Source organism: Triticum dicoccoides, chromosome 4A (assembly GCF_002162155.2).
Source record: "Triticum dicoccoides isolate Atlit2015 ecotype Zavitan chromosome 4A, WEW_v2.0, whole genome shotgun sequence".
In the NCBI taxonomy this organism is placed as follows: Eukaryota; Viridiplantae; Streptophyta; class Magnoliopsida; order Poales; family Poaceae; genus Triticum; species Triticum dicoccoides.
The window spans coordinates 177,483,137-177,545,463 of record NC_041386.1 but is presented as its reverse complement, the minus strand read 5'-3'; the positions used below and the strand labels follow the sequence as shown (position 1 = coordinate 177,545,463).

Genomic DNA, 62,327 nt, shown 5'->3' with positions numbered 1-62,327 from the left:
GGTTATGTAGGGGCGCGGCTGGGCCAGCCTAGTGGCCTGTTGCCCTGCTGGGCCGAGGCCCAGTTGAGGGCGGGGGTTGGTTTCTCCTTTTTTTCCTTTTTACGTTTATTAGTTTTCTAATTTATTTTTAATTAAAAATAATAATAATACAGTTTCTACATTAGTATACTAATGCCACAGATAATTTGGCACTAAATAAATTAGTTGTTTACTCTATAATTTATAAAAGGTATTTAATAAATTGTTATAGCCATTGTTTTATTTATTTTAGAACATTTAAACACTTTATAAAAATGTGGTGTTTCCACCATTATTACTTATGAATTATTTGACACAACCCGAACATTTTAGTTTTAATGTTTGAAAACTTTTATCATTTGACTTTAATTTAAAGTTGAATTTGGATCGGTTCTGAACTAACGCGAGGTTAACAACAGTAATTGAGGTGACGTGGCATCATTAGCAGAGGGTTACTATAGCTTAATTATTCGGGCGTCACAATTCTCCCCCACTATAAGAAATATCGTCCCGAGATTTAAGAGGTGGTGAAGGGGGAAAGGTTTGATAACGAATCTAGCGGGTCTTCTCATTCTGGCTTGCTCTTCTCGAAGAGGCCGATCCAATACATTGATGTATTCATTTCTCTGCTTCAGGTCATCATGATGAAATCGGCATCCTTTCTTCGGAAACTCCATCATACTTACGAAATAATTAAAGGGTGGTTATTCCGGAAGAACGAACCTCTGCAAGGTTGACTACCTGGTAGCTAACATCGGGGAGGTGGCGGAAAGTAACTCTCGAACTGAAACTTAAGAAAATTTCAAGAGCAAAGTAAGAAGTTACCATGAGAAGTTTAAGCGGGTAGGCAATCGTTCAATGCGTGAAGAAAGTGGGAAAGGGGGTCCAAAGCAACGAGAATAAGTATTGCGTGTGATACCAAAGTAGATTTCTAGGAAGATGACCCATGAATTACATACGAAATCAAACGCGAGAAATAACTTTGACAACATGGGTGTACAGGAGAGTCAGGTTTCGATCCTGTGGAACTATGGGTTATGGGCCCACCATGTGGTTAAAAGTAGGAAGGGCGTTGACATCTTGCACGGTCATGATAGCAAGACATGTCAGAGGGTAGCCTATCAGTTATGTCGGCAACAATGTCGATACCAACGGCGAGGGACGAAGAGAACCATTTTCCTGCTTGTTGAACGAGGCGTACCATCAGGCAAAGTTCTCGTCCATCAGTGACTACCGGAATGTCATCAATAGTAGTAACAAGGTCTTGCTTGACAGAATTGTACACTGGGGTGTTTACATAAGCAGGAGAATATTACTGCTTAGATCATATAGACCTCGAGAAAGGTCAAACCAAACAATGGAAAGGACAATATGATTATAAAATTAAATAGAACAATGGAAAGGAAAATGGGGACAAATAGAGCATGACATCCATGACAGGATAGAAGTACAAAATCATTTAGGTAAATGAAGAGGAATTTCATGACATTACCCAAACAACGGTGTTAGGGTAATTGATAAAGAAAATTTAGCATTTGTGCTTCAAATGTTCTTATTGAAAATCGGAGTACCACAGATTTGCTTCGAGATAGCATTGACATGGTCTTCAAGCAAAGGTCGGATTTTGGATACTCAAAGGATCCATCAGGAACAACTTGTAGAATAAGCCTTATAATTTCCTGAGGGAAGAACGGGTAACCTTGCTAAAAAGGAAAGTGTAACAATAGGTCCTCTGGCCAGGTACGTTGGGCATGACATCACCTTATCGGGTTAAAGTCCAATGTTATAACTCTTGGGAATATGTTCCAACCATTATATCTGACCGAGATTCAGATCTGATTGGTGTCAGGATACCTCAGACTTAGGATGCCTGAGAAGAAAAGGTGCAACGCAATTGACGAGATGCCGATATGAGATTCTCGGGCAAATGAACTATGGAAGCGAGTTCCGAAACAATAGTTCATCATTAAACCAAGGAGAGTATGAGAATGTGGCTGATGGACTTAACGACAATTTATCGAGATTAACAAAAGATGGATTTCCACAATTATGTGAACAAGGAGATAACAATTGTCGGATCAAATGATATAATGAGGTATGCTCGAGGAAAACATACACAATTAAACATTGGTTGAAAGGTGCACCCGGAATATGGGCTTAGGTAGTACGATCAATGTTAGAATGGTGATTCGATAACAGATGGTCTAAGAATGAAATATCGACCATTAACTTCAAAGCAATAGGGTTGGTAGAACTTTTGAAGTGGCACATCATAGTTCAATTGTCGGTTTTCCGATTAGAAACAAAACGGGGACCAAGGAATGAATGGTGCCTGTGAGAAGTATCACTATACCAAGAATTCTTAAGAGGTGGAGCAATCCTTGCAACATCCTTGACATAAAGGACAGTAATACTTCAAGGTAGAACATAATACAAACTGGATAGCAAGTTGCATCCATAACATGAACAAGTTTGTGTTGGGGGAAGGCAAGAATGTTGTCGATGATAACACAATCATCGAGGGGCAAGGATGGTATTTTCCATCATGAATTTGATTGATATCCTAGAAGGAGTGAAAATGTTGATCATGACCATGACAAATTTTGTCGAGAGGCTCCGCAAAGAAGCAATTGAACAACGACTGCACCAACCAAAAGGACTGATGCAGCAAAAGATTATTGGAGCCACAGATACGACACAAACTCGGGGTCAAGTTTGTTGTTCGAGGTGAAACGATATGACGAGGAAATTGACAAAAGCTTAGTTCATCATAGAAAGTTGTGCTCCGAGAATAAGGACCAGGTAGCACAGTCAAGGTTTAGCATGATGATGATGATGTAGTAAATCGGCTAGGAATGACATGATCGAGTACAAACTCATAAGCAATGAAGTTTACTAAGTGTTGTTGAATCGCATGGCGGACTCGATTCAGCTATCAGTGTCCTTGAGTGTCTAACAACTCAGAACCCATGGAAAATTGGAATCAGTGAGGAATAATAATTGAGGAAGAACTCATAAGAAGTTATGTAGTTTCGTGATATTCTCGAGATACCAGGGTGTAATACTCGACGAAAGATCAAAGTAAAGGTTGGATTGGTGTATTGATCCACAGAAGACAAGTGCTTAAACTTGCATGAGAAATGGTATTTAAGGGAGAACATGGTCGGAACAACAATTGCAAAAGGCCAGATCCCAGATATAAGATGAACTTATACCAAGGGAATAATTAATTTAAGAGAAGCTTTAATGATAAGATCTACATCGTGTCCATGGGCATGAACACAAAGTCCAAGGTCGACTCCCACTTCTTCAATGCATAACCTTACATTTACCTCCTGTTTTCGAAGTTGTAGTGTTGAAAAGTTATCTGATGAAGCGTCAGCAGGGTATAACCCGCATAACTTTCGGGATCACACAAATTAGGGAAGGCATAGGTTCAACCCATCGGGGCATCTTAGGAACATATACCACAAACTGTAGGAGTAGTTAGCACAAGATCGAAAGTAGAGCACGGTTGACAAGCAGAGGTTACAAGTCTCCAAAGGCATAAGACATGATTTACCAAAAGGCATTATGAATCTGAGGTAAACTCACAAGGTTATTGAATATGAACGACACTATTGGATGAAATCCAACAAATGATCTGGCGGTCCACAAGGGATCTGATGTGAGCATCGGTACTCAACTAGAAGGAGAAAGAATGCAAGGAGATCATATTATAGTAACAACTGACTAATTCAAAGCTCAATGTAAAGGAATTATGATTTCCGCTCTGATTAAGGATGGATAAGTTGAGTAAGATTAGGGGTACAATCAATGACAATTTGATTGGTCGAGACCCAGCTCATGTTTAAAAATGACATCTGAGCCGGAAGGATGAATTCTAGGATCTGATTGAGGATTGCGAGCATTCGCAACATATTGAGTCAACAGACTCAAAATGGAAATGACAAGGGATGCCAATAAGATCACGAGATTTATGGTATTAACCATAATTGCAAGCAAGCAAGAATTTCAAGAACAACGGGCTATTGAGGATTTTCAAAAGATCAAATAGTATTTTGAAGGCTTATGTGAAACACCTGAACAACTAAGAATGAGCGGATACTCGATAAGTGCAAGGAATTATCCGTAGGGGTATTCTTCTGGCAAAGAACTGTAAGGCAGTAAGCTCAAAGGATACTCGGAACAACGGAGAGCAGTTCGTTGGACCTTGTAATAACAACATCAATGGTATTGAATGTAAGAATTGCAGGTGTATGCAGTTATCCACGAGGATATAACAGTGGTAGGGAATTTGCAAGGGCGGTGGGCACAAGTGTCTCGGGAGAACATCGTAGAGTATCTTCGGAGTCTTCTGGTGCAGTAGACGATCATCGGTAATAAGGTGCTCTCCGGGTGGAACTAGTCACGAGAAACTAATGTTAGAGTTAGCAAAATTCATTTAACCCGAATAGAAGGGAGATCAGAGTCCCAGAGTATAGATGAGGAATAAAAGATCCTAATACCACCCAAATGGCGACGTGGGTGTTGGGTAACATAGTAATTTTAAAAAAAATTCCTACACACACGCAAGATCATGGTGATGCATAGCAACAAGAGGGGAGAGTGTTGTCTATGTACCCTTGTAGACCGAAAGCGGAAGCGTTAGCACAATGCGGTTGATGTAGTCGTACGTCTTCACGGCCCGACCGATCAAGTACCGAATGCACGGCACCTCCGAGTTCTGCACACGTTCAACTCGATGACGTCCCTCGAACTCCGATCCAGCCGAGTGTTGAGGGAGAGTTTCGTCAGCACGACGGCGTGGTGACGATGATGATGTTCTACCGACGCAGGGCTTCGCCTAAGCACCGCTACGATATGATCGAGGTGGATTATGGTGGAGGGGGGGCACCGCACATGGCTAAGAGATCAAGATTCAATTGTTGTGTCTATGGGGTGCCCCCTGCCCCCGTATATAAAGGAGCAAGGGAGGGAGGCAGCCGGCCTAGGAGGAGGGCGCGCCAAGGGGGGGGGGTCCTTCTCCCACCGGGAGTAGGACTCCTCCTTCCCTTGTTGGAGTAGGAGAGAAGGAAAGAGGGGGAAAGGAACAAGGAAAAGTGGGCTGCACCCCTTGTCCAATTCGGACCAGAGGAGGGGGCGTGCGTCTCCTTCCTTTTGGCCTCTCTCCTCTATTCCCGTATGGCCCAATAAGGCTCATATACTCCCCGGCGAATTCCCGTAACTCTCCGGTACTCGAAAAATACCTGAATCACTCGGAACCTTTCCGATGTCCGAATATAGTCGTCCAATATATCGATCTTTACGTCTCGACCATTTCGAGACTCCTCGTCATGTCCCCGATCTCATCCGGGACTCCGAACTCCTTCGGTACATCAAAACTCATAAACTCATAATATAACTGTCATCGAAACCTTAAGCGTGCGGACCCTACGGGTTCGAGAACAATGTAGACATGACCGAGACACGTCTCCGGTCAATAACCAATAGCGGAACCTGGATGCTCATATTGGCTCCCACATATTCTACAAAGATCTTTATCGGTTAGACCGCATAACAACATACGTTGTTCCCTTTGTCATCGGTATGTTACTTGCCCGAGATTCGATCGTCGGTATCTCAATACCTAGTTCAATCTCGTTACCGGCAAGTCTCTTTACTCGTTATGTAATACATCATCCTGCAACTAACTCATTAGTTGCAATGCTTACAAGGCTTAAGTGATGTGCATTACCGAGAGGGCCCAGAGATACCTCTCCGACAATCGGAGTGACAAATCCTAATCTCGAAATACGCCAACCCAACAAGTACCTTCGAAGACACCTGTAGAGCACCTTTATAATCACCCAGTTATGTTGTGACGTTTGGTAGCACACAAAGTGTTCCTCCGGTAAACGGGAGTTGCATAATCTCATAGTCATAGGAACATGTATAAGTCATGAAGAAAGCAACAGCAACAAACTAAATGATCAAGTGCTATGCTAACAGAATGGGTCAAGTCAATCACATCATTATCCTAATGATGTGATCCCGTTAATCAAATGACAACTCATGTCTATGGTTAGGAAACAGAACCATCTTTGATCAACGAGCTAGTCAAGCAGAGGCATACTAGTGACACTCTGTTTGTCTATGTATTCACACATGTATTATGTTTTCAGTTAATACAATTCTAGCATGAATAATAAACATTTATCATGATATAAGGAAATAAATAATAACTTTATTATTGCCTCTAGGGCATATTTCCTTGAGTCTCCCACTTGCACTAGAGTCAATAATCTAGTTCACATTGCCATGTGACTTAATACCAATAGTTCATATCACCATGTGATTAACACCCATAGTTCACATTGTCATGTGACCATCACCATGTGATTAACACCCATAGTTTACTAGAGTCAATAATCTAGTTCACATCGCTATGTGATTAATACCCAAAGAGTACTAAGGTGTGATCATGTTTTGCTTGTGAGGGAAGTTTAGTCAACGGGTCTGCCACATTCAGATCCGTATGTATTTTGCAAATTTCTATGTCAACAAATGCTCTGCACGGAGCTACTCTAGTTAATTGCTCCCACTTTCAATGTGTATCCAGATTGAGACTTTGAGTCATCTGGATCAGTGTCAAAACTTGCATCGACGTAACCCTTTATGACGAACCTTTTGTCACCTCCATAATCGAGAAACATATCCTTATTCCACTAAGGATAGTTTTGACCAATGTCCAGTGATCTACTCCTAGATCACTATTGTAATCCCTTGCCAAACTCAGGGCAGGGTATACAATAGGTCTGGTACACAGCATGGCATACTTTATAGAACCTATGGCTAAGGCATAGGGAATGACTTTCATTCTCTCTCTATCTTCTGCCGTGGTCGGGTTTTGAGTCTTACTCAACTTCACACCTTGTAACACAGGTAAGAACTCCTTCTTTGACTGTTCCATTTTGAACTACTTCAAAATCTTGTCAAGGTATGTACTCATTGAAAAAACTTATCAAGCATCTTGATCTATCTCTATAGATCTTGATGCTCAATATGTAAGCAGCTTCACCGAGGTATTTCTTTGAAAAACTCCTTTCAAGCATTCCTTTATGCTTTGCAGAATAATTCTACATTATCTCCGATCAACAATATGTCATTCACATATACTTATCAGAAATGATGTAGTGCTCCCACTCACTTTTATTGTAAATATAGGCTTCACCGCAAGTCTGTATAAAACTATATGCTTTGATCAACTTATCAAAGCGTATATTCCAACTCCGAGATGCTTGCACCAGTCCATAGATGGATCGCTGGAGCTTGCATATTTTGTTAGCACCTTTAGGATTGACAAAACCTTTTGGTTGCATCATATACAACTCTTCTTTAAGAAATTCATTAAGGAATGTAGTTTCGACATCCATTTGCCAGATTTCATAAAATGTGGCAATTTGCTAACATGATTCGGACAGACTTAAGCATCGCTACGAGTGAGAAAATCTCATCGTAGTCAACACCTTGAACTTTGTCAAAACCCTTTTTCCGACAAGTCTAGCTTTGTAGATAGTAACTACTATTAGCGCCTGTCGTCCTCTTGAAGATCCATTTATTTTCTATGGCTTGCTGATCACCGGGCAAGTCAACCAAAGTCCACACTTTATTCTCATACATGGATCCCATCTCAGATTTCATGGCCTCAAGCCATTTTGCGGAATCTGGGCTCATCATCGCTTCCTCATAGTTCGTAGGTTCGTCATGGTCAAGTAACATGACCTCCAGAACTAAATTATCGTACCACTCTGGTGCGAATTTCATTCTGGTTGACCTACGAGGTTCGGTAGTACCTTGATCTAAAGTTACATGATCATCATCATTAGCTTCCTCACTAATTGGTGTAGGAGTCATAGGAACATATTTCTGTGATGAAATACTTTCCAATAAGGGAGCAGGTACAATTACCTCATCAAGTTCTACTTTCCTCCCACTCACTTCTTTCGAGAGAAACTCCTTCTCTAGAAAGGATCCATTCTTAGCAACGAATATCTTGCCTTCGGATCTGTGCTAGAAGGTGTACCCGACAGTAACTTTTGGGTATCCTATGAAGATGCACTTTTTCGATTTGGGTTTGAGCTTATCAGGATGAAACTTTTCACATAAGCATCGCAACCCCAAACTTTAAGAAACGATAGCTTAGCTTTCTTGCCAGACCACAGTTCATACGGTGTCGTCTCAACGGATTTAGATGGTGCCCTTTTTAACGTGAATGCAGTTGTCTCTAATGCACAACCCCAAAACTGTAGTGGTAAATCGGTAAGAAACATCATAGATTGCACTATATCCAATAAAGTACGGTTATGACATTCGGACACACCATTACACTGTGGTGTTCCAGGTGGCGTGAGTAGTGAAACTATTTCACATTGTTTTAACTGAAGGCCAAACTCATAACTCAAATATTTTACTTCTGCGATCATATCGTAGAAACTTTTTATTTTTGTTACGATGATTCTCCACTTCACTCTGAAATTCTTTGAACTTTTCAAATGTTTCAGACTTGTGTTTCATCAAGTAGATATACTCATATCTGCTCAAATCATCTGTGATGATTAGAAATAATGATACCTGCCGCGAGCCTCAATATTCATGGGACTGCATACATCAGTATGTATGATTTCCAACAAGTCTGTTGCTCGCTCCATTGTTCTGGAGAACGGAGTCTTAGTCATCTTGCCCGTGAGGCATGGTTCGCAAGCATCAACTGATTCATAATCAAGTGATTCCAAAAGCCCATCAGCATGGATTTTCTTCATGCGCTCTACACCAATATGACCTAAACGGCAGTGTCACAAATAAGTTGCACTATCCTTATCAACTCTGCATCTTTTGGCTTCAATATTATGAGAATGTGTATCACCACGATCGAGATCCAACAAACCATTTTCATTGGGTGTATGACCATAGAAGGTTTTATTCATGTAAACAGAACAACAATTTATTCTCTTACTTAAATGAATAATCGTATTGCAATTAAAATGATCAAATCATATTCATGCTCAACGCAAACACCAAATAACACTTATTTAGGTTCAACACTAATCCCGAAAGTATAGGGAGTGTGCGATGATGATCATATCAATCTTGGAACCACTTCCAACACACATCGTCACTTCACCCTTAACTAGTCTCTGTTCATTCTGCAACTCCCGTTTTGAGTTACTGCTCTTAGCAACTGAACCAGTATCAAATACCGATGGGTTGCTACAAACACTAGTAAAATACACATTAATAATCTGTATATCAAATATACCTTTGTTCACTTTGCCATCCTTCTTATCCGCCAAATACTTGGGGTAGTTCCGCTTCTAGTGACTAGTCCCTTTGCAGTAGAAGCACTTAGTCTCAGGCTTAGGACCAGACTTGGGCTTCTTGAGCAGCAACTTTCTTCCCGTTCTTCTTGAAGTTCCCTTTATTTCCCTTTGCCTTTTTCTTGAAACTAGTGGTCTTGTCTACCATCAACACTTGATATTTTTCTTGATTTCTACCTTCGTTGATTTCAGCATTACGAAGAGCTTGGGAATCGTTTCCGTTATCCCTTGCATATCATAGTTCATCACGAAGTTCTACTAACTTGGTGATGGTGACTAGAGAATTCTGTCAATCACTATCTTATCTGGAAGATTAATTCCCACTTGATTCAAGCGATTGTAGTACCCAGACAATCTGAACACATGCTCACTGCTTGAGCCATTCTCCTCCATCTTTTAGCTAGAGAACTTGTTGGAGACTTCATATCTCTCAACTCGGGTATTTGCTTGAAATATTAACTTCAAATCCTGGAACATCCATATGATCCATGACGTTCAAAACGTTTTTGAAGTCCTGATTCTAAGCTGTTAAGCATGGTGCACTAAACTATCAAGTATTCATCATATTGAGCTAGCTAAACGTTCATGACGTCTGCATCTGCTCCTGCAATAGGTCTGTCACCTAGCGGTGCATTAAGGACATAATTCTTCTGTGCAGCAATGAGGATAAACCTCATATCACGGATCCAATCCGCATCATTGCTACTAACATCTTTCAACTTAGTTTTCTCTAGGAACATATCGAAAATAAAACAGGGGAGCTAAACGCGAGCTATTGATCTACAACATAGATATGCTAATACTACCAGGACTAAGTTCATGATAAATTTAAGTTCAATTAATCATATTACTTAAGAACTCCCACTTAGAAAGACATCCCTCTAATCTTCTAAGTGATCACGTGATCCAAATCAACTAAACCATAACCGATCATCACGTGAAATGGAGTAGTTTTCAATGGTGAACATCACTATGTTGATCATATCTACTATATGATTCACGCTCGACCTTTCGGTCTCAGTGTTCCGAGGCCATATCTGCATATGCTAGGCTCGTCAAGTTTAACCTGGGTATTCTGCGTGTGCAAAACTGGCTTGCACCCGTTGTAGATGGACGTAGAGCTTATCACACCCGATCATCACGTGGTGTCTGGGCACGACGAACTTTGGCAACGGTGCATACTCAGGGAGAACACTTTTATCTTGAAATTTAGTGAGAGATCATCTTATAATGCTACCGTCAATTAAAGCAAGATAATATGCATAAAAGATAAATATCACATGCAATCAAAATAGGAGACATGATATGGTCATCATCATCTTGTGCATTTGATCTCCATCTCCAAAACATCGTCATGATTTCCATCATCACCGGCATGACACCATGATCTCCATCATCTTGATCTACTACAATGTGTCGTCACATGGTCGTCTCGCCAATTATTGCTCTTGCAACTATTGCTATCGCATAGCGATAATTGTAAAGCAATTATTTGGCGCTTGCATCTTATGCAATAAAGAGACAACCATAAGGCTTCTGCCAGTTGCCGATAACTTCAACAAAACATGATCATCTTATACAACAACTTATATCTCATCACGTCTTGACCATATCACATCACAACATGCCCAGCAAAATAAGTTAGACGTCCTCTACTTTGTTGTTGCAAGTTTTACGTGGCTGCTACGGGCTTAGCAAGAACCGTTCTTATCTACGCATCAAAACCACAACGATAGTTTGTCAAGTTGGTGCTGTTTTAACCTTCTCAAGGACCGGGCATAGCCACACTCGGTTCAACTAAAGTTGGAAAAACTGACACCCGCTAGTCACCTGTGTGCATAGCACGGCGGTAAAACCAGTCTCGCGTAAGCGTACGCGTAATGTCGGTCCGGGCTGCTTCATCCAACAATACCGCCGAACCAAAGTGTGACATGCTGGTAAGCAGTATGACTTATATCGCCCACAACTCACTTGTGTTCTACTGGTGCATATTACATCAACGCATAAAACCTGGCTCGGATGCCACTGTTGGGTAACGTAGTAATTTCAAAAAAATTCCTACGCACACGCAAGATCATGGTGATGCATAACAACAAGAGGGGAGAGTGTTGTCTACTTACCCTTGTAGACCAAAAGCGGAAGCGTTAGCACAAGGCGGTTGATGTAGTCGTACGTCTTCACGGCCCGACCGATCAAGTACCGAACGCACGACACCTCTGAGTTCTGCATACGTTCAACTCGATGACGTCCCTCGAACTCCGATCCAGCCGAGTGTTGAGGGAGAGTTTCGTCAGCACGACAGCGTGGTGACAATGATGATGTTCTACCGACGCAGGGCTTCGCCTAAGCACCGCTACGATATGATCGAGGTGGATTATGGTGGAGGGGGGCACCGCACACGGCTAAGAGATCAAGATTCAATTGTTGTGTATATGGGGTGCCCCCTGCCCCCGTATATAAAGGAGCAAGGGAGGAAGGCGGCCGTCCTAGGAGGAGGGCGCGCCAAGGGGGGGGTCCTACTCCCACCGGGAGTAGGACTCCTCCTTCCCTTGTTGGAGTAGGAGAGAAGGAAAGAGGGGGAGAGGAACAAGGAAAAGTGGGCTGCACCCCTTGTCCAATTCGGACCAGAGGGGGGGCGTGCGCCTCCTTCCTTTTGGCCTATCTCCTCTATTCCCGTATGGCCCAATAAGGCCCATATACTCCCCGGCGAATTCCCGTAACTCTCCGGTACTCTGAAAAATACCTGAATCACTTGGAACCTTTCCAATGTCCGAATATAGTCGTCCAATATATCGATTTTTACATCTCGACCATTTCGAGACTCCTCGTCATGTCCCCGATCTCATCCGGGACTCCGAACTCCTTCGGTACATCAAAACTCATAAACTCATAATATAACTGTCATCAAAACCTTAAGCGTGCAGACCCTACGGGTTCGAGAACAATGTAGACATGACCGAGACACGTCTCCGGTCAATAACCAATAGCGGAACTTGGATGCTCATATTGGCTCCCACATATTCTACGAAGATCTTTATCGGTCAGACCGCATAATAACATACGTTGTTCCCTTTGTCATCGGTATGTTACTTGCCCGAGATTCGATCGTCGATATCTCAATACCTAGTTCAATCTCGTTACCGGCAAGTCTCTTTACTCATTCTGTAATACATCATCCTGCAACGAACTCATTAGTTGCAATGCTTGCAAGGCTTAAGTGATGTGCATTATCGAGAGGGCCCAGAGATAATTCTCCGACAATCGGAGTGACAAATCCTAACCTCAAAATACGCCAACCCAACAAGTACCTTCGGAGGCACCTGTAGAGCACCTTTATAATCACCCAGTTACGTTGTGACGTTTGGTAGCACACAAAGTGTTCCTCCGGTAAACGGGAGTTGCATAATCTCATAGTCATAGGAACATGTATAAGTCATGAAGAAAGCAACAACAACAAACTAAACGATCAAGTGCTATGCTAACAGAATGGGTCAAGTCAATCACATCATTCTCCTAATGATGTGATCCCATTAATCAAATGACAACTCATGGCTATGGTTAGGAAACATAACCATCTTTGATCAACAAGCTAGTCAAGTAGAGGCATACTAGTGACACTCTGTTTGTCTATGTATTCACACATGTATTATGTTTCCGGTTAATATAATTCTAGCATGAATAATAAACATTTATCATGATATAAGGAAATAAATAATAACTTTATTGTCTCTAGGGCATATTTCCTTCAGTGGGCCCGTAAGGCACACAACCATGTTAGTAAAAGTTTTGCAATGTCTAGACTCGACTTCGGCCAAGGAGTGTGGAAGGGGATTCCTACAGGCAGTCGGCTCTGATACCAACTTGTGACGCCCCCGATTTGATCGTACACTAATCATACACGCAAATATGTACGATCAAGATCAAGGACTCTCTGGAAGATATAACAACACAACTCTATACACAAAATAAAATAATACAGACTTTATATTACAAGCCAGGGGCCTCGAGGGCTCGAATACATAAGCTCCAATGCACAAGAGTCAGCGGAAGAAATAATATCTGAGTACAGACATAAGTTAAACAAGTTTGCCTTAAGAAGGCTAGCACAAAAATAGCAATGATCGAAAAGGCAAGGCCTCCTGCCTGGGACCTCCTAACTACTCCTCGAAGTCGAACTCCGCGTAGAACCATCCTCGGGATCCTCTGGCTCCTGGACTCCATCATATGATCGCAGTAACCGGGAGAAGGGGAAAAAGAAGTAGGAAAGCAACCGCTACACTACTCTAATGCAAGAAGTAGAGAGAAGAATAGGCGTTATCTGGTGATCAAGGGGGGGCTTGCCTGGTTGCTATGGCAAGAAGGGTTCATTGTCGATGTAGTCGATCACAGGGGTAACAACGTCGGTCTCGGGGTCTACCGGAAAGAAGTAATGGAGGGGAATACAGCAAATAATAGAGCAATCAAAGCATCACAAAGCATAACATCGCAATATGTGGTGCCAGAGGTGACCTAACGCAGTACTAGGTGATACCGGCAAAGGGGGGAAATACCCAGGAAAGTATTCCCATTGTTTCGCGTTTTTTGGACAGATGGACCGAAGGGGCAAAGTTGCATGTTCGCTATGCTAAGGACATGTGGCTGACAAAGCCGGGAGACGGCGGCGTTCCCGGCCTGAGACAGTGACCGGGACCGGAAACTCCATGAGGGCTGCCTCCCAGCCAGCGGGCCGGCTACGTAAGCCGGCAGGTTGACGTGGTCTCCTTGCTCGGTGACGTTCTTCACGTAGAAGTATGATTTCTGCCAGATCTTCACCGACTGGATTAGGGGGATGGGCGGGAACGGGTTGTTCTCGCCCGCCCTCCTCATGGCGATGAAGGCCCCGCAGGGGGCGGGCACGCCTGCGACAACGGTGCCGAGTTTGCTCTGGAAGAACTCTCCCCAGAGCTCCAGCGTGGGGAGCAGCCCCAAGAAACCTTCGTAGAGGGAGACGAAGGCCGACAGCAGCATCACCGCATTGGGCGTGAGGTGATGCGACTGAAGGTTGTAGAACTCATGGAAGGAGCGCAGAAATCCGCTCGCCGGAAGGCCAAAGCCGCGCAGGAAGTGCGAGCGGAAGATGACCCGCTCGCCCTCCTCCGGTGCCGGCGAAATCTCCGTCTCCGGCGCCATGTGGACCCGCACGAGGTTGGCGTCGGGCAGGCGCCGGGTCTGGCGGAGGAATTCAACATGGTCCTCGTGGACGTTGGAGCCGTCCCACGAGCTCGACAGCGCCATGGGAGCAAGACGATGTGGCGGCGCTGAGACGAGAGGCTGCGGCGACGACGAGAGGAAGAAAGGAGGACGAGAGGGGGCGGAGCGAGAGAGAGCGTGCGAACCTCTGTCGCTCCCCCTCCTCCCCCTACTTATAGGCTCGCGTGGCGGAGCCGAGGAGGCGCAGCGTGGGGAAACGTGGGGATCGACCGTGCCCACTCCCCCACGTCCCGCGCTTGTTGCGCCCTAATGGCGAAATAAAATCGCCACGGGAAGGCGAGCGGTCCACCTGGGCCGCAAAAGATCAGCGCTCGGGCCGAGGCCTAGGAGTGGCGGGCCCGGGCCTGCGGCGGCGTCCCGTCGCGCGCGTGCGCTGGCAGGATCTCGCTGCCACGTGGCCGCGGGAGGGCCCGCGGTTAGCACGCGGTTCGACCCCTTTCCCGCCTGCAAGACGCGGGGCTCCCCGAAATCGGCGTACACCAGCGAAGCCGGCTCTTCAGGATAAGAAGCTGACCAAGCTTCTCGTCCCTTTGTCCGCCTCGAAGCTCGATCAGCTTCGGGGACTACTGTCGGAGTAAATAGCCATGGGTAGCCTAGCCGGCTTCCCCTGGCCCTTCTGAAAGAATTACGAGCCCGTTCGGCTCTCAAGAATCCAAGACATGGGGCCGCCTTCCCCTTGCTGGCTGTCACCCAGGCCGGCTTTCGGAAGGTGGCCCGACTTTAGCCCTCGTGAAGAAAGCCATGGGAGGGACGACTTCGAGAAGCCGGCCGCGAGAAGGCCGACTCCAAGAAGCTGGCTCCCATAAAGCGGTCGAGACCGTACCCTCAAAGTTTGCATCCACCTAGCGGCAATGTGACGGGGCGTGGCTACAGTGAAGCCTGCCTCCCCCGAATCCCGGAGCATGCCTGACACAGTGCGCCGTACGGGGTGGGCCTGACCCGTCCGATGCGGCACTGTTGCCATGCTGACCCTGGTGTCACCCACGACGGGCCACCAGTGCGGCCCACAGATGGTGGGCCCCTTCGGGCAGAGAGACACCCGAAGGCGGCCACGCCTCCCCCCAGTCGGCCCAAGACGGAGCCGGCTCCCCGCAGCCGGCTTGCCGCCTCCCTCGAAGGAGATGCCCCATTAAGGAGACAAGACGCGGTGAGGCTACAGCGATTGCCCGACGGGCGGCGGCACTGTAGCCGCGCCTACCACGACGAAGCCCACGTCACCAAGATAGAGCAACAACAGTAACCAGCCGCCGACCAGGTCCTGGACAGTGGGGCCTGCCTGTCGACCAAGGGACCGGCAGTCGGCGGGCCCCAGCAGCCGGCGCAGAAGCCGGCGAGCGCAGTCACAGACGGCTGGGCCCCGCGCCCAGTCGGATTACCATTGTACCCCCGGGGGGTAGGCCTATATAAATCCCCGGGGGCACCCATGCAAAGGGTTCGACCCCCTGCTAGTTCTAGACACCACACAAGGAGAAGAAGCAAGCTAGCCGTGCCCTTCTTCCTCCTCCCACCGAACAGCTCAAGGAGCATTGTGTAGCTACTTGTCCATCTAGTGATCATGCGGAGACCCCGCAGAGCAGCAGTAGGGGTGTTATCTCCACGGAGAGCCCCGAAGCTGGGTAAGATTCGCCGGCGTGCATGTCTTCGCCTCATCCCGTTTCCAGGCACCGCCGACGTCTTACTGGCTCCCACAATGATAAGCCACCCGTTGGCATATGTCGCACCTACCACCCGACAATAAAAATGTGGTGTTTCCACCATTATTACTTATGAATTATTTGACACAACCCAAACATTTTAGTTTTAGTGTTTGAAAACTTTTATCATTTGACTTTAATTTAAAGTTGAATTTGGATCGGTTCTGAACTAACGCGAGGTTAACAACAGTAATCGTGGTGACGTGGCATCATTAGCAGATGGTTACTGTAGCTTAATTATTCGGGCGTCACAATTCTCCCCCACTATAAGAAATATCGTCCCGAGATTTAAGAGGTGGTGAAGGGGGAAAGGTTTGATAACGAATCTAGGGGGTCTTCTCATTCTGGCTTGCTCTTCTCGAAGAGGCCGATCCAATACATTGATGTATTCATTTCTTTGCTTCAGGTCATCATGATGAAATCGGCATCCTTTCTTCGGAAACTCCATCATACTTACGAAAGAATTAAAGGGTGGTTATTCCGGAAGAATGAACCTCTGCAAGGTTGACTACCTGGTAGCTAACATCGGGGAGGTGGCGGAAAGTAACTCTCGAACTGAAACTTAAGAAAATTTCGAGAGCAAAGTAAGAAGTTACCATGAGAAGTTTAAGCGGGTAGGCAATCGTTCAATGCGTGAAGAAAGTGGGAAAGGGGGTCCAAAGCAACGAGAATAAGTATTGCGTGTGATACCAAAGTAGATTTCTAGGAAGATGACCCATGAATTACATACGAAATCAAACGCGAGGAATAACTTTGACAACATGGGTGTACAGGAGAGTCAGGTTTCGATCCTGTGGAACTATGGGTTATGGGCCCACCATGTGGTTAAAAGTAGGAAGGGCGTTGACATCTTGCACGGTCATGATAGCAAGACATGTCAGAGGTTAGCCTATCAGTTATGTCGGCAACAATGTCGATACCAACGGCGAGGGACGAAGAGAACCATTTTCCTGCTTGTTGAACGAGGCGTATCATCAGGCAAAGTTCTCGTCCATCAGTGACTACCGGAATGTCATCAACAGTAGTAACAAGGTCTTGCTTGACAGAATTGTACACCGGGGTGTTTACATAAGCAGGAGAATATTACTGCTTAGATCATATAGACCTCGAGAAAGGTCAAACCAAACAATGGAAAGGACAATATGATTATAAAATTAAATAGAACAATGGAAAGGAAAATGGGGACAAACAGAGCATGACATCCATGACAGGATAGAAGTACAAAATCATTTAGGTAAATGAAGAGGAATTTCATGACATTACCCAAACAACGGTGTTAGGGTAATTGATAAAGAAAATTTAGCATTTGTGCTTCAAATGTTCTTATTGAAAATCGGAGTACCACAGATTTGCTTCGAGATAGCATTGACATGGTCTTCAAGCAAAGGTCGGATTTTGGATACTCAAAGGATCCATCAGGAACAACTTGTAGAATAAGCCTTATAATTTCCTGAGGGAAGAACGGGTAACCTTGCTAAAAAGGAAAGTGTAACAATAGGTCCTCTGGCCAGGTACGTTGGGCATGACATCACCTTATCGGGTTAAAGTCCAATGTTATAACTCTTGGGAATATGTTCCAACCATTATATCTGACCGAGATTTAGATCTGATTGGTGTCAGGATACCTCAGACTTAGGATGCCTGAGAAGAAAAGGTGCAACGCAATTGACGAGATGCCGATATGAGATTCTCGGGCAAATGAACTATGGAACCGAGTTCCGAAACAATAGTTCATCATTAAACCAAGGAGAGTATGAGAATGTGGCTGATGGACTTAACGACAATTTATCGAGATTAACAAAAGATGGATTTCCACAATTATGTGAACAAGGAGATAACAATTGTCGGATCAAATGATATAATGAGGTATGCTCGAGGAAAACATACACAATTAAACATTGGTTGAAAAGTGCACCCGGAATATGGGCTTAGGTAGTACGATCAATGTTAGAATGGTGATTCGATAACAGATGGTCTAAGAATGAAATATCGACCATTAACTTCAAAGCAATAGGGTTGGTAGAACTTTTGAAGTGGCACATCATAGTTCAATTGTCGGTTTTCCGATTAGAAACAAAACGGGGACCAAGGAATGAATGGTGCCTGTGAGAAGTATCACTATACCAAGAATTCTTAAGAGGTGGAGCAATCCTTGCAACATCCTTGACATAAAGGACAGTAATACTTCAAGGTAGAACATAATACAAACTGGATAGCAAGTTGCATCCATAACATGAACAAGTTTGTGTTGGGGGAAGGCAAGAATATTGTCGATGATAACACAATCATCGAGGGGCAAGGATGGTATTTTCATCATGAATTTGATTGATATCCTGGAAGGAGTGAAAATGTTGATCATGACCATGACAAATTTTGTCGAGAGGCTCCGCAAAGAAGCAATTGAACAACGACTGCACCAACCAAAAGGACTGATGCACCAAAAGATTATTGGAGCCACAAATACGACACAAACTCGGGGTCAAGTTTGTTGTTCGAGGTGAAACGATATGACGAGGAAATTGACAAAAGCTTAGTTCATCATAGAAAGTTGTGCTCCGGGAATAAGGACCAGGTAGCACAGTCAAGGTTTAGCATGATGATGATGATGTAGTAAATCGGCTAGGAATGACATGATCGAGTACAAACTCGTAAGCAATGAAGTTTACTAAGTGTTGTTGAATCGCATGGCGGACTCGATTCAGCTACCAGTGTCCTTGAGTGTCTAACAACTCAGAACCCATGGAAAATTGGAATCAGTGAGGAATAATAATTGAGGAAGAACTCATAAGAAGTTATGTAGTTCCGTGATATTCTCGAGATACCAGGGTGTAATACTCGACGAAAGATCAAAGTAAAGGTTTGATTGGTGTATTGATCCACAGAAGACAAGTGCTTAAACTTGCACGAGAAATGGTATCTAAGGGAGAACATGGTCGGAACAACAATGGCAAAAGGCCAGATCCCAAATAGAAGATGAACTTATACCAAGGGAATAATTAATTTAAGAGAAGCTTTAATGATAAGATCTACATCGTGTCCATGGGCATGAACACAAAGTCCAAGGTCGACTCCCACTTCTTCAATGCATAACCTTACATTTACCTCCTGTTTTCGAAGTTGTAGTGTTGAAAAGTTATCTGATGAAGCGTCAGCAGGGTATAACCCGCATAACTTTCGGGATCACACAAATTAGGGAAGGCATAGGTTCAACCCATCGGGGCATCATAGGAACATATACCACAAACTCTAGGAGTAGTTAGCACAAGATCGAAAGTAGAGCACGGTTGACAAGCAGAGGTTACAAGTCTCCAAAGGCATAAGACATGATTTACCAAAAGGCATTATGAATCTGAGGTAAACTCACAAGGTTATTGAATATGAACGACACTATTGGATGAAATCCAACAAATGATCTGGCGGTCCACAAGGGATCTGATGTGAGCATCGGTACTCAACTAGAAGGAGAAAGAATGCAAGGAGATCATATTATAGTAACAACTGACTAATTCAAAGCTCAATGTAAAGGAATTATGATTTCCGCTCTGATTAAGGATGGATAAGTTGAGTAAGATTAGGGGTACAATCAACGACAATTTGATTGGTCGAGACCCAGCTCATGTTTAAAAATGACATCTGAGCCGGAAGGATGAATTCTAGGATCTGATTGAGGATTGCGAGCATTCGCAACATATTGAATCAACAGACTCAAAATGGAAATGACAAGGGATGCCAATAAGATCACGAGATTTATGGTATTAACCATAATTGCAAGCAAGCAAGAATTTCAAGAACAACAGGCTATTGAGGATTTTCAAAAGATCAAATAGTATTTTGAAGGCTTATGTGAAACACCTGAACAACTAAGAATGAGCGGATACTCGATAAGTGCAAGGAATTATCCGTAGGGGTATTCTTCTGGCAAAGAACTGTAAGGCAGTAAGCTCAAAGGATACTCGGGACAATGGAGAGCAGTTCGTTGCACCTTGTAATAACAACATCAATGGTATTGAATGTAAGAATTGCAGGTGTATGCAGTTATCCACAAGGATATAACAGTGGTAGGGAATTTGCAAGGGCGGTGGGCACAAGTGTCTCGGGAGAACATCGTAGAGTATCTTCGGAGTCTTCTGGTGAAGTAGACGATCATCGGTAATAAGGTGCTCTCCGGGTGGAACTAGTCACGAGAAACTAATGTTAGAGTTAGCAAAATTCATTTAACCCGAATAGAAGGGAGATCAGAGTCCCAGAGTATAGATGAGGAATAAAAGATCCTAATACCACCCAAATGGCGACGTGGGTGTTGGGTAACGTAGTAATTTTAAAAAAATTCCTACGCACACGCAAGATCATGGTGATGCATAGCAACAAGAGGGGAGAGTGTTGTCTACGTACCCTTGTAGACCGAAAGCGGAAGCGTTAGCACAACGCGGTTGTTGTAGTCGTACGTCTTCACGGCCCGACCGATCAAGTACCGAACGCACGACACCTCCGAGTTCTGCACACGTTCAACTCGATGACGTCCCTCGAACTCCGATCCAGCCGAGTGTTGAGGGAGAGTTTCGTCAGCACGACGGCGTGGTGACGATGATGATGTTCTACCGACGCAGGGCTTCGCCTAAGCACCGCTACGATATGATCGAGGTGGATTATGGTGGAGGGGGGGCACCGCACATGGCTAAGAGATCAAGATTCAATTGTTGTGTCTATGGGGTGCCCCCTGCCCCCGTATATAAAGGAGCAAGGGAGGGAGGCAGCCGGCCTAGGAGGAGGGCGCGCCAAGGGGGGGGGGTCCTTCTCCCACCGGGAGTAGGACTCCTCCTTCCCTTGTTGGAGTAGGAGAGAAGGAAAGAGGGGGAAAGGAACAAGGAAAAGTGGGCTGCACCCCTTGTCCAATTCGGACCAGAGGAGGGGGTGTGCGTCTCCTTCCTTTTGGCCTCTCTCCTCTATTCCCGTATGGCCCAATAAGGCTCATATACTCCCCGGCGAATTCCCATAACTCTCCGGTACTCCGAAAAATACCTGAATCACTCGGAACCTTTCCGATGTCCGAATATAGTCGTCCAATATATCGATCTTTACGTCTCGACCATTTCGAGACTCCTCGTCATGTCCCCGATCTCATCCGGGACTCCGAACTCCTTCGGTACATCAAAACTCATAAACTCATAATATAACTGTCATCGAAACCTTAAGCGTGCGGACCCTACGGGTTCGAGAACAATGTAGACATGACCGAGACACGTCTCCGGTCAATAACCAATAGCGGAACCTGGATGCTCATATTGGCTCCCACATTTTTTACAAAGATCTTTATCGGTCAGACCGCATAACAACATACGTTGTTCCCTTTGTCATCGGTATGTTACTTGCCCGAGATTCGATCGTCGGTATCTCAATACCTAGTTCAATCTCGTTACCGGCAAGTCTCTTTACTCGTTATGTAATACATCATCCTGCAACTAACTCATTAGTTGCAATGCTTGCAAGGCTTAAGTGATGTGCATTACCGAGAGGGCCCAGAGATACCTCTCCGACAATCGGAGTGACAAATCCTAATCTCGAAATAGGCCAACCCAACAAGTACCTTCGGAGACACCTGTAGAGCACCTTTATAATCACCCAGTTACGTTGTGATGTTTGGTAGCACACAAAGTGTTCCTCCGGTAAACGGGAGTTGCATAATCTCATAGTCATAGGAACATGTATAAGTCATGAAGAAAGCAACAGCAACAAACTAAACGATCAAGTGCTATGCTAACAGAATGGGTCAGGTCAATCACATCATTATCCTAATGATGTGATCCCGTTAATCAAATGACAACTCATGTCTATGGTTAGGAAACATAACCATCTTTGATCAACGAGCTAGTCAAGTAGAGGCATACTAGTGACACTCTGTTTGTCTATGTATTCACACATGTATTATGTTTTCAGTTAATACAATTCTAGCATGAATAATAAACATTTATCATGATATAAGGAAATAAATAATAACTTTATTATTGGCTCTAGGGCATATTTCCTTCAGTCTCCCACTTGCACTAGAGTCAATAATCTAGTTCACATCGCCATGTGACTTAATACCAATAGTTCATATCACCATGTGATTAACACCCATAGTTCACATCGTCATGTGACCATCACCATGTGATTAACACCCATAGTTTACTAGAGTCAATAATCTAGTTCACATCGCTATGTGATTAATACCCAAAGAGTACTAAGGTGTGATCATGTTTTGCTTGTGAGGGAAGTTTAGTCAACAGGTCTGCCACATTCAGATCCGTATGTATTTTGCAAATTTCTATGTCAACAAATGCTCTGCACAGAGCTACTCTAGCTAATTGCTCCCACTTTCAATGTGTATCCAGATTGAGACTTTGAGTCATCTGGATCAGTGTCAAAACTTGCATCGACGTAACCCTTTACGACGAACATTTTGTCACCTCCATAATCAAGAAACATATCCTTATTCCACTAAGGATAGTTTTGACCAATGTCCAATGATCTACTCCTAGATCACTATTGTACTCCCTTGCCAAACTCAGGGCAGGGTATACAATAGGTCTGGTACACAGCATGGCATACTTTATAGAACCTATGGCTAAGGCATAGGGAATGTCTTTCATTCTCTCTCTATCTTCTGCCGTGGTCGAGTTTTCAGTCTTACTCAACTTCACACCTTGTAACACAGGCAAGAACTCCTTCTTTGACTGTTCCATTTTCAACTACTTCGAAATCTTGTCAAGGTATGTACTCATTGAAAAAACTTATCAAGCATCTTGATCTATCTCTATAGATCTTGATGCTCAATATGTAAGCAGCTTCACCGAGGTCTTTCTTTGAAAAACTCCTTTCAAGCATTCCTTTATGCTATGCAGAATAATTCTACATTATCTCCGATCAACAATATGTCATTCACATATACTTATCAGAAATGTTGTAGTGCTCCCACTCACTTTCTTGTAAATATAGGCTTCACCGCAAGTCTGTATAAAACTATATGCTTTGATCAACTTATCAAAGCGTATATTCCAACTCTGAGATGCTTGCACCAGTCCATAGATGGATCGCTGGAGCTTGCATATTTTGTTAGCACCTTTAGGATTGACAAAACCTTTTGGTTGCATCATATACAACTCTTCTTTAAGAAATCCATTAAGGAATGTAGTTTCGACATCCATTTGCCAGATTTCATAAAATGTGGCAATTTGCTAACATGATTCGGACAGACTTAAGCATCGCTACGAGTGAGAAAATCTCATCGTAGTCAACACCTTGAACTTTGTCAAAACCCTTTTTCCGACAAGTCTAGCTTTGTAGATAGTAACACTACTATTAGCGCCCATCTTCCTCTTGAAGATCCATTTATTTTCTATGGCTTGCCGATCACCGGGCAAGTCAACCAAAGTCCACACTTTATTCTCATACATGGATCCCATCTCAGATTTCATGGCCTCAAGCCATTTTGCGGAATCTGGGCTCATCATCGCTTCCTCATAGTTCGTAGGTTCGTCATGGTCAAGTAACATGACCTCCAGAACTGAATTATCGTACCACTCTGGTGCGAATTTCATTCTGGTTGACCTACGAGGTTCGGTAGTACCTTGATCTGGAGTTACATGATCATCATCATTAGCTTCCTCACTAATTGGTGTAGGAGTCACAGGAACATATTTCTATGATGAAATACTTTCCAATAAGGGAGCAGGTACAATTACCTCATCAAGTTCTACTTTCCTCCCACTCACTTCTTCCGAGAGAAACTCCTTCTCTAGAAAGGATCCATTCTTAGCAATGAATATCTTGCCTTCGGATCTGTGCTAGAAGGTGTACCCGACAGTAACTTTTGGGTATCCTATGAAGATGCACTTTTCCTATTTGGGTTTGAGCTTATCAGGATGAAACTTTTCACATAAGCATCGCAACCCCAAACTTTAAGAAACGACAGCTTAGGTTTCTTGCCAAACCACAGTTCATACAGTGTCGCCTCAACGGATTTAGATGGTGCCCTTTTTAACATGAATGCAGTTGTCTCTAATGCACAACCCCAAAACTGTAGTGGTAAATCGGTAAGAAACATCATAGATTGCACTATATCCAATAAAGTACGGTTATGACATTCGGACACACCATTACACTATGGTGTTCCAGGTGGCGTGAGTAGTGAAACTATTTCACATTGTTTTAACTGAAGGCCAAACTCATAACTCAAATATTTTACTTCTGCGATCATATCGTAGAAACTTTTTATTTTTGTTACGATGATTCTCCACTTCACTCTGAAATTCTTTGAACTTTTCAAATGTTTCAGACTTGTGTTTCATCAAGTAGATATACTCATATCTGCTCAAATCATCTGTGAAGATCAGAAAATAATGATACCTGCCGCGAGCCTCAATATTCATGGGACTGCATACATCAGTATGTATGATTTCCAACAAGTATGTTGCTCGCTCCATTGTTCGGGAGAACAGAGTCTTAGTCATCTTTCCCGTGAGGCATGGTTCGCAAGCATCAACTGATTCATAATCAAGTGATTCCAAAAGCCCATCAGCATGGATTTTCTTCATGCGCTTTACACCAATATAACCTAAACGGCAGTGCCACAAATAAGTTGCACTATCCTTATCAACTTTGCATCTTTTGGCTTCAATATTATGAGAATGTGTATCACCATGATCGAGATCCAACAAACCATTTTCATTGGGTGTATGACCATAGAAGGTTTTATTCATGTAAACAGAACAACAATTTATTCTCTTACTTAAATGAATAACCGTATTGCAATAAACATGATCAAATCATATTCATGCTCAATGCAAACACCAAATAACACTTATTTAGGTTCAACACTGATCCCGAAAGTATAGGGAGTGTGCGATGATGATCATATCAATCTTGGAACCACTTCCAACACACATCGTCACTTCACCCTTAACTAGTCTATGTTCATTCTGCAACTCCCATTTTGAGTTACTGCTCTTAGCAACTGAACCAGTATCAAATACCGATCGGTTGCTACAAACACTACTAAAATACACATCAATAATCTGTATATCAAATATACCTTTGTTCACTTTGCCATCCTTCTTATCCGCCAAATACTTGGGGCAGTTCCGCTTCCAGTGACCAGTCCCTTTGCAGTAGAAGCACTTAGTCTTAGGCTTAGGACCAGACTTGGGCTTCTTGAGCAGCAACTTGCTTCTCGTTCTTCTTGAAGTTCCCTTTCTTTCCCTTTGCCTTTTTCTTGAAACTAGTGGTCTTGTCTACCATCAACACTTGATATTTTTCTTGATTTCTACCTTCGTTGATTTCAGCATTACGAAGAGCTTGGGAATCGTTTCCATTATCCCTTGCAATCATAGTTCATCACGAAGTTCTACTAACTTGGTGATGGTGACTAGAGAATTCTATCAATCACTATCTTATCTGGAAGATTAATTCCCACTTGATTCAAGCGATTGTAGTACCCAGACAATCTGAACACATGCTCACTGCTTGAGCTATTCTCCTCCATATTTTAGCTATAGAACTTGTTGGAGACTTCATATCTCTCAACTCGGGTATTTGCTTGAAATATTAACTTCAAATCCTGGAACATCCATATGATCCATGACGTTCAAAATGTTTTTGAAGTCCCGATTCTAATCTGTTAAGCATGGTGCACTAAACTATCAAGTAGTCATCATATTGAGCTAGCTAAACGTTCATGACGTCTGCATCTGCTCCTGCAATAGGTCTGTCACCTAGCGGTGCATTAAGGACATAATTCTTCTGTGCAGCAATGAGGATAAACCTCATATCACGGATCCAATCCGCATCATTGCTACTAACATCTTTCAACTTAGTTTTCTCTAGGAACATATTGAAAATAAAACAGGGGAGCTAAACGCGAGCTATTGATTTACAACATAGATATGCTAATACTACCAGGACTAAGTTCATGATAAATTTAAGTTCAATTAATCATATTACTTAAGAACTCCCACTTAGAAAGACATCCCTCTAATCTTCTAAGTGATCACGTGATCCAAATCAACTAAACCATAACCGATCATCACGTGAAATGGAGTAGTTTTCAATGGTGAACATCACTATGTTGATCATATCTACTATATGATTCACGCTCGACCTTTCGGTCTCAGTGTTCCGAGGCCATATCTGCATATGCTAGGCTCGTCAAGTTTAACCTGGGTATTCTGCGTGTGCAAAACTGGCTTGCACCCGTTGTAGATGGACGTAGAGCTTATCACACCCGATCATCACGTGGTGTCTAGGCACGATGAACTTTGGCAACGGTGCATACTCAGGGAGAACACTTTTATCTTGAAATTTAGTGAGAGATCATCTTATAATGCTACCGTCAATTAAAGCAAGATAAGATGCATAAAAGATAAACATCACATGCAATCAAAATAGGTGACATGATATGGTCATCATCATCTTGTGCATTTGATCTCCATCTCCAAAACATCGTCATGATTTCCATCGTCACCGGCATGACACCATGATCTCCATCATCTTGATCTATATCAATGTGTCATCACATGGTCGTCTCGCCAACTATTGCTCTTGCAACTATTGCTATCGCATAGCGATAATTGTAAAGCAATTATTTGGCGCTTGCATCTTATGCAATAAAGAGACAACCATAAGGATTCTGCCAGTTGCCGATAACTTCAACAAAACATGATCATCTTATACAACAACTTATATCTCATCACGTCTTGACCATATCACATCACAACATGCCCTGCAAAACAAGTTAGACGTCCTCTACTTTGTTGTTGCAAGTTTTACGTGGCTGCTACGGGCTAAGCAAGAACCGTTCTTACCTACGCATCAAAACCACAACGATAGTTTGTCAAGTTGGTGCTGTTTTAACCTTCTCAAGGACCGGACATAGCCACACTCGGTTCAACTAAAGTTGGAGAAACTGACACCCGCTAGTCACCTGTGTGCATAGCACGGCGGTAAAACCAGTCTTGCGTAAGCGTACGCGTAATGTCGGTCCGGGCCGCTTCATCCAACAATACCGCCGAACCAAAGTGTGACATGCTGGTAAGCAGTATGACTTATATCGCCCACAACTCACTTGTGTTCTACTGGTGCATATTACATCAACGCATAAAACCTGGCTCGGATGCCACTATTGGTAACGTAATAATTTCAAAAAAATTCCTACGCACACGCAAGATCATGGTGATGCATAGCAACGAGACGGGAGAGTGTTGTCTACTTACCCTTGTAGACCAAAAGCGGAAGCGTTAGCACAACGCGGTTGATGTAGTCGTACGTCTTCACGGCCCGACCGATCAAGTACCGAACGCACGACACCTCCGAGTTCTGCACACGTTCAACTCGATGACGTCCCTCGAACTCCAATCCAGCCGAGTGTTGAGGGAGAGTTTCGTCAGCACGACAGCGTGGTGACAATGATGATGTTCTACCGACGCAGGGCTTCGCCTAAGCACCGCTACCATATGATCGAGGTGGATTATGGTGGAGGGGGGCACCGCACACGACTAAGAGATCAAGATTCAATTGTTGTGTATATGGGGTGCCCCCTGCCCCCGTATATAAAGGAGCAAGGGAGGGAGGCGGCCGTCCTAGGAGGAGGGCGCGCCAAGGGGGGGGGGGTCCTACTCCCACCGGGAGTAGGACTCCTCCTTCCCATGTTGGAGTAGGAGAGAAAGAAAGAGGGGGAGAGGAACAAGGAAAAGTGGGCTGCACCCCTTGTCCAATTCGGACCAGAGGGGGGGCGTGCGCCTCCTTCATTTTGGCCTATCTCCTCTATTCTCGTATGGCCCAATAAGGCCCATATACTCCCCGGCGAATTCCCGTAACTCTCCGGTACTCCGAAAAATACCTGAATCACTCGGAACCTTTCCAATGTCCGAATATAGTCGTCCAATATATCGATTTTTACGTCTCGACCATTTCGAGACTCCTCGTCATGTCCCCGATCTCATCCGGGACTCGGAACTCCTTCGGTACATCAAAACTCATAAACTCATAATATAACTGTCATCAAAACCTTAAGCGTGCGGACCCTACGGGTTCGAGAACAATGTAGACATGACCGAGACACGTCTCCGGTCAATAACCAATAGCGGAACTTGGATGCTCATATTGGCTCCCACATATTCTACGAAGATCTTTATCGGTCAGACCGCATAATAACATACATTGTTCCCTTTGTCATCGGTATGTTACTTGCCCGAGATTCGATCGTCGATATCTCAATACCTAGTTCAATCTCGTTACCGGCAAGTCTCTTTACTCATTCTGTAATACATCATCCTGCAACCAACTCATTAGTTGCAATGCTTGCAAGGCTTAAGTGATGTGCATTACCGAGAGGGCCCAGAGATAATTCTCCGACAATCGGAGTGACAAATCCTAATCTCAAAATACGCCAACCCAACAAGTACCTTCGGAGACACCTGTAGAGCACCTTTATAATCACCCAGTTACGTTGTGACGTTTGGTAGCACACAAAGTGTTCCTCCGGTAAACGGGAGTTGCATAATCTCATAGTCATAGGAACATGTATAAGTCATGAAGAAAGCAACAACAACAAACTAAACGATCAAGTGCTATGCTAACGGAATGGGTCAAGTCAATCACATCGTTCTCCTAATGATGTGATCCCATTAATCAAATGACAACTCATGTCCATGGTTAGGAAACATAATCATCTTTGATCAACGAGCTAGTCAAGTAGAGGCATACTAGTGACACTCTGTTTGTCTATGTATTCACACATGTATTATGTTTCCAGTTAACATAATTTTAGCATGAATAATAAACATTTATCATGATATAAGGAAATAAATAATAACTTTATTATTGCCTCTAGGACATATTTCCTTCAGTGGGCCCGTAAGGCACGCAACCATGTTAGTAAAAGTTTTGCAATGTCTAGACTCGACTTCGGCCAAGGAGTGTGGAAGGGGATTCCTACAGGCAGTCGGCTCTGATACGAACTTGTGACGCCCCCGATTTGACCGTACACTAATCATACACGCAAATATGTATGATCAAGATCAAGGACTCACGGGAAGATATAACAACACAACTCTATACACAAAATAAAATAATACAAACTTTATATTACAAGCCAGGGGCCTCGAGGGCTCGAATACATAAGCTCCAATGCACAAGAGTAAGCGGAAGAAATAATATCTGAGTACAGACTTAAGTTAAACAAGTTTGCCTTAAGAAGGCTAGCACAAAAATAGCAATGATCGAAAAGGCAAGGCCTCCTGCCTGGGACCTCCTAACTACTCCTCGAAGTCGAACTCCGCGTAGAACCATCCTCGGGATCCTCTGGCTCCTGGACTCCATCATATGATCGCAGTAACCAGGAGAAGGGGAAAAAGAAGTAGGAAAGCAACCGCTACACTACTCTAATGCAAGAAGTAGAGAGAAGAATAGGCGTTATCTGGTGATCAAGGGGGGGGGGGGCTTGCCTGGTTGCTATGGCAAGAAGGGTTCATTGTCGATGTAGTCGATCACAGGGGTACCGACGTTGGTCTCGGGGTCTACCGGAAAGAAGTAACGGAGGGGAATACAGTAAATAATAGAGCAATCAAAGCATCACATAGCATAACATCGCAATATGTGGTGCTAGAGGTGACCTAACGCAGTACTAGGTGATACCGGCAAAGGGGGGAAATACCCAGGAAAGTATTCCCATTGTTTCGCATTTTTTGGACAGATGGACCGGAGGGGCAAAGTTGCATTTTCGCTATGCTAAGGACATGTGGCTGACAAACGGACAGCGTATCCGGATTCGTCTTGTCGTTCTGAACAACTTTCATGACAAAATATTTTCTTCCGAGCTACGGATTATTTTATATGATTTTTCAAAGTTTTTAAATGATTTTCTAATTTCTGGATTTAATTTAATTCGAAACTAAATTAGTATTTAAATGCTATGGGTACACAGGAAGTGTACCCAGAAGTGTGCACCTCAGGCTGACAGGTGGGGACAGTTGACTAAGTCAACTACCCGGTTAGCACCCAGTTAGCAGAAGCTGACGGGTGGGCTAGGGGATGCTGACTCAGCGGTCAATACGTTAACATTGACCAGTCAAACATGCATATGGGGACCACCTGTCAGTGGCACATGTATTTAACATGTATTTCTCCTAAAATTTCTCTAATTAGCTGGCGGGGCCCACATGTCATACTCTAGTTTATTAATAGGTTTATTTTCAAAACAAGGTTAGTTTAGTGGGTGGACCCCCGACGTCAATGCGTGTTTATGGGGTATTAGTGGCTAACGACAGCCACGTCAGCGAATTAGCACCGGCGACGATCAACAGCACAGGAGCTCATCGGAAACAGCGTACGGGGCACCGTTCACAGCGCGGGTCGAGAAGAGGGGTCAATGGGTGCGGGTGGTGTCCGGAGCGGCGGCGGCAAGGTCTGCGAGCGTGGTGGTCGAAGGTGGAGGGTCGCGCGCGGCCGAGGCGTGGTGGCTGTAGTAGCAGGCAGCACCAGTAGCGGCGGGGGCGGGCAGGGCAAGCGCATGCGCGGGCGGGGTGACCGTGGACGGGGGCCGCGCGATGCAGCGGCGGCGGCGGTGGCCACGAGTGGCAGCGCGCGCCAAGGGCGAGGCTGTGTGGCCATGGGCGCAGCCGGCGCAGCTGGCCAACACGGGCATGGATGAGGCCGAACGCATCAGGTGCGGGCGGCACGGTAACCGTGGGGCAGAGGGAGCAACGGCCGGAGCGAGCAAACGTGTACGACGAGCGCGGGAGGTGGAGCGCGGCTAGTAGGGGTCAGGTGCGACTTCGAGGTAGGGGGAGAGGAGGGGGCGCTCACAGCCGTTGACGAGAGAGGGGGCGGCGTGGCTTGTTGGAGACGGCGAGGGAGAGGCGGGGAGGCAACGACGAGGCCGGGCGACGGCGTGGCGGCGCCGGAGATGGCGGGCGGCGACACAGGTACTCCCCTGCTCCGATCCAACAGTGTGGGAGTCGAAGGCGAGGCGAGCGGAGGTCCAGGGCACGATGGTGCGGCGAGTCGCGGCCAGTGGCGACGACGGCGATGAAGCAGCAGCGACGGCATGGACTACGGGCGGCGATGGGGTCGATGCCCCTCGATCTGGATCGGGAGGGCAGAAGAGGGGTGAGGGAAAACGTGGGGGGAGTGGGGATCGTGGGGGCAACCGGGGGGTAGTGAGCTAGGGTTGCGGGGTGGGGTTATGTAGGGGCGCGGCTGGGCCAGCCTAGTGGCCTGGTGCCCTACTGGGTCGAGGCCCAGTTGAGGACGGGGGGTTGGTTTCTCCTTTTATTTCTTTTTTACGTTTATTAGTTTTCTAATTTATTTTTAATTAAAAATAATAATAAAACAATTTCTACATTAGTATAACTAATTATACTACTGCCACAGATAATTTGGCACTAAACAAATTAGTTGTTTACTCTATATTTATTTATAAAAGGTATTTAATAAATTGTTATAGCCATTGTTTTATTTATTTTAGAACATTTAAACACTTTATAAAAATGTGGTGTTTCCACCATTGTTACTTAAGAATTATTTGAAACAACCCAAACATTTTAGTTTTAATGTTTGAAAACTTTTATCATTTAACTTTAATTTAAAGTTGAATTTGGATCGGTTCTGAACTAACGTGAGGTTAACAACAATAATCGAGGTGACGTGGCATCATTAGCAGAGGGTTACTGTAGCTTAATTATCCGGGCGCCACAGTGTCTGAGCACCCTAGACGGTTGAGGTCATCGCGGAGCCATACTCCATTGTGGTGAAGCTGTGTGGTGTTGTTGGGAGCCTCCAATTAAGTTGTGGAGATTGCCCCAACCTTGTTTGTAAAGGTCCGGTCGCCGCCTTCAAGGGCACCAATAGTGGAATCATGGCATCTCGCATTGTGTGAGGGCGTGAGGAGAATACGGTGGCCCTAGTGGCTTCTTGGAGAGCATTGTGCCTCCACACCGCTCCAACGGAGACATACTTCCTCTCAAGGGGAAGGAACTTCGGTAACACATCCTCGTCTTCGCCGACTCCACTCTTGGTTATCTCATCCCTTTACTCATGCAAGCTTATCTTGTGTTACATCCCTTGCTTGCTTGTTTACTTATTGTTGTTGCATCATATAGGTTCCTCACCTAGTTGCATATCTAGACAACCTACTTTGATGCAAAGTTTAAATTGGTAAAGAAAAGATAAAAATTCTTAGTTGCCTATTCACCCCCCCCTCTAGTCAACTATATTGATCCTTTCAATTGGTATCAGAGGCTCGTCTCTTTATTAGGGACTTTGCCGTCCGAAGAGTATGGTTGACACCGTAGACGTTGAGGAGGAGCACCCCGGTGTGATTCTGTCCTTGTCTATGGCCGATGGGGGAACCTCGGTCTCACGTGAGGAGCTCAATGTGGCCTTGGACACATTTAAAACCTCCATGACGGCCGAGGTCAAAGGCGTGCTTAAGAATTTTCTTGATGGTCTTAAATTGTCCACCGCACCATTGGAAGTGGTTGATCCCACTAACAAGGTGATGGTTGCTAACTCCAACAAGGGGGAAGCTTCTAGTGATAAAGTTCCTTTGTCTAGTGGTAAAAGTGGAAATGACATCTTTGCCCATGTGGAACCTCCACTTACCTATGGAGGACCGATTCCCTCCACTCATTTAAATCATGCCGGTTCTTCTCCTAAGATTGTGAAAAATGAGGATTTTGACGCTTGGGTCTACCGCTTTAAACATCATTTAAATCATGTTAATACTAACCTTTGGAGAATCATTGAGCAAGGTTTCTATCCGCATGACCCAAGCAACTTCACCCCAAGAGAAGCCATGGATCATCAATTCAATGAGAATGCTCTCTTCATCATCCAAGATGTAATCCCTCCTGAAGATATTGCGCATCTCTGACCATTCACCGTGGCAAAGGAAGCATGGCACCATGTTGTTTCCCTTTACAAGGGAAGCGCAAGCATTCAACGCTCCAACTATTAAGTGGTGTAAGATGAATCCGATGAATTTGCTATGAATGAAGGTAAATAACCTTGTGAGCTCTACTGAAGACTAACCACACTCGCGGTCTCACTCCGAGATCATGGGAGCAAGGATACAAATGACAATTTGATCAAGCAGAAATTTCTCAAAGCCATGATGCCTTACCATAAGGCCATGTCCTCCGTCATCCGTCAAAGGCCGGACTTCCACACCTTGTCCTCAAGTGAAGTGTTGGATGAGTTTGTGGCAATGAGTATCTTGGACAAGACCGCCGATAATGCGGTATTGCATTCTCAAAGAGCCAAGAAGCCCAACCTTGCTTTGAAAGCCAATGCTAGTGTGGAAGAAGAGGAAGAAGAGGATAGCAACCCCAAGGATACAAAATATGATTATCATGAGCACATGGCTCTCGCTTCAAGACAATTTTGAAGCAAGAAGAGCTCAAGACCCAACTTCAACAAGAGAAACTCAAGTGGCGCCAAGGGCAAGCAACGTGTGAGGACTTGCTACAATTGTGGCAATGTGAGCCACTTTGTTGTGGAGTGCCCCTATGAGAAGAGGGAAGACAATGGTGGCAAGCTCATCCAGAAGGACAAGGCCAAGTCTTTCCCCAACAGGAACCACTTAACCAAGAAGGTCCTCCCAAGGGATTGGTGGCACAAGAAGAGTACAATGAGGATGATGATGATGAAGATGGTGAGACGGTTGCCATGGCCTCCGTGGCCATTGCGACAACCCCACAGGCGTCCCTCTTCGACTCATCCAATGAGAACATCACCACCAAGTGCCTCATGGCTAAAGCCACCAACAAGGTAACCCCCAACATTAAAACTACCATCATTACTCTCCTTCTTTGACGGATTGCATTGATGAAAGTGGGGGTCCAACGTGGAGGAAAATGAGTTTGAGTCTTTTATGAGTAAGCTTAAGGTAAATCCAAGAAGCACTTCGTTGCTCTCTTGGAACAATTTGGTGAAGCCAATGACATGATCGAGGCTCACAAAGACACCATCTCTAAGATGGAGGGGCATAGTCGTGACTATGCCAATGAGATATTGGATCTCTCTAATGCTCTTGAGGAAGAGTGTGGTCATCGCTTGGCTCTTGAGGAGTCACACAACGATGACCATGCTAAATTAAAGAAAGATATTGATCATTCTATTGTTGTGTCTCGTGTGCTAAATTCCGAGAAGGCCAAACTTGGTGTTGATCTTGCTAGACTCAAGGAGGAGTTTGATATCCTTGAAAAGGCTCACAAGGCCTTGAAGAGTACTCATGCTAGTCTTAAAGAGTATCATGATCAACTCCAAGTGAGGCTAACCAAGGAGAAAGCCACTTTTCCTCATATGGTTTTAATTGATAATGCAAATGCTACTAACCCTTGTTGTGAGCATGTGCATCTTGTTGAGGAGAATGCAAAGTTGAAGGAGCAACTTGAGAAAGGCCTTGTGTCATGCATACAAGGTGAGAAGAACCTCAACGATCTTTTGAGCAATCAAAAGGAAGTTGTGGCCAAGGAAGGGATTGGGTTCGCACCCAAGTCCAAGAACAAGAAGAAGAATGACAAGGCCAAACGACCTCCTCCTCTCATGCAAACTTTTGTCAAAGAAGAAGAATAATGTGAAGAGTGGTGGTGTCAAGAAGGGCAATATCACCCCTTCCAACAACGCCGGCGACTTTAACCCTTCCAATGTGTTATGTCGTGCTAGTGATGGGCATGTTTATGCTAAAAATTTTGGTTCTCCTTATGAGTACATTGAATGGTCCATTTGGGTTCCTAAGACCCTTGTCACTAACATCAAAGGACCCATTATAAAATGGGTGCCTAAAACCAAGCATTGATCTCTTGTAGGTGTTTGCTTCCGGTGGGGGGTCATGGTTGCTCGATAGTGGAGCCACTAATCATATGACCGGAAGCAATGACTTGGTGGTGTACATGCAAAATATTCCATCTATGCCCACCAATGTTGAGTCGGGTGATGCCTCGTACTCTAAGGTATTGGGGCTTGGCAAGGTTATCATTTCTCATGATCTCATGATCGAGAAGGTCATGCTTGTTGAGTCCCTTGCATACAATTTACTTTCCATTCATCAACTTGCAATCATGGGCTTTGCCACTTTCTTTGATATTGATACAGTGGCCCTCTTGTGGAGCAAGATTCTTAAGTAGCCTTTGTTGAGCATGTCGAGAACGGTCTCTATGTGATTAATTTTTCGGAGCGACCCACTAAGATCGCGACATGCCTAATGGCTAAAGTTGACGTGGGATGGCTTTGGCATCGCCGTTTAGCCCATGTCAATATGAGATCTTTGCAAAGTATTCTTAAGGGGGGCCATGTCCGTGGACTAACAAATGTTAGTTTTGCCAAAGATCGTGCTTGCAGTGCTTGCATTGAAGGAAAGCTACATGAGAAGGCTCACCCTCCCACGACTATCATTTACTCAAAGAGGCCTTTGGAGCTCCTTCACTTGGATCTCTTTGGGCCTCCATCCTTTGATAGTCTTGGGGGTAGAAAGTATTGCTTGGTGATTGTGGATGACTATTCAAGATACACTTGGGTGTACTTCTTCAAGAGGAAGAGTGAGACCCAACAAACCGTCATTGACTTTGCAAATGAAGCTCAACGTCAACACAATGCAAAGATCTTGACAATAAGAAGTGACAACGGCACGGAGTTCAAGAACTACACCTTGGATGAGTTTCTTAGTGATGAGGGGATCAAACATCAATATTCCGCACCTTACACCCCTCAACAAAATGGTGTAGCGGAGAGGAAGACCCGGAGATTGATGGATGCGGCAAGAACCATGATGGCGGAGTTCACGTCTCCATACAACTTTTGGGTCGAAGCCATCAACACAGCGTGTCATGCATCCAATTGGCTCTACCTCCGCAAAGGCTTGAACAAGACTCCATATGAGATACTCACCGGTAACAAGCCCAACCTCAAGTACTTCTAGGTGTTCGGGTGTAAGTGTTTCATTCTCAAGAAAGGTGTTCGTTTGTCTAAATTTGAGGCTAGAGCTCATGAGGGCATATTTGTTGGTTATGCTACAAACTCTCATGCTTACCGTGTCCTCAATAAGTCCACGGGACTTATTGAGGAGACGTGTAACGTGGAGTTTGATGAGAATAACGGCTCCCAAGTGGAGCAAAGTGGTACTTGTGATGTAGGTGATGAAATTCCTCCCCAAACCATAAGAAGAACGAGTGTTGGTTTTATCCTACCCATTGAGGAACCCCTTGTGGCCGAAGGAGAAGGAGAATGTTCCACTCAAGTGGAACCATCACCAACCCAAGACCCACACGCTTCCGAAGAACAAAGTTAAGGCCCTCAACCTCATGAACAAGACCAAGGGCAAGATCAACCTCAAGATGGCATTGAACCACCAAGTGAAGCCCAAGGTCAAGTTCTCCCCTCCGAGCAAGTTCAAGATCAAGAACAAGCTCAAGACGACGCTCAAGATGATCAAGTAACCGCTCCTCAACTCTCTCCTGAGGAGGAATTGGAGTGTCGTGCCGCCAAGATTGCATCCAAGCTATCTACCAAGGGTCATCTCATGACAAATGTTCTTGAAAGCATACGAAAGGGGGTAAGCACTCGTAGACAATTGGCAAACTATTGTGAACATCACACGTTTGTCTCTTGTGTTGAACCCCAAAAGGTCTATGAGGCGCTTGAAGATCCGGATTGGCTTAATGCCATGCATGAAGAACTCAACAACTTTGAGAATAACAAGGTGTGAAGATTGGTGCCAAGGCCAACGGGGAACCATAATGTCATTGTAACCAAGTGGATATTCAAGAACAAGTAAGATGCTCATGGAATTATTGTCCGCAACAAGGCTCGCTTGGTAGCTCAAGGCTACTCCCAAGTTGAGGGTATCGACTACGGTGAAACCTTTGCTCCCGTTGCTTGCCTTGAATTTATTTGTTTGTTGATTGCTTATGTTTCTCATCATAACTTCAAGTTGCAACAAATGGATGTGAAAAGTGCTTTTCTTAATGGTCCTATTAATGGTTTGGTGTATGTCAAACAACCCCCCGGGTTCAAGGATCCCTATTTCCCTGATCATGTGTACCAAATCGATAAGGCACTCTATGGCCTTAAACAAGCCCCACGTGCGTGGTATGACCACCTTATCGAGTTGCTGCAAGATCGTGGGTTTGAAATTGGGAAAATTGACCCCACTCTTTTTACTAAGAAGGTCAAAGGGGAGTTCTTTGTGTGCCAACTATATGTTGATGACATTATCTTTGGTTCTCCTAACAAAGATTTCAATGAGGAATTTTCCACTCTCATGACCTCAAAGTTCAAGATGTCCATGATGGGAGAGTTGAAGTTCTTTCTCGGGTTCGAAATCAAGCAACAAAGAGAAGGAACCTTCATCAACCAAGCCAAATACACTCAAGACATGCTCAAGAGATTCAAGCTAAGTGAAGTCAAGCCGGCTTCCACTCCAATGCCCGTCAAATGCTAACTTGACATAGATCCCAATGGTAAAGCGGTGGGTCAAAAGGTATATCGCTCCATGATTGGCTCATTGCTTTACCTTTGTGCATCTAGACCGGATATCATGTTGAGTGTGGGAATTTGTGCACGGTTTCAAGCCGCACCTAAGGAAAGTCACTTTGTGGCGGTCAAGCGAATCTTTCGATATTTGGCTCATACCCCAAACTTTGGCTTATGGTACCCAAGAGGAGCAAACTTCAACCTTGTAGGCTATTCGGACTCCGATTGGGCGGGAGACAAAGTGGATAGGAAGTCAACTTCCGGAGGGTGCCAATTCCTTGGTTGCTCTTTGGTGAGTTGGTCTTCCAAGAAGCAAAGTTGTGTGTCTCTCTCGTCCACCGAAGCGGAGTATGTGGCCGTCGGTAGTTTTTGCGCACAACTTCTATGGATGAGGCAAATTTTAGAGGATTACTATGTCATTTGTGACAAAGTGCCTCTTTGGTGTGACAATGAAAGTGCCATCAAGATTTCTCTCAACCCGGTGTAACACTTCAAGACGAAGCATATTGAGATTCCGTATCACTTCATCCAGGATCATATTAGGCGAGGGGAGATCAAGCTCAACTATGCCAACAATCATGATAACCTTGCAGATATCTTCACAAAGCCTTTGGATGAAGTAAGATTTCGCGAGTTAAGACATGAGCTAAATATCATTGATTCGAGCAATGTTGCTTGAACCCTTGCACACCCCACCATACTCAACGTGTTATCTTGTTTAGGTGTAGGCATGAACATAGGGGGAGTGTTGTTCTCTCAATGAACTCTCTCTTCCCCCATTATGCATAAATTTATCAACTCTTCCACATTAGCCATTTGTGATGGTACTTTGTGCTTCAAAGACGAGTTTTGGTCATGGGCCCAAGGATAATTCTTCGCGGTGCCATACCAATTAACTCAAACATAGGTGGCTCCGACCACCGCCCTCTCCTTGGAGAGGTTGTGTCTCGCGGTTGGTGCTTGTTGTCTTTTGCCCTCCCTTCTTCGTGTCGAGCTTGTGTTTGAGTTGCCTCGTGTGTTAGCTCGTTGGTGTGTTCGTTCGCTTGAAGGTTGCATTGCAAAGGCTGTTTACCTCTCTTGTTTGCGAAACATGCATTTTCTTGGTTCACGGTACTACGTGGCTTGCCACGGTACTACGCAGGAGCTGTGCATGGTACTACCGTGGCTCGCCAGATCTTCGTCTCCGGCCGCTCTCCTCGCATTCCATCTGGTGGGATCGTTCCCCACCACGTCCTCTTGCCATGGAACAAGGTTTCTCCCCAAATCCCTCTCTCCTTGTCTCGTTGTTTTGTATCTAGGTTTTTGGGGAGATGCATGTTGTTCTTGATATTTTAGGCCAAATCTTTGCAAGAGTAGGATGTAGGAGAGTAGTGATGCGTAGAGATGCTATTTGGTATGTTGCTACTTGGTAGGTTTGATCAACTATAGTACCGCTCCTTAGGCATGGATGTTCTCAGATCAGTTTTGTTTCAGCTTTGAACCCGAGCGGTACTACCGCTCCAGCCGTGTTCACCTCGTATGGTACTACCGCTCCTCAGGAGCGGTACTACCGCGTGAGGCGCGGAAGTAAAATTTTACTACCGCTCCAGGCGCAGTACTACCGTGCCATCCCGGCGCGGTACTAATGCGGCTGGAGCAGCAGTAAAATTTTAGTTCCCCACACTTGTGCGGTACTACCGTTGAGTCCGAACCTTCCCTATAGCAACTACCCAATGTTATTTCTACTTGTTTCATTTGTTTTGTTGTGGTCTTTGCATTGATCCTTCTCGCTTTTCTTGCGTGTTCTTATGTTGTGTGTCATAGGTGGTGGCTCCGGTTCCAATGTCCGTCGTTCGAACCCTGTTCGCGACACGGGCTCGAAGCGTCTGCGCAATCAAGATGAAGCTCCAGAGGGCTCCAATGCCCCCCAACGCAGAACCAAGTCAACCGCAACCAAGCACAAGGAGCCAACAATGAGCATGGATGAGATGCCACTAGCGGAGTTTGTCACTCGAAGGAAGATCAACCCTTATGTGAATCCCCGTGCAAACTTCAGAGGGAATGAGTTGTTCTGGACCAATCAACAATATCTTATCTATCTGGATGTGATCAAGGCCAAGCAGAACATCTACGTGGACATGCATTGGATTGACATGCATCATATGAGGCAGGATAAGCACCGTGCCTATTTTGGTGAGGCTTTGGACCTGGTGGAGCAGTTTGGCATTGAGGACTTGATCACGTTCCACCTGTACTTTGACCCTGAGATTGTGTCTCAGTTCTTTGCCTTGGTCCACTTCCATTCTGATGAGGAACGGACCTTGGCGTGGATGACAAATGGACAACAGCTGACCGCCAAGTGGAAGGACTTCATGGATCTGCTACATGTTCGTGAGGAGGGGCTCGACAAGCCCGTTGGTGTTCGCCCTCATGCCAACTACGAGTCTGCTAACAAGAACAAGCTCCAGCCATACTATGTTGAGAAGCAGCTTCCCAGTGGCAAGAAGGCTTGGGTACTGAACCCATTCCTTGACATCATGTATCAGATCTTCCGCAACACCCTCTTCCCACATATTGGTGACAAGGATAAGGTACATGCCTATCTCGTGGATATGATGCTCATCTGTGAGGAGGCGCGTCCTGTTCAAACGCAACCACTTGATGTCTCACATATCATGTGGTGTGAGCTACGGTTTACGGTGTTTAACCATAAGGTACCCATCTATGGTCCTTACCTGTTTCACCTGATCTCGAAGACTTGGGAAAAGCTCTATCCCAATGTTGAGTTTGAGGCCCCCGACTGGACACGTCACGAGCCCATCAAGCCCCGCATCAAGCCTAAGTGGGCTAACACCACTACCCGTGCTGAGGCAGCGACTGCTCAGATGGACATCGATGAGGATGAGATTGAGGAGGAGGAAGCGGATGAGGACAACTCTGCTGGGTATGCTCCTCCCTCTATTGAGCCCTCATGGGCTAAGAAGCTGAAGGCCAAGATGAAGACTTTGTTCTGCATGCAAGCCAAGGGACAGTGCAGGACCCATGTTGCTTCCAAGGAGAGTCGCCGCCGCGACAAGAGGATCTTGAGGACGTTTGGTGAGGAGATATCTAGTGGGTCCGAGAAGCACATCACTCCAGAGGCAGAATGGATGGCGAAGCAGGGCTACCAGTGGACTGAGTCTGAGGAGGAGACCATCCCCGCTGCCGAGACCGACGAGGACCGTGACGAGTGATTGCTCCAGCTTGAGCTACCACATGTGTCGTAGGTGTCCTCTCTGCCTTTTTGGTGTCTTGATGCCAAAGGGGGAGAGAGAGTAGGGATTTGTGAGTCGTGTGCCATGTTTGTTGCTTGTGTCGTGTTTGCTTTCGTTCTGTTGGGCCTCGTTTACTTTGGTTTGGTTTGTCGTGAGTCGTGTTCCTCTATCATATGGTGTAAGACATATGCACTCTATCGTATCTTATTGTCTTCCTTCCTTTAGTATCCCGTGAGCTTATGCTATCTTGTGCTAGTTAATTTATGCTCTTATGTATTATCTTACCTCTCTGTTAGTATTAGTTACTCCTTTGCAAGATTTGCCTCGTCTGCAAAATATAGGGGAGTGTTGATCCTAGTATGTGTGTCGTGCAGTCCAAAGCACAACTCCAGAGTGCACACATCTAGGGGGAGCCCGTTTATATTTTATATATGTTGGGTTTGCCTATGCTTTATTAATATTCCTATGTGCAAATCCCGTATTGTCATCAATCCACCAAAAAGGGGGAGATTGTAAGGGCGTATTTATCCCTTAGTAGTTTTGGTGATTGATGACAATGCTTTTGCGGACTAATCGTGTGCATCGAGCATTTTAGATATATCATGTTTAGGCACAAGACAATTTGGTGCCCCTCGAAGACTATTGAAGATGGTGTTACTCTACGTTTCTTTTTGATGGTTTGAGTCGTAGGAAAGCCGTACTATTAATAGGGGGTCCGCGTTGGAAAGGTTTGGGTGGAATTAACACGTACATGTATGTTCCTTTTGACCACCTTTCCTTTGGCTCTTTGGAGCATTCTCCGTTTCTTCGAATCTCTGCAAAAGGATTGACTTCGAGTGTTGCTGAACTGGGCCATGCGATAGTACTGCTCCTCAGAGCAGTAGTACCGCAGGCCCCAGCGGTAGTACCGGCCTTGGGCGCGGTAGTACCGCAGGTGCTCGCGGTAGTACCGCTTCTCTGACATGATAGTACCGTGGCCTCGGGTCTGACTCAGCAGCACAAGCGGAAGTAGGGGCGGATGTAATTTTTTACATCCGCGCCCTACGCGGTAGTACCACTCCTGGCTTCCGGTACTACCGTGTCGGATTTTTACATAGATCCAAACTCAACGGAAGTTCCCACGGATGTATTTTTATATATTCATGCCTTCCCAAATCTAGACTATCCCTGCCTTGCGGTAGTACCGCGCCAGTGGTTCTACCGCCCTCTGCTTCGTCGCATCAGGGTTGTGTTGGATACTGCTGCGTGGGCGGTAGTACTGCAGTGCCTTGTGGTAGTACTGCAGGCCCTTGCGGTAGTACCGTGCGTCGCAGACTGAGTTGGTGGATAATGGTTGGATTTGCTCTTCCACTATAAAAGGGAGTCATCTTCTCCGAGTTGACTTACCTCTTCCACCCCAAGCTCCATTGTTGCTCTAAGCTTCATTTTCGCCCGATCTCTCTCCCTAGCCAATCAAACTGGTTGATCTCCTATGGATTGGTTGAGAAGGCCTAGATCTACACATCCACCAAGAGATATTTGATTTCCCCCACTAATCCCTCGTGGATCTTGTTACTCTTGGGTGTTTGAGCACCCTAGACGGTTGAGGTCATCGCGGAGCCATACTCCATTGTGGTGAAGCTTCATGGTGTTGTTGGGAGCCTCCAATTAAGTTGTGGAGATTGTCCCAACCTTGTTTGTAAAGGTTCGATCGCCGCCTTCAAGGGCACCAATAGTGGAATCACGGCATCTCGCATTGTGTGAGGGCGTGAGGAGAATACGCTGGCCCTAGTGGCTTCTTGGGGAGCATTGTGCCTCCACACTGCTCCAACGGAGACGTACTTCCTCTCAAAGGGAAGGAACTTCGGTAACACATCCTCGTCTTCACCAACTCCATTCTTGGTTATCTCATCCCTTTACTCGTGCAAGCTTATCTTGTGTTACATCTCTTGCTTGCTTATTTACTTATTGTTGTTGCATCATATAGGTTGCTCACCTAGTTGCATATCTAGACAACCTATTTTGATGCAAAGTTTAAATTAGTAAAGAAAAGCTAAAAATTGTTAGTTGCCTATTCACCCCCCTCCCCCTCTAGTCAACTATATCGATCCTTTCAACTGTCAATGGGCATGAGTACAACATGGGCTACTATCTGGTTGACAGTATCTATTCTTCGTGGGCTACCTTTGTCAGCACCATCTCTAACCCAGTTGGCTAGAAAAAGTCTCACTTTGCCCAAAGACAAGAAGCAACTCGAAAGGGTGTCGAGAGGGCATTTGGAGTTCTGCAAGCCCGCTTTGCAATTGTTCGTGGACCTGCTAAACAATGGGATCCAGAGACCTTGTGGGAGGTGATGTCATGTTGTGTGATCATACACAACATGATTGTCGACGGTGAGGGTGAGGATGCTACCGCAGCTCTATAATTGAAGGACATGCATGATCCTATCGAACTTCCAGACCAAAATCCAGCCACATTTGAAGAGTTTATTCAAATGCATCAACAAATTCGACATTGACCAACTCACGAGCAGATGAAGGAAGATCTGATTGAGCATCAGTGTGCTATTTAAGGGGACAACAATGTTGGAATGTAAAATTTGCACTTTTTTAAATTTAAAGTAGTGTTGCATGCGGCCATTTGAACGTTTGTACTCTATGTACACGGCTATTTGAACGTCCGAACTCTGCGTATGCGGCTATTTGAATGTGCGGACTATAAAAAAGAGAGGCCAGATATATGCGGGCAACGGATGACGGCCTCCCGCATCCGTGTCGCCGTTGGAGATGCCTAAGCTGATACTCTCTCCTTTCCGGTTTATAAGGCTCAAATCTCAAATCTCATCAACCAAGACATTTTGTGAGTGGAGGAATGTATCTCGTACTTTACAAAACTACCCTAATTAAACTCATGCATTAATTTGGATTAATTGCAGTGCATGCATGCTTGGCCACTAGATGAGTAGAAACATTACATGCATTGGTATGTTTCTCTTTAATTCTTGCATGCAAAGATTTAATGTGCATTGGAAACTAAAAGTGAGATGGAGATGAGCCCTCTAACCTCTCTCCTTATTAATTCATTGTCACATAAGCAAATTTGCTGAGTTGGACTTGATATTACTGCTGAAATTACTTCTATTGTGGCTAGTCTAAATTAGAAAAATAAAAAAGTTGAAATAAGTCTTATGAACCGGAAAGAATGAAGTAGTACAATTAGGTACAGGTGTATTGTACGACCCCACGAAAGCAAAGTATTTTACAGGTGTTTACTTTACAGGTCGTTTGGATACAAGTTGCTAATAGCCCTCGCTCGTCGAAGAGAGAGAGGCATCTGCCTGACGCTCGTTCTTGCCGCCGCGCCCAGCGGGGCCTCAAGAACCAGCGGACGGCCAGCCCCGCGTCTCCTGCTACGCGGTCAGGCGCAAGGATGGGATCCACCCGGTCAGGAGTTGGGGTCCGAGATCCACCAGGTTGCCGCCTTGGTCGAGCCAGGTTGGGAGCAGTGTCGTGGAACTCGTCGGGTCGGGCTGGTCGCCCAGCCACCGCCGTCGAGGGCCACCTAGTCCTTGCGTTGCGTCTTCAATGCCCTCGTCTGACTAGGATCACAACTAGTCGCCGACTCAACCAGCTGGACGTCGAGAGCTCCAGTGGCGTAGGGCGCACGCGCCGGAGATCGCTGTTGCCTCTTCCTGTGTGCCTCCAGCCGTCCTGGCTGCGTGTGCGCTTGTACTCATTTAGTGGATCGCAAGAGAGGAAGGGATACGTGGGAGAAAAATTATGGGCGGAGGTGTGTAACGAAAACCGTCCAAATACCGGTGCAATCCTGAGGAGAGAAGTGCATATTACACCCCTCAACTCTAGCCCTAGTTTAATATACAACCTCCAACTTCAAAACCGTCTAATCTGCAACCTCCAACTCTTAAAACCGGCCAAAATTCAACCCTCCTTTCCCCTTGACCGGTTTTGACCGGGTCTGACCCATTGACTGATAAACAGTAAATTTGAAAAAAATGGAAAATTCAGAAAAATAAAAATAAAAAAATTGTAAATTCAAAAAATAATTGGGAACAAAATTTTAAAAATAATTTTGACTTTTCCACCGTGCGAACAGTAATTCAAAAAAAGTTCAAACTTTTGGAACGAAAATTTTCCCTCGGTCACTGTTCACGCAGTGAAAAAATGATTTTTCTGATTTTTTTACTTTTTTGAATACTGTTCATGCTGTTTACAGTAATTCGAAAAACAAATCCCGACAAATTTTGTTTCCAATTTATTACCTCCGGGTACATGTAAAAAACTGAATTTTTAATACTGTTCACCGGTGAAAAGTCGAATTTATTTTTAAAAAATTTTGTTCCCAATTTTTTTTGAAATACTGTTCATCCGGAGGGAAAAAATGCTTTCTAAAATTTTATTTTTCTGAATTTTTCATTTTTTTTCAAACTTACTGTTTATCAGTCAGTGGGTCAAACCCGGTCAAGGGGAGGGGGGGGTTAAATTTTGGCCGGTTTTAAGAGTTGGAGGTTGCAGATTAGACGGTTTTGAAGTTGGGGGTTGTATATTAGACTAGGGCTAGAGTTGAGGGGTGTAATATGCACTTCTCTCCTGAGGAGAGACAAGCCTAAGTTTTACAGACAATCCAAGTAGGTACACGAATATCAGCCGTTTTCTTTTACAGGGGTTTTCTGCTAGAAAACGACGTTGCAAACGGGGCCTAAGTGTGGAAAACATGGCAGAACAAATAAAGATGAAAGATCTTCAAGCAGTACAGATCTCAGAGAAGTTGAACCAAGTTACCATCTTATAACACAAAACTTTGCAATCATCATGAGTTCAGCCAATACGTAGCTAACTCTAAAAATTGCAACACCCAAACCAAAACGGGTCAGGTATTTCAATATTTTGAGCATCAAGACAGAGACTAGCATTCTAGCAGTTCAGTCTTCTGCCGCTTGAAACCTCAAATAACAACAACTATATATCTAGAAAGATAGCTAGACCTCAAGGCATACTTTACCAATTACCATGCTTCAGGAGATAATTTGATTTATTGCTAGCAGTTTATACAAGCGGCCACCAAAAGATTCCATTTAGATAATTAAGGTGGCTAGGCTCAATAGACTTGCAGATCAGCATCGACACAGGGATGGAACCATTTTTTTACCTATTATACGTTGACTGAACTGCTATCATCTGAATTGCCAAACTGATGGTTAACTATCATGCACCCTTTGGCGCTTCTCTTGCGGGGCCTTAGAACCATCATTAGTATTTGCAAGGGGGTCAGAAGACTCGCTTTCTGCCATCTCCTGGTTGCCACCTGCATGCATGGAAGTTTCTCCTATTTCGGCACTCACGGGGTTCTCTCCTGTTCTATTTAGGTCATCAGCTGCATCATTATCCCTATCTCTGGTTGCAGGATGGCTCGGTTCAGATAATAGGGTTGTTGTAGCTCCCGAGGATAGATCCTGCACCTTCTCAGTATTGGATTTAGACTGCTTTTCAAACATCATCTGAAGATACTTCCCTTGTTCTTCAATTCGCAACTGCAGCTTTCTCTGGGTCTGTCATAGAAAGATGGAATGAAGTTCAGACTATGTGTGTTTCATCATGGTAATAGTCTGACTGAGCCTGGCCTATATCATGTAAAGACCAAAGCAATTATGTGGATGTTTCTTTTGTAGAGTATCACCGCAGTCACAATTTGATTTATAAGTGTGCAAAAAGAACAATGTTTCCTCACATTTGTTTATCCAGAAGTCTATTACGTTTCGCATGCAACTTTTTTTATTGGGTCACCTAGACATCACCTAAATTAAGAATCAGTCTATGTTCTTTTGGACTAGTACCTCAAGTTGTTCATGAAGACGTTTCTGAACTTCCATCTGAAGGCGCAGCGCTTCAGTAAGATCCATGCTCCTGTATAAGAAAAATATCATGTATAGTGTTAATCATGGCTGACAAAGCAAGAGAATGCACTGTCTCACAATGAATCCTCAAAAATACTTTTTTTCCGGACCAATACAAAGTGAATATAAATGGGAAAACTTTGTTTTTGCCAACTTTGCTTATGCCACTCTAGAATTTGACATCTCACTTTTGCCACTCTTAGCTTTTGACAATACATCACAAATGCCATTCCGTGGCAAAAACGATAATTTTTCATTTCACTTTTGCCACTCTTAGCTTTTGACATGTATCACAATTGCCACTCTAAAAATTTTGCTTTTGCCACGGAATGGCAAAAGTGATATATTGTCAAAATCTAAGAGTGGCAAAAGTGAAATGTCAAATTCTAGAGTGGCTTAAGCAAAGTTGGCAAAAACAAAGTTTTCCCAATAAATTGGGTTCAACAGGCCCCATTAAACTCTCATAACAGAGGGAGGATTTGAGAGATCCACATTTACAGCATGACCAAGACTTGGGAGCACAAACAACAACACTTTTGATTGTGAGTTCGACATCGAAAAACATAACTGTGAGCATATTGTTTATATCATAGCTACAAATAACAACTTTTTCAAAACAAATGGATTAACTGCAAGGCAATTCGCAGTGCTTGCTAGGTCTGTACAGCATGGATTTAGAACAGACAGAAAATGGAACACTCCAGTGCCAATAAAATGTGTGTGCATAGACACACGTCAACATAACTATCAAAAGAATAGCGTCTTCCTCAAGTAATAACACCTGAGGAAGTTGGTTGAGTAACCAGGAATCTTGACAGTGCTAGTAACCTAGACATAAGCTCCGGAAAATGTGTTATATCTTTCCAGTCAGCTAAGTGTTTGCGAAATGTACCTGACCTCTTGTTAAGACACTGAAAACATCAAGACCAAAGGTAACACAAGAAAAACAAAGGAATTTGCACCCCACCATCTGATATTTATGCTAATTCACCTATAAGAACATCAATCTGCCCATGATTGGTGCACAGAATTCCAAAATCAATCTAGCTACATGAAACTTAGTGCAGCAAAATAAAATTACTGGTTTCGCTTCTGAAGAGGCTGAAGGGCTAATAAAACATTTTTTGAAATATGTCAGATGTTAAAACTGCAAGTAGTAGAATCATGTATTATCAAAACATAAATCATTCCCCTTCTCATTAAGAGGTAAAACAGCTTCATGGGAAGCAAAATAATATTAGGTTCTACTACTACTTGCACTTCCAAAATCTCACATAATTGAGAAAAAGTTTGAATATGAAACTTAGCATCTCCATTAGCCAAGCCACTAAATTGATTTGACAGGACCAAGTTTAATAGAGCTGACTTGATATCATAACTAAACGTGACAACTATGCGATGAATGACAACGACGACGACGACAACAACGAAACCAACTCATGGTTCCACGCACCCCTGTCCATGGCTAGTTATTTGGTGAACATTCCAGTCCTTCAGATCTCTCTTTATGGACTCTTTCCATGTCCAGTTTGGTCTACCCCGACCTCTCTTAACATTATCGGCACACTTTAACCGTCCACTATGCACTGGAGCTTCTGGAGGCCACCGCTGTATATGCCCAAACCATCTCAAACGATGTTTGACAAGCTTTTCTTCAATCGGTGCTACCCCAACTCTCTCCTGTATATCATCATTCCAGACCAGATCCTTTCTTGGGTGATCACACATCCATCTCAACATGCGCATCTGCGCTACACCTAACCGTTGCACATGTCGCCTTTTAGTCGGCCAACACCAAGCACCATACAACATTGCGAGTCGAATCGCCGTCCTACAGAACCTGCCTTTTAGCTTTTGTGGTACTCTCTTGTCATAGAGAACGCCAGAAGCTTGGCACCACTTCATCCATCCGGCTTTGATTCGATGGCTCACATCTTCATTGATATCACCATCCTTTTTGCAGCATTGCATTGACCCCAAATGTCGAAAGGTGTCCTTCTGAGGTACCACCTACCCATCAAGCCTAACCTCCTCCTCGACCTAGCAGTACTGAAACCGCACCTCATGTATTCAGTTTTAGTTCTACTAAGCCTAAAACCTTTCGATTCCAAAGTTTGACTCCATAGCTCTAACTTCCTATTAACCCCCATCCAACTATCATTGACTAGCACCACATCATCCGCAAAGAGCATATAACCCCCATCCCTATGTTTTTAAGGCGGTAAGGCGAGGCGAGGCGCTGGGGGGGCGCCTCACTGCCTAAGCGCTAAGGCATAAGGCGAGGCGACGCCTTAGAGACTTGTAAGCAACAGAATTAAGTAGAATTTGGTAGGCATTAGGCAACTAGGCATACAGCCATACACACCTTGCAACTGATGGTTGTAGAGCCCATATGGTTCTGGAGAGGATGGAGAATCTGCAGGAGAGGATGGAGAATCTGCAGGAGAGGAGGAGGAGGAACTGTAGGAGGGGAGGGGGATCTGCCGGGGAGGAGGGGGAAGCTGCCAGAGAGGAGGGGGAGAAGCTCAGATCCAGCCTGGGGGTGGGGGGAAACTGAAAATGGTTACAGGTCTCTCTCTCTCTCCCTCTAGTACCTGTTGGCGCCAAAACAAAGTTTCCCGCCCTTTCCTTCCCTCCCAGTTATCTGTTTCCCGCCTAAACCACCCAGCTCTGTCTAAGGCGTCCTTATTTGCCTAAGGCAGGCAGAGTGGCGCCTAGGCGGACGCCTTGGACGCCTTAAGGACTAAGGCGGACGCCTTAGACACACATGTAAGGCAAGGCCGACGCCTTGCCTCCTGGGGGCGCCCTGACGCCTAGGCGTCGCCTAAGCGACGCCTTAAAAACAGAGCCCCATCCAACTATCATCGACTAGCACCACATCATCCGCAAAGAGCATACACCATGGGTCTCCTTGTATATCCCTTGTGACCTCATCCGTCACCAAAGCAAAAAAGATAAGGGCTCAAAGCTGCCCTTGCTGCAATCCTATTTTAATCGGGAAGTCATCAGTGTCGCCATCACTTGTTCGAACACTTGTCAAAGCATTATCATACATGTCCTTGATGAGGGTAATGTACTTTGTTGGGGCTTTGTGTTTCCTCCAAGGCCCACCACATGACATTTGTTGGTGGGCATGTAAGTTCCTTCAAAGTTTTCCTGGGTTATATCCCATTTTAGTTATCTTTTTATTTATGATTTTGATCAGAAGGTGAATACCAGGACGTATCTATGGAAGAAAATCCATTTTGGGCAATTGCCTACATTGAAGCTATCTTTTCGAATCCCCATTAAAATGCAGTTGAATCGCAAACTTATATCAGCATCAGTTTTCTCAATGTAATTACTGAGTATTAGTCGAAATTCAGTTTTACAAACTAAACCACCATCTTAACTATTGGTTTTAGCTTTAATAGTTGATGGATGTCACATTGCACAGTAACCAGCTACCAATAAGCATCATGAGAGATGGGTATCATGCTAGAGTACAGAATAATAGATAATAAGTAAACAATTATCCACTCACGATTTCAGGTCTAGAGTCAACTCTTCGGTGGTAGTCCTTTTTTCTGCTGTACCTGATAATTTGGTATGGAATGGTTATATTATGTTACCAATTATACCAAACACAATGTAGATGCATGAATTCTGTGCAATAATGGAACCTTATCAAAATAATATCGCGTCATGAGAAGATTTACATATATATAAAAAAGCGTCAGCCCTAACCATTACCATAAAAATGTACTCAACTCAATACGATGGCATCATGGGTCATGAATAATAATATCAACTATGCACCTGTGCAGGGAAGATCTATATAAAATAGAAGTGCAAAAAAATCTAATCCAGACAAACCTTCCGTTAGGTCTGGCTTATAGCGAGCTGTTCGGTACTTCTGCAACACAAACCAGAAAAGGTAAGTGAGAACTCAAATCTCTTGTGGGCAACACTATTGTTTAGAACGAGAATTTAGAAAGCTAATGGCAAACCTGCAGATGGCTTTTCACATGATATATTGTCAAACCGTCAACTTTCATAAGCTTCAGCACACCCTTGGGAGTAGCTTCTGAAGGTACAAGACAAAAAGTACAAGCATTAGAACATGATTCATATCTAAAATGCACTTTTGGGAATCAACAGCACTGCAGACATACTTTCACTACCACCAAGCTTATTTACAGAGTCTACGAAGCACTCATGGAGTTCTGGAGTCCACCTCATCCGTTGTTTGGCTGCAGAGTTGCTATTGGGAGGACTAGCTACATTGCAAATCTCTCCACCATGAGATGAAGCTGGCTGGTTGACAGCAGGCTGTGATGCAGCCGAATTGGAAGGCTGAACCATGGACTACAACAAAGGTGACAACAAACATTTGGTCATAAAAGAAACAAATCGAATGGGCTTACCAAAAGCATCACAGTGAGAAACAAATATCACTCTAGAAACTCCAACTCCAACTCCAACAAGTTAAGAGACCTCCACCTTAAAATTAAGTGGACCGCATATTTCTATTTTGTGCCAAAGAGAATTAGAGAAGAAGCAGCATATATCCCTTAGAAGAATTTGCGGAGAGAGACACTCATATCAAGTCATGAACATTCATTACAAGATTCTAATGTAAACTCTAGTAGTCGATCTAATAACGACCCTCTTTGAACAGTGCAAACAAGAAATCATTTACTGGTGCCCTAACCATCACTCTAACAAAACCTACTACACATCAGTTTTAAACTTCCAATAAGAGGAAGGGATGGTTACCTACACTGTTTAAAGAGGCCCCAAGAAGTATGCCCCAATGTGTAAATGGAAGTATGGCCCGAGAAGTATACAGTAAGTCAAAACTTCCTCTTAACTTTAAAATTGACATACATTAAGGTATCTAGGTTGGCCACACAAAAATGATATCATACCAGTATATGCACTGGCAAAGAACTTACGTGAAATTACAACTTCACAAGGTTGGCTAATATGTCATAATAAACAAAAAAATTACAGATTACTTCTAAACTATCAGAACCCAAGACAGAGCTGCCACGATGACTCTTTATGCCGTTTCATTTGCATACCTTTGACTGGGGATCAGCAGCTGTTGCATCTAGAATATCTCTCCAATCATCATTCATTATTTCTGCCCACCATTCATTTTGTTTAGCAACCACATCAGATGTCACAGCAGGACCGCCGTTCTGGATCTGACTACCAGAAGCAGGGATGTTATCCCTGTAATCTGATAAACCATCAGCCGAACCTGGGAACCAAGTTGCCCCAGTGTGACCTCCAGGGATATTATTAGATAAGGTCTGAAATACTTCGATATCTGATGGCTGAGGAGCAAAAGGAGCAACCATAGACTGCCTCTCATGGTTAGGCGCAGAATCCAGAGGATTAGGTGAGTATCCTAATGAGGCTGCATATGATGATCTCATAGCACCAGCTCTTGGGTGCAAAGTAGCAGATGGAAGTGCACTCTGATGTAAGGGCACAAGATCACTCGTCAGTTGCCTTTGCATCGGAGTGAGCTGCGGATTGTAAGGCCCATGGAAGGTTTCTTTCAGAGAATTTGGCAGAATAGGTAAAGAGGATGACATTCCTCCAGAAACCCTGCTGTTGTGAGACTGTCTCAGATCACACCTCCTCATCAAGAATTGTGCACAAGCGTTGTGTCTTTCCCATAAATTGATTTTGATATGTTCCTACAGAATAACCTTAGCACAAATGTTAATCCATTAATCTACCACAGGTTAAGAAATGAAGAGTTAATAAAGGGAACCTATGGTTACACCGTACGAATTGTAACCATCATAAACATAGGCAACTGTAGCTATATCAAGCATGCATATCTGCACCCTGAAATCAACCATGAGTAAGTAACAATCTAACTAGTGTGATCAGGATCTCACGAGCAAAAAAACAAAGAAATGGCAACATCATAAAACGTGTTAGCAAGAGTCATAAAGTTGCGTACTGGTGGCCAGCAACATATTAAATTATTAATATATCATTTGTCCTTCTCCTTCTTCTCTAAGCCATATTTTTGTCTACTCCAATGACAGATCACAAGATAAATTATGAGAAAGAATACTAGGCCCTCAATTAGTATTACCATTGTGATGCTTCAAAAAAAAGTAATAGAACAGAAGCAGATTAAACCACATTGCAATCCCAAAGGAGCGCTTTTTTTACCATCTCTCAAGTGTAAAGTCAATACTTCCTTTGAAGCTAGAAACCAGGTCATGTTTCTGCATAGACACACGCATGCAGGATCCTCTAGAGAAGACGCTACCATACGTATGTCCTGATGTGGGGCAATGACCATCTTTCTACCATCGATAACGCAACTTTTATTCACGCTCTGAAGCTTCATAATACAACAACAAATGCCCTTTTTCAACAGAAAAACAAAAGAAAATGGCAGGTTTCTATTCACTGTGCAATCTATGTATGACACCATATATATATAGTCAAACAAGGAAACACATCTTGGTACGCATGTGGTACTATGTGCTATTAACTCGCAGGATGACAGGCACTGTCTAAAGCCCATACAGGAGGATCTGAATTAAACCCCAGGGGACAGGCAACTGTAGGCAGAGGGGGCAGGACAATCACAAGGGCACCTAATTCTCCCATAACACCTCCCACAGCTCCCAGCCCCACCAAATCCCCAATCATTTTCCGTACCGGCAACATCACGTACTCCCACAACTCACGAGCACGTGTGCCACCACCGCTCCTCGCAAAACTCTCACCTAGGACCCCCGCACCAGCAAAGCATGTCGCGATCAGAACCCTAGAGAAACCCTGTGTGCCCGCCCCCCGCCCCCCGCCCCCGCGCGCGCTCTCCTCCGCTCCTGTCCCGTCGGTCCGATTCGCCTCCGCGGAGCCGATCACGCCGACACGACGAGCTAGGAAGCGACGGGCGAGCTAGACGGCGTGGATTGGACCTGGAGAGAGGAGGGGGGGATTCAGGAATTGGGGGAGAGACGGCCAGTCCGTACCTGGGTTGGGTTGTGAGGAAGCTGCTGGATCGGTGCGGCTTTGGGGGGAGGAGATGACAGCAAGGGGGAATTCTGGCTGGGGAGAGAGAGGGGAGGAGGAACCTGGTGCGCACAAGAGGAGGACGACGCCCACCAGTTGCCGGGGGGAGGCGCACCGCGCACCCCCACCGCACCATGGGCGCGGCTTTTTGCGGATAGGCCCCTTCGGCCGCCCTGCGGCCAACTTGGACGGCTAGGATGGTGTGTGTGGCCCACTTTGATGTGATTGCACCGCGGTTTCTCCTTGGCCCAGGCCTAGTTTAGAAACACGGTCTTTTCCGGAAAACGTAGCAATGTCAGATTATGCGCTGCGTGCAAAGCTTAGGGCAAAGTAAATTCTAAAGGGCGTCTTCAAAGCGTGCGGAAGAGCATGTTTTCAATTTTAAGTGATCACATAGACTATTGAATCGAAAACAGGGCACAAGGACATTTGACGCTGATGGTCTAAATTTCATGTTTTAACCATTTTCTGAAACTTAGGGCCCGTTCTAAAGTCCTCCCAACTCTCTCAACTCTAAAAATTCTGCTTCTCAACCTAACTTCTGGCTCCACGCAGCAATTCATGTCCGTTCTGCACTGAAAACAGCTTCTCCATCGCCAACTTGGACTTCCTGCGAGTGTTGCGCCATGTTGGGTTGGATAGAAATCGTTAAATGGGCTGCATGCGGCCCAAAATGGAAGGAGAGACACGCTGAACATGTTTCCACGAGATGAGAAATGGGAGAAGAGAGATGAAACGAACCGTTTTCTTGACTTGGCGGTGGCAACCTTTGTAACTTCAGCCAACTCCAAGCTTCTGTGGATTGTGAAGTTACGATTCCCCAACTTCTCAAACTCCTTCGTATCTACTACCACTATAAAAAAAGAGAGGGCGAAGAACCAAATCATTCTATGCATCAAAACCTACGATCTGATGGTCTACATCCCTCCAGAATACTAAACGCGTTTTAGGCTTTAATTACCCACCATGCCATTAGCTGCTAATGACCCCTTTCAAGAAAAGAAAAAATGTTGTAGCCCACGTCTTCATCAAACTGCACGCACGACGCCACTCCTCTGCTACCGACGCATCGCAGGGGCCGGGGCCGCCGTCCCGCCCGCCGCTCCTTCTCTGCTGCACCACAGACGCTAGCGCGGATCGCCGTCGCCGCCCGCCGCTCCTCCTCTAATTCTAGACGGACGCGAGCTCGGATCGCCGTCGCCTCCTCCGGCCGCTCATCCTCTGCCGCCCCATGGTCTCGACGCCGGAGGCTCTCCTATTGGTCGGATGCTGCCCCCACGGATGCGAGCTCTCGCCGCTCCTCCTTTTCTGCCCCACGGGCTCGCCGCCGGCCGCTCTCCCTTCGTCGGTTGCTGCTCTATACGCCCATAGCCGTAATTGCGGAACGCGCCGCCGATTCTCTGCGCTGGAAGATCAGGGGAAGGCTCTCCTCTGCATCGGATCTGGCATCCTGAGCCTTCCAATGATCGGATCCGGTGAGATTTGCCACCTCCTGCTATCGTCCATGTGTAGCTCGTCGACTTCACCCAGGATGGCCACCAAGACGAGTCGACGACCTCTGCCTCATAGCTGTCTTCCCCGAGAGCTGACGCTGTCTCCATGCCGCACGAGGTTGCCGTTGCACCCACCACACACTTAGCATCGTTGATATTCTATATGTAACTCATCAATTGATAGATTTTCTCCCTGCTGTGACTTGCATTTTTCTACATTGCTTCGTATTAAGTTGATTGGGACTATTTGATTGAATAACAAATAGTAAACAACCTCTGTCGCTGATCAATTCATGGAACGATTATCACATGTGGCAAACTGAATTGCATTCTCAATACACAAGGGAAGTGCAAGCAGTATGTGGAGGGTCAAATTATTCATTACCTGCAAGTTATAAATTTATAATGCTAACACACTGTGTTTTGCTTTTATAACTTGCAAGTTGCAAGTGTTAACCCTAGAAAAACGATTTGCAGGTGGACATCTGCAGTAAATAATCAGGTGTTTCCTCATTATCAAAGTCAATGCTCTGTGAGGTGTGCAGCGAGTGCGTGTGAATGTGCCGATGCGAGGTAGTGGAGGGTTCAGCAAGGTTCAGTTTCGGCTCCAATTTTTTTTCAGAATCATCTTCTAATGACTAATCTAATGGTCCTTTCTTATGTAGTTAACAAATTATATTGCCTTGTAGCTTTTTAACAAATTGGCTGCTACGAAGACCGGTTGCTTCAAATTTTGTTTTGGTATGTGCTTTGACTGATTATCTTAATGCCAGTACTTCTTGATTTTCACTCCATATATGAAATTGTTTAGCTAGCTCTTGATCAATATCCTTCAGTACACCTGCAATATTGATGGACACTAAGTACTACTGCCAATCATCAATGTAAACTATTCCAACTCTATATTAATTCAGAAAATAATCAGATACAAAATAATCGATTTAAAAATAAACTGCAAAACTTGTAAGTTTAGGAAATTATGTTGTTTTAATCTTTGCACTAAGAGTTTCCAGGCCTATATTGTTATAGGTATTCTTATTCTGGTTGTACACTGAAATTTAGGTGCTTTTGGAGATTTGATTGTACAAGAAAATGATCTACCTTGCAATATCATTTTTCTTGCAAATGAAGAAATTCAGAGCATCTAAGTCTTAAATGTATCTGCTAAAGTGTTGATATTAATCCTTTATGTTGTCCGGTAAGTTGAAATGTGCATAACTTAATTATGTGATTACGGGCTCGACGCTCTTCACATTGCTTGAGAATCTGATCAGCACCACTCCGACATGCATCAGGAAGTCAACGAACAACCAGACCAGGAAGGCGTGGAGCTTGAGCTTGAGCTGCAGTGACAATGACAACTTGGGCGTCAACTTAAAAAAACAACAGTTCAAGTGTACTCTCTCTCTCTCTCTCTCCGTGTGTGTGTGTGTGTGTGTGTTTCTACTAAGTACAGTCTGTGTACTGTTCTATCCTTGTTCTGTTTTCTTCAACCATTTTTTGTTGTATATTCTCTGTCAGTAAATGCCCCAATCTATTTTATCTAGGCAGCATGTATTTGGTACTACAATAAGTTGGTGCGATATCCTCCAATATTTTGTTATCTAGGCAGTCAAAACAACTTCAGTCCGCTTAATTTTTTTTCTGCTTTTGCTGTTGTGGTGAGAGAAAGAAAGAGATGTGGTGGCAATGGAGAACTTGGACCAATTGATAATATACCATAGTTGTGGTAGTTAATGTTTGTGGTACTTCCTTTAGGATATTTGTTCTATACATATGTTCCACCAGATATTCATTCAAATTGTACCCTTCTCTATCAATTAGTATGGTTCTTAGCTACCTGCGTGATTATGATTGAACACTTAGTATCTTAAGAAGATAAATAATGAATGCAGACTGCTCTCCTCCAGTTTAGTGGAAGCGTAGGAGGCAACCATGGAGGTGATAGACGCAATGGCTTGAGCATGACGGATGATTGTCCCTAAGTTTCTACCACTGAGTTGGTGCATGCTCCAATATTACCAGGTCAGTGCTTCAAATCATCAGACCTTGGCGCTATTCCTTGTCATAGAGGAGGTCAGTACTTCAAATCATCCTTAGCTCCGTTATTTTTCTTTTGCAGATCTTAGGATAATGGGTCAATTTCTTACTTTTCTTTTCAATATCGTTTTTTTATCCCCTATGCTTACGCGATGATTATGTGACTTATCTGTCAGAGAACGAATCATGCTAAAATTTTCTTGTACATAAATGATGCATGTATGTTTATTCTTGTTTTTCTTATTACTTCAGATTTTTTCTGTAGATGGGCTCAACAGATATTATATTCATCACATAACTTGCTATTTACTGAGTAGTATGTGTTGCTCACTCTTTATTTTCGTGGCGCATAAGTATGATCATGACCCTGCTCAAGTTCGGCCTCACTGCTGTCGCTGTAGCTGCTTCTGTGAGTCTCTATAATCTTCTTCGCCACCGGTTCAGTAACCCTCTCGGTTTTGTTCTCTCCTCTTCTCTTGTGCTCTCTGACCCAGACATTGATCGATGTGACTCTTGTGATGCCAGCCATCAAGCTTCTCGTGCTTTGGTTACTGCTAATGCTTGGCTCCTAATGTATAGGCGAGAGGAAGATACAGATGTACCTAAGATTAGTAGTTCGCATATCAAAAGTCACCATTCAGTTAGCATGCGCACTTTAGCTAGCTTCCAATTCACTTGTAGGTCTGAGAGAAAAGAGAGTGCCCTACCTTCTATCTAGCTTCCAATTAACTTGTAGGTGTACTAAGTTATCCTTCAATTTTCAGATCATGTACAACCTGATTCAGTGCACATGTTTCAGGGGCTATATTCAGTATAAAATGCTCAATGAAAAACCCTGCAAGTACTCTTATTCAGCTATCGCTCCATCTCACTTTGTGATATTTATCGCAGCATTGTTCAGTATTGCATCTGTAGCTAATTTAATAGCCTGTTGTCAGGTCGTAATACCGTCGACAATACGTAGCAACACGACCATAGTGATGTCGATCTCACTGTTGAAAATACAATTGAGCGGCAATACAATACCGTGCATCCATTTTTTATATTGATGTGGATATCATTTGGTCATCGTTTGAGACGTGCATTGCACGTGCAAGCTTACTAGTTTACACTAGGATCGGCAATGGCTTCTCGAAGCTAGCTTCCTGGAGCTAAAACGTTCGACTCATCTCCGCACATTTAGGTTGTGAAGCATGGAGCTGGAGGACTTCAGAACAGGCCCTTAATCGAAATCTGACCCTAGTCTAAAAAAATTCGGGATCTGACCATTTTGCTACCGCCAAGGTCCATGGCGGTAGGGTATAACAGCCTACCACCAAAGTCCCTGGCGGTAGGGTTGCATGCCCTACCGCAAATTCCTCTTAAGTATTGAACACAGTGCGTGCTCGTGCCTATCACCGAGCATCTTGGCGGTAGGGTTGTATAGGTTGTCGCCAGCCTGTTTGGCGGTAGGGGTGTTTCCTACCGCCAAGGTCTTGGCAATAGGCTGTTACACCCTACCGCCATGGACCCTGGCGGTAGCAAAAGGCTCGGATCTCGAAAAAAATCAAACTAGGGTCAGATCTCGAATAATTTTCAAAAGAGGGTCAAAACACGAAATTTTGCCACACTGATGGACGACTACTTTGCCCATGATGCCCTAGTCATGGACAATTTTCACCGGCGCTTTCGCCTTTGGTCGCCTCTATAATGACGTTCGGTCTTACGATGACTACTTCATCTTGGGCTGCATTGCACATGCTTGCATATGGCACAAACGCAGATTCATGGGACGAGTATCTCTGGATGTCTGAGAGCACATGCAGATGCGCTATGGTCAGATTTGCTATTGCGATGGTCGAGTTGTTTATGCCTCAATACTTGAGAGAACCAGCTGTCGCAGACACCGAAAGGGTCTTGGCAATGTTCAAAGCAACATGGCATGGGGGAAGAGTTCTAGTGGAATGGACAGCTACGGGAGAAGCGCTCGCGTTGAGACTCGTCTTGCTTGCTCCAACTTTGCTCCTTTCCATCTTTCTCTCCGACGGCTCTGCCGTCCGGCGTGAGGATGGGATAGGTGGTTGGCCTCCCTTTGTATATAGTAGTAGTAAATCTAGTAGTAGAGAGAGTCTTGCCTTAGGGGCGTCTAGCGTTGTGCCATTCTCGAGCTCCCCATCGATGCGTCCAGGCAGCATTCGTGCTTGTTGGCTTCCTCCCGAGCTTGCCTTCCATGGAGGACGGAGCATATAGGAGTGGATCTAGCAGGAGCTCTCCCTCTCCAATAAGCATGTTATCTTCCCGGATTTGGAGGGCAACCATCTGTTGTTGCTTGCTTTTTGAGGCCATCATGGGGGTGGATGAGGAGCAAGGAAGATGCAGAAATCTGAAGCTCAGATCGAGTTCGAGCTTATCAGTAGAGGATTCCTTGGTGGAGCTACGACACCCTTGGCTGGCTGGCGGTCTTTACCGGTGCTCTGCTTCTTCTGGTCATATGGCGGCCGACTCTATTCCTCCCGGCTTGCGTGCCTTATGGGAGGCAGTTCCAACTGCAACTCAGAGGCCATGCGGAGCAGGTTATGCTTCTATGGCGATTTTGTCGCACCAAGTGGTTCGTCCCCGGCGGCGGCGAGGTTCAATCCGGGCGCGGGCTGTCAAGGACCCGAATCGCGTTTCTTGCTCTCACTTTGGGGTCCTACATGTTAAAGTTAGGGAGTTACTTGTAATTTTATTTTTCTGTTGGGTCCTGTTGTAATCCATGCTTTGATGCTTATCCAATGAAGTCTGGGCCTTGGGCCCTTTCACTGTTCAAAAAAAGAACAGGGCATGGGGACATTTGACGCTCATGGACGACTACTTTGCCCCTGATGCCCTATTTACGAACAATTATCATCGACGCTTTTCCCTTTGGTCGCCTCTACAATGACGTTCGGTCTTACGGTGACTGCTTCATCTTGAAAATGGATGTCGTAGGAAGGATTGAATTCTCTGGCTAGTAGAAGGGCGCGGCTGCATTGCAGATGCTTGCATATGACACAACCGCAGATTCGTGGGATGAGTATCTCTGGATATTTGAGAGCACATGCAAAGACGGTATGGTCAGATTTGCTACTGAGATTGTTGAGGTGTTTGGGCCTTAGTAATTGAGAGAACCAGCTGTCGCAGACATTGGGAGGGTCTTGGCAATGTCTGGAGCAAGAGGGTGGCTAGTTTTACTCGGATCTCTTGATTGCATGCATTGGATATGGAAGAACTTCCCAAAATCTCTAAGGACAATAACATGCTCATGCTAAGAAGCATATCATCATTCTTGAATAGTTGCATCATATTACCTTTGTATTTGGCACGCTTTCTTTGGCAAGCTCGGGTCTCATAGTGACATCAATGTACTGCAGCGGTATCCATTGTTTGATAGGTTGACTAAAAAGCATGTTCCTCTTCGCAACTACAATGGGGATCAGTGCAACATGGGCTACTATCTCATTGACGGTATCTATCCTTCGTGGGCTACCTTCGTCAAGGTTATCTCTGAGCTAGTTGGTCAGAAAAGAGCTCACTTTGCCCAAAGACAAGAAGGAGCTAGATGGATGTGGAGAGGGCATTTGGAGTGCTCCAAGCTCCTTTTTCAGTTGTTCATGAACTTGTTAAACTGTGGGATCTAGAGACCTTATGGGAGGCGATGACATGTGGTGTGATCATGCACAAACATGATCGTGGAGGGTAAGGGTGAAGATGTTGTTAGAGGTCTAGAATTTGAGAGCATGGGTGACCCTATCCAACTTCCACATCGAAATCCGGACACATTTGATGAGTTTGTTCAAATGTATCAGGAATTTCGGCATCGAGCAACTCATGAGCATCTCAAGGAAGATTTGATTAATCGTTTGTGGGTGGTTAAAAGGACAATGAGAACATATGTGTGAGTTTAATTTAAGTTTGAACAAATTATTTTGAAAATTGAGTTGGATTCTAATATTTAAATTAGAAGTATATAATATCATTATGAAAAAGGATAAAAAATGATTCTTCTTTCATGAAGAAATACATACAAGTCACAAGTTTAGCAAACAATTGAATAATTGTGAAATTATTATAATTATCGATCTGCTCTTATTAAAATTTCAGGGGATTTACAAATGAAATAGAAAAATATTCACTGAACAGATCCACCATCGAAACTATAAAGAGTTATAGAATATTTTAGAAAAATGCTTGATTGTAGTTTTTGTGTTCCTTCCACAAAAATTCAAGGACAAAATTTTTGTTAGAGAATGAATATTTTTCGAGAAAATGTTTACTCGTTAAAGGAGTAAGTGGGAGGATGATACAACTTATTGAGATTATTGAAATCTTTAGCTTAACACTAGTAGAAAAAGGGTCAAATGTTTAGCTCATTAATCCCGGTTTGTATTTGAGCTGGCATTAATGTGACCAACAGTGCCGATTCCAATGGCTAGGCGGGCGGCGCTCATTAGTACCGGTTCGTGGCGAACCTTTAGTACCGGTTCATGCCACGAACCGGTACTAAAGAGGTGGTGGCCTTTAGTACGAGTTGGTGGCTCCAATCGGTACTAAAGACCCCCCTTTAGTACCGGTTGGAGCCACCAACCGGTACTAAAGGTGGTGGCTCCAACCGGTACTAAAGACCCCCCCTTTAGTACCGGTTGGAGCCACCAACCGGTATTAAAGGTGGTGCGCTGCCACCCATAGTGCACAATGTTTAGTCCCACCTAGCTAGTTGAGAGGAGCTCGCACCGGTTTATAAGCCCCGCCGCGGCTACCATGTCGAGCTCCTCTCTAAGCAGGCCTTTGTGGGCCTATTACGAGTCTTCTGC

The 62,327-nt window shown here is 44.6% G+C and overlaps 1 protein-coding gene and 1 long non-coding RNA gene across 6 annotated transcripts; one reads left to right on the top strand and one right to left on the bottom strand.

Moving 5' to 3' along the window:
- Window positions 1-45,810: 45,810 nt before the first annotated feature.
- LOC119285584 (protein PHOSPHATE STARVATION RESPONSE 1-like) lies at window positions 45,811-54,149 on the bottom strand. 5 transcript variants are annotated; one of them, XM_037564893.1, is made up of 8 exons: window positions 54,057-54,149; window positions 52,012-52,638; window positions 51,100-51,292; window positions 50,935-51,011; window positions 50,801-50,840; window positions 50,469-50,520; window positions 46,886-46,955; window positions 45,811-46,600 (listed from the first exon to the last, which is right to left on the bottom strand). In XM_037564893.1, exons 1-8 carry the CDS (start codon window positions 54,117-54,119, stop codon window positions 46,250-46,252), a joined length of 1,473 nt encoding a protein of 490 aa, XP_037420790.1. In that variant the 5' UTR covers window positions 54,120-54,149; the 3' UTR covers window positions 45,811-46,249. The 5 variants fall into 5 exon arrangements, with proteins under 5 accessions (XP_037420790.1, XP_037420791.1, XP_037420794.1 ...); XM_037564894.1 differs by having other exon boundaries at window positions 51,100-51,280; XM_037564897.1 differs by having other exon boundaries at window positions 54,046-54,144.
- Window positions 54,150-56,195: 2,046 nt separating this feature from the next.
- LOC119288825 lies at window positions 56,196-56,852 on the top strand. Its single transcript, XR_005141290.1, has 3 exons — window positions 56,196-56,217; window positions 56,539-56,674; window positions 56,772-56,852. It is a non-coding gene; the product is annotated as an uncharacterized LOC119288825 (long non-coding RNA).
- The last annotated feature ends 5,475 nt before the right edge of the window (window positions 56,853-62,327 follow it).

Bases quoted from the DNA above. Each gene is read 5' to 3' on its own strand.
- LOC119285584 (XM_037564893.1), bottom strand. From the start codon at position 54,119: ATGGTGCGGTGGGGGTGCGCGGTGCGCCTCCCCCCGGCAACTGGTGGG. The intron at 52,639-54,056 runs GTGCGCACCAGG...GTTATTCTGTAG, and splicing joins GTGGGCGTCGTCCTCCTCTT to GAACATATCAAAATCAATTT. The intron at 46,601-46,885 runs GTACTAGTCCAA...TTTCTATGACAG, and splicing joins GTCTTCATGAACAACTTGAG to ACCCAGAGAAAGCTGCAGTT.